The sequence below is a fragment of the Poecilia reticulata genome, linkage group LG23, assembly GCF_000633615.1.
Source record: "Poecilia reticulata strain Guanapo linkage group LG23, Guppy_female_1.0+MT, whole genome shotgun sequence".
Lineage (NCBI taxonomy): Eukaryota > Metazoa > Chordata > Actinopteri > Cyprinodontiformes > Poeciliidae > Poecilia > Poecilia reticulata.
Genome location: NC_024353.1, coordinates 14235064 through 14305213, shown reverse-complemented (window position 1 = coordinate 14305213; position 70150 = coordinate 14235064). Strand labels below are relative to the sequence as shown.

General features: G+C 40.5%; 4 protein-coding genes across 19 annotated transcripts in view; 3 read left to right on the top strand and 1 right to left on the bottom strand.

Annotated features, from left to right (window-relative positions):
* Positions 1-17005, top strand: part of osbpl8 (oxysterol binding protein-like 8) — a 66095-nt gene extending 49090 nt beyond the window's left edge. For 7 of the 11 annotated variants that reach the window (XM_008401352.1, XM_008401353.2, XM_008401359.1 and 4 more), the window contains 21 exons: positions 1102-1175; positions 2517-2597; positions 2830-2931; positions 3015-3218; positions 4621-4705; positions 6068-6233; positions 6436-6661; positions 7035-7219; positions 7326-7407; positions 7505-7603; positions 7952-8048; positions 8128-8226; positions 8309-8406; positions 8604-8609; positions 9000-9089; positions 9621-9757; positions 9948-10133; positions 11084-11237; positions 12727-12829; positions 13325-13430; positions 13506-17005. In XM_008401352.1, coding sequence (XP_008399574.1) covers positions 1102-1175; positions 2517-2597; positions 2830-2931; positions 3015-3218; positions 4621-4705; positions 6068-6233; positions 6436-6661; positions 7035-7219; positions 7326-7407; positions 7505-7603; positions 7952-8048; positions 8128-8226; positions 8309-8406; positions 8604-8609; positions 9000-9089; positions 9621-9757; positions 9948-10133; positions 11084-11237; positions 12727-12829; positions 13325-13430; positions 13506-13635 — 2510 coding nt within the window. In that variant the 3' untranslated portion in view covers positions 13636-17005. The remainder of the gene's footprint in view (positions 1-1101; positions 1176-2516; positions 2598-2829; positions 2932-3014; positions 3219-4620; positions 4706-6067; positions 6234-6435; positions 6662-7034; positions 7220-7325; positions 7408-7504; positions 7604-7951; positions 8049-8127; positions 8227-8308; positions 8407-8603; positions 8610-8999; positions 9090-9620; positions 9758-9947; positions 10134-11083; positions 11238-12726; positions 12830-13324; positions 13431-13505) is intronic. The other 4 variants (XM_008401357.2, XM_008401363.2, XM_008401356.1 and 1 more) reach the window with 3 other exon arrangements.
* LOC103459622 (E3 ubiquitin-protein ligase TRIM21-like) lies at positions 14007-19937 on the bottom strand. 2 transcript variants are annotated; one of them, XM_008401364.1, is made up of 2 exons: positions 19865-19937; positions 14007-19728 (listed from the first exon to the last, which is right to left on the bottom strand). In XM_008401364.1, the coding sequence occupies exon 2, from the start codon at positions 19692-19694 to the stop codon at positions 18081-18083; it is 1614 nt and encodes a 537-aa protein (XP_008399586.1). In that variant the 5' UTR covers positions 19695-19728; positions 19865-19937; the 3' UTR covers positions 14007-18080. The 2 variants fall into 2 exon arrangements, with proteins under 2 accessions (XP_008399586.1, XP_008399587.1); XM_008401365.1 differs by having other exon boundaries at positions 14007-19703; positions 19865-19922.
* A 16607-nt stretch (positions 19938-36544) lies between these two features.
* On the top strand, positions 36545-54166 carry nap1l1 (nucleosome assembly protein 1-like 1). 5 transcript variants are annotated; one of them, XM_008401371.2, is made up of 16 exons: positions 36546-36658; positions 39705-39731; positions 41196-41284; positions 42121-42223; positions 44953-45094; positions 46186-46278; positions 46409-46537; positions 46644-46715; positions 46799-46938; positions 47016-47161; positions 47248-47267; positions 47342-47464; positions 48273-48305; positions 48386-48436; positions 49808-49844; positions 52369-54166. In XM_008401371.2, exons 2-15 carry the CDS (start codon positions 39715-39717, stop codon positions 49811-49813), a joined length of 1164 nt encoding a protein of 387 aa, XP_008399593.1. In that variant the 5' UTR covers positions 36546-36658; positions 39705-39714; the 3' UTR covers positions 49814-49844; positions 52369-54166. The 5 variants fall into 5 exon arrangements, with proteins under 5 accessions (XP_008399591.1, XP_008399590.1, XP_008399588.1 ...); XM_008401369.2 differs by lacking the exon at positions 49808-49844 and having other exon boundaries at positions 36545-36658; positions 46186-46266; XM_008401368.2 differs by lacking the exon at positions 49808-49844 and having other exon boundaries at positions 36545-36658; positions 46186-46266; positions 46403-46537.
* Positions 54167-55318: 1152 nt separating this feature from the next.
* Positions 55319-61600, top strand: phlda1 (pleckstrin homology-like domain, family A, member 1). The gene is made up of 2 exons (XM_008401372.2): positions 55319-56929; positions 59319-61600. Exon 1 carries the CDS (start codon positions 56132-56134, stop codon positions 56888-56890), a length of 759 nt encoding a protein of 252 aa, XP_008399594.1. The 5' UTR covers positions 55319-56131; the 3' UTR covers positions 56891-56929; positions 59319-61600.
* The last annotated feature ends 8550 nt before the right edge of the window (positions 61601-70150 follow it).

Genomic DNA, 70150 nt, shown 5'->3' with positions numbered 1-70150 from the left:
AACAGTTTGAAGTATTTCTGCTGATCTACGACATTTTTACCTTCAAAGGAATGTTGTTTCAGAAATCTGTTCATCATTTAGATGCAACGTTACAAACCTAAGTGATGTCGCAGTGTTCAAGCCATTGTTAGAAAACTTCTAACAATAGAGTTTTCTAACAATGGGATATCCCATTTATCTTCGGAACCTTTTACATTTCCGGTCTGTGTCCAGAACCCTACGATCAAATAATCAGTTATTACTGACAGTTCCTCGGACTCGACTTAAGAGGAAAGGAGATCAAGCTTTTTCTGTTGCTGCTCCTATTTTATGGAATAACTTACCTTCCCAGATTAGATCTGCCCACAGCCTGGATCATTTTAAATCGCTTCTTAAAACTCATTTTTACTCTTTGGCATTTAATTGATGTATTGTTTTGTGCTCTGTTTTGTCATTTGTGTTATCGTTCTTGTACAGCACTTTGGTGCAGTTTTTATACCTGTTTTAAAGTGCTATATAAATAAATTTGACTTTGACACTGTTAGTTTTCAAGACAGTACAAATCAATGACCAAACATTAAACCTCCTGCTGATTACACCTCTGGGTAAATTGTCTAATTCAGACGACTTATTTGTTCATTGACCTTCAACCAAGACGGCATCTTTCCCCACATCATCTGGTGACTTCACTGAAAACAAATGTATTTACCAGTGATTTGTTTCTGCTCATCACTCCTCCTCTGGGCTCTGTTCCATATCACAAACTTTGACATTTGAAAACGAGCCTCGGCAGGGCTTGCTCTGTGCTCACAGCAGAGGAAGCTGGAGTCCCGGGGTAAAGGGAAAGAAACCATAAAATATTTACAGGCCCGGGCGTCCCCGTCGCTGGCCGCTGCGCTCTCAGCCGGAGAGCCGTTGTTTGGTTTTGGGAATTGGTTAGAAACTCACTAATTGGAATGAGAATTTGCCGAAGTGAAAGTCGAGTTTCCCTCAGGACACGATTCTGCCGGCGCTGTTTGACATTTCTAGAAACGCAACGTTAGTCCGAGTCTTCCGATGAATTTTGACGAGTTGCACCAAAGTGAGCATCGACATTTTCTTTGTTCTTTACTTTCCTTTCAGGTTTTGAGAGAGTAAAGGAGGACCTTCTTCCTCTGCCTTTGAAAGAGGATTCGAATTCCATATCAAAGAGCAAGGTAAGAAGACGAAAATCATTCTGGGAGCCACGATGGCTCATACACTAAACTGTGCTCTTTACTGTTTTCGTTGTAATGAGAATCATTAAATAAGAGGAAGGATTGCTTTGTTGTTTTTCTTTTTTACTTTCCTGGTCTTGCATCAGCAGCTGAGATGACTCATGCATCACACACCGACACTGTTGAGCAGCTCTAGTTCGTCTGCTTTTACGTGCAGAATTAAATATTTACCAATGTTCAGATAAAACGTGGCTGTCTGTCAATAATAATAATCATGACTCCTTTTATAGCCTGATCCATTTCACTAAGAACTGTTTATTGTTAATACAGGCATGCCACTATGCTTCATTCACTGCAAAAACACAAAAGTCTTACCAGGTATTTTTGGACTGGTTTTTAGAGCAAATACATTTGTAGTAACACAAACTTACAAGTCATTTTTCAGCAAGACGTAGGAAGTTGTTTCGAGTGAATATTGAAGAAAAAGTATTAGATTATTTCGCTTATTACTTGGGGAAAATGTCTTGTGGAATTATTGATTTAAATCAAGCTCATGTAATTTGCTACAAAGTTACTTGTAAGTTAGTTTTGTCTTATTTCAAATGCACAGAGATATTTGAACTAGAAACTAGACTTAACATACTTTAAAAGATTTTATGTTTCAGCAGTGTTGTAATTTCAAAATCCAGTTAAGATTTTGGTGAAGTTCACCCAAACACATCTGGCATGCTTTTGTTGCACGTCTGTGAACATAAATCTTTAAGCTTTGCCTCAGATTCTTATAAAGACTGGACTTTGACTGGACCACTTTAAGCCTTTTTCAATGTAGCTCTGGCTGTATGTTTAGGCTCATTCAACAAGAAGGTAAACGTCTCACCCCAATCTCACATCTGAAATGTGATTTAAACTTCCTTTTATTTGAGGTTGTTAGAGTAAAGGGGGATGAATAGAAATAAACGTCTCGTTTTACACATTTTTTACTGTCACGTGTATTTTGTTTTAAGAATACGTTGAAGAAAAGTATTAAGGAGTGGCAATTATAAAAACACAGTAAATTTCTTCTAACTCCTTTTCAAATAAGTATGGTTGCTAAAATGATTCTTATGTGGTTGTTTTTTTTTTGTTTGTGTTCATGTATTCTTTTTTTCCGAATGATTTTGTTCAAAAATAAAGATAGGATTTAGACTTTTACTGTAGGAAAATGTAAAAACATGCATCATTTTCAGAACGGTTTACAGAAATCGACCAATTTTTTATGGAGTTGTAGAAAGTGTACAGAGGCAGATGGGATGTCTTCTGAGATAAACATGTTATGTTTTCTTTTTCTTTTTTTTTTTAAAGTCTGAAACCAAACTGTACAATGGTTCAGATAAGGATGTGCCAGCGTCTGGCGGAAAGCTCACCAAGAAGGAGTCCCTCAAGGTGAGAACGCTCTAAATCAGCTTAAGTCCCACATATCCGGATTCTAATTCTCAGAGGCTGCCTGTAAAAGTCCGCTTTCATTCAGAGTGTGTCTTGTATAATCAGGGATCGTCTGTTCTTATTTCACATCCGACACTTGTTCTCACGAGTTCAGATTATGCCATGGTGTAATAATGTGTGAAACAAACAACAAATACATCAAATTGAATGCGTTCTTCCTTTTTCTCTGCAGGTGCAGAAGAAGAACTACCGAGAAGAAAAGAAAAGGGCGACCAAGGAGCTGCTTAGCACCATCACAGACCCTTCTGTTATCGTCATGGCCGACTGGCTGAAGGTGAGGCCGCCTCACCTTTTTCCCCACCTCCGTCTTTCCATCAAAGCGGAACAGGCTTCAGGTTGACACGTTTCCGTCTGCAGATCCGAGGCACACTGAAGAGCTGGACCAAGCTGTGGTGCGTGCTGAAGCCCGGCGTCCTCCTCATATACAAGACTAACAAAAACGGCCAGTGGGTGGGAACGGTGCTGCTGAACGCCTGCGAGCTCATCGAGAGGCCCTCCAAGAAGGACGGCTTCTGCTTCAAGCTCTTTCACCCGCTGGAGCAGTCCATCTGGGCGGTGAAGGTCAGAACACCCAGCAAATACACATAACTTCTGGTAGATTCAAACTATTTTTTATACTAAAAAAAATCTTTTATTTCAAAGAGTTAAAGGGGCAGTATTGTGTAAAATCACTTTTTTTGAAGCTTTATGTCTTGTTTTAATGTTATTCCCTAATCAAAAACGTACATGGATTATTGCCGTGATTCATTCATGCGTGTTTGAGAAATCCCTTAATCTCTATGGCAACCAGTCAGCTGTGCAAAACGCCGGGGTGGACGTAGCAAAAAACTAAGCTTCTGCCTTATTCCCTCACTCAGCTCCTTCAGACTAGCCAGCATCAATTAGCAAACACCTGGTGGAACTGCACTGCTGCTGCTCTCATTTATGAGATACTGCTAAGTGAAATGCTGGTAAAAAAAATGTTGTTAAAGGGTTAATAGAGGAGCCATTTTATGATAACTTCCTAAAGAAGGAGTTTCAGAAAGAGCAGAAATTTTTAAAGAGACAGAGGCCCAATTCAAGGCGTTGATTTAGGAAGTAAAAATTTTTTTTAAGTCATATATATACAGCATTTTGTATAACAACTGAAGTTTAACATAATTACTTGATTGTGTTATTAAAATGGCTATATGTACCTGAAAAACACATAATACTGCTCCTTTAATGATGCCGCGTTAACAATCAGGTTCTTATGGAACAGGCCCACAGCATGACACTTCCTCCACCTTGCCTAACAATTATGTAGTGCTTTTTCTATATAGTCACAATTTTATCCACCAGAAGCGTTTGTTGCTGACTATTCTGAGGTGGGAGAAAGTTTTCAAGTGGAAAAACAATAAATAAAACGTCCTACTGTTTGTCCACCTCCAGAGGGGGAAAAAAAGAAATCTGGTTGCGATTTGAAACCCAGATGTGGATATTAAGTCATAATTATGAGAGCATCCTGCTGTAATTTAGGACAGACAAAAGAAAATTATTTGTCCAGGAAGCCATTTTCATATTTGGCAGCCCACGCGCTCCGTTTGTTCCTCAGTCCCCGGCTCTCAATGGGGCCACTCCAGCTGTAATTACTTATTCATCACTGACCATGAAAGCTCTCCAGCGTTTTTTTTTCTTTGTTTTTTTTTTTCTTGTTCTGAAGAGAGCTGCCCTGCTCCGCTGCTCATTAGCCGCACCACCAAATTTAGCTTCTCGCTCATCCTGCATCTGCCCACTCTGAGCTTTCTCATGTTTGCATAATTGACACATCCACTGTGGTTCGTATTTAGGATCGAATTAATTAAACGGAAAGTAGTGTAAACATATTAACTGAAATGAGAATCTGTCAAAGAGTCGGCGCCCGGATCTCAGAAGTGACGTGGTCCGTCACGTCAGCCTGGAGCTCTGTAATTGTTTTCAACACGCTGTCCGTTTCTGTCCTCAGGGTCCTAAAGGAGAGGCGGTGGGCTCCATCACGCAGCCGTTACCCAGCAGCCACCTCATCTTCCGCGCCGCATCAGAGTCTGATGGTGAGAGACGGACTGTCATTCACACATCAATCTCTGACTCTGCCGCTAAAGTAAAACTGACCGACCCGACCCAATGCTGTCATTAAGAAATGAATCAATTAATCGCATGATGAATATAAATGAGCTGAATAATTTCCATTAAGAGGATTTCATATTTTTTGAAGGACAATTTTGTTTTCAGTAATTTCACTGTAAATATTTGTCTTCCAGTGCCAGTATGGAGTGTTATGTACAAAATGAAAGTTTATTGGAAATTACTAATGTTTGCCATTATCTTTATATTAGTTGAAAAAGCTCTCAAAACTACAGGATTGTTGTTTATCGCAATAATTTCTGGGACAATTTATCGTCCTGCAAAATTTATCGTGACAAGCCAAGCATAGAGTTAATATGTCTGTGCTCTAAGTAAATCCACAAAAGTCTTCACACTGCTTTAACTTTTGCCCATTTTGTTTTGTCAGAACCTCAAACTTCAGTGTGTTTAAATGGGACTTTTATGTGAGTGAGTGTGGGAAAATAGATGCTTTAAAAACATCACAAAATTCAATAAAATGTCTTTTTTGAGACTAACAAAGCTAATTGAGGATTTACCCAAAATATATGTATTTTTTCCTACACTTAATGTTGCTTTAGTGCAAACTCAAACATTTATTGCGCTGTCCATGGTGCTGAATCATGGAGAACCGTTCCATCTTGCTCCAGAGTCTCTCTCCGTGGTGCTGGAATGAGTCAAATTGGATCACTATTTCAACCAGTAAGGTTCATAGGGTCTACTTTTTGAACATTTGAACACTTTACAAGAAAACATATTTAAGTTGATAATCGCCAAACAGATTCTGACCTTTGTTAGTTTTTAACTTATTTAGGTTACTTTTCAAGAAATCTAAATCTATTTCTTGGTTTAGAAACCAACAAATACTTTAATTCTACTTTTTGGATAATATAAAAAGTTGAACTGTCCTAACATAAAATGCTTAATGGAAAACAATGTCATGAATTTGTCCAATAAAAGGGAAAAGTTATGCTTTTTCTGCATCATTGAGAATCTATAAATACAGTAAAATATGCAGTTTTATTCTAAAAGATCCTATGAAAGTTAACACTATGTCCATCATGCAATTGTTTTCATCTGATTGTGAAGAACAACTAATTCCTCTGGTCACACACCTCTATTTTGCATTTGTTAAATCTTTACATTCCACTTATCCCACAATCCCGTATTGAGGAAAACCGTTCCAGGAAGGGGCATAAAACACATTTATTTGAGTTACGATAATCCAAAGTTAAGTTTCTTTTTAGTGTAGCACCTTGTGCGGTTTTGTTCCTGACGTGTGGGTGTGTAATTGGGCTGGTTTCACTCAGGTCGATGCTGGATGGACGCCTTGGAGCTGGCCCTGAAGTGCTCCAGCCTGCTGAAGAGGACCATGATCCGGGAGGGGAAGGAGGACATGAGCACCTTGTCCACTGGTGGAGACCACTCCATTAACTTCTACAGCCTCCTCAGAGCCCACAACATCCACGGTTTCCAGTGAGCAGCACCAGTTAGCGCACACGACCTACACTGCTGGACAGAAAGCATATAGGGTTGACTTCACAACACATAATCAGTTGCAAAATAGTTTAAAAAACATTTATCCTTGACATAGTTATGAAAGAATCCAGGGGATCCACTTATTGATTATTGACTTGGAGAATCTGTTTCCCTTCACACCCGAACCGTCTTGTCTCAGGTTCAACGACAGCGACCACCTAAAAGACCCGGACCTGTACTCAGACAAGTCGGACCGGGAGGGCGAACAGGACCACGAGGAGTCGGACCCCGAGGCCCTGGAGAAGAGCGAGGAGAGCGACAGCGACACGTCAGAGCGCCAGGACGACTCGTACATCGACCTGGACCCCAACGAGCACCTGCGGGAAACCCCGTATATGGAGCAGTCGCACGAAGAGCTGGGGGAGGTACGGCTTTACATTAAACTTTCATTATACCCTCAAAGGATTTCAACCATTTTCATCTCAATCTTGAACTGTAGAATCATACAAACACTTCTTTCTAATGTTTCTATGCAACATGACTGTCTGTGATCATAGTATCTGCAATTAGCTCTGTCTAAGAGACTCAAGTGAGTCAATGGCAAGTGTGAAAGTGCTAACTCATTTCCATTCTGAGAGTCTATCAGCGTACAAATGAAACACTTGGTGTAAGCTCAATGAAACCTTCACATTGACGAGAGACTCAGCAGCCTCACTGGGATTTAGTGTTGGTACAGTACAGCTAGTCGGTTTTGGTTGTGCATGTTTTAGCTGACGTCATCGACTTGCTCCCTTTCAGGCCGGCGAGGCTGCACAGACGGAGACCGTATCCGAGGAGAACAAGTCTCTGATCTGGACTCTGCTGAAGCAGGTGCGGCCAGGCATGGATCTGTCCAAGGTCGTCCTGCCCACCTTCATCCTGGAGCCAAGGTCCTTCCTGGACAAGCTGTCCGACTACTACTACCACGCAGACTTCCTGTCCGAGTAAGAGCTTCCTGTGTTTTCTGTTCAATAAATCCACTGTCAATGGAGAAGACGCGGTTGTTATGACAACATGGCTCAGGTAAGAAGTCGATGTTTCTCGTTCCAGAGCTGCAGTTGAAGAGAATGCCTATAACCGGATGAAGAAGGTGGTGAAATGGTACATCTCTGGATTTTACAAAAAGCCAAAGGTCAGTTTGACTCACTTCACGTTGAGTTATGTGTATTTTTTTTATTTTTTTGTATTTATTTTGCTCTGCTGAATCATGCTTTTGCTTTAATCCACAGGGGTTGAAGAAGCCGTACAACCCTATCATTGGAGAGACATACCGATGCATGTGGCTCCATCAGAAGACCAACAGCAAGACTTTTTACATCGCAGAACAGGTACCAGCACCACCAGCAGCAGCTTATATACAGTACTGATGAGAGTTTTACATTGGGATGAATATTACATTCATTGGCTGGTTGAAATGATTCATTGTTAACTTCCATAAATTAGACTTGTCCAAGTTTCAGTCATCTGCAGCCATTATTTTAGCAAGGCGACTATATCTGAAAAACTTTCTATGTATGGGTAGGTCGGAAGTTGTTCAATAGATTACAAGCAGTGAAAGTTGAAGAGAAATGTTGAATTTTCATGACTCTTTTGTAAGATGCACCATTTGGGACCTAAAAGAAGAAAGTGTATAGCCAAATCAAGTTGCCTTGTGGGTAAAAACCTTCTCTTCCCAGGTTTCTCACCATCCGCCAGTGTCGGCCTTTTATGTCAGCAACAGGAAAGACGGGTTCTGCCTCAGCGGCAGCATCCTCGCCAAGTCCAAGTTCTACGGTACAAACGACCTCAGCCGTCTTAATCCTCGCCTCGTTAACATTCTCAGAGCACTGATGAGTTTCCACTCCCATTCCAGGAAACTCCCTCTCAGCCATTTTAGACGGAGAGGCTCGGCTCACCTTCCTCAACCGAGGGGAGGACTACGTTATGAACATACCCTACGCTCACTGTAAAGGTCAGAGCGCCTGCCACAAACCTTTGTTTAACTGCGCATCTAGCTGATCTTGTATTGACTGGAACATCTTTTTATATCAAAGGCATACTGTACGGAACCATGACCTTGGAGCTGGGAGGTCAGATCACCATTGCGTGTGAGAAAACGGGCTACAGTGCTCAGCTCGAGTTCAAACTGAAGGTACGTTTGCGAGACTCATGGCGATCATTGTAGAGTGGGAGATGGTCAGTGTAAAATTAGCAGAAATGTTTCTTACGCAATATCTCTGATTGTCTCGCTCCTCCATCAACATTCCCACCCATCCCACCTCTTTTCCCAACCTTGTAACCCAACTCCAACCCCACCATTACCAACTGCTTTACCCTGTCATGAACCAGCGGCAGGTATGTGCAGGACAGGATAGGTGACTTTAGTGCAAGCGGTTTATTCCTATCACTCGTTTATTCAAAGCAGTGAGTCTGATCTTAGTGCTTCAGTAGGAAAAAAAAAATCTAATTAACTAAAAATGCGGTTAACAGGGCAGATCAGCAGGATTTCTTGTCAGATTATGAATCTCTTTTCAAGCAGCATCGGTAAATATTTAAAGAAAATCAATTTAAAAGATAAAAAATCATTATAAAATGCTTCTTCAAAGTAACAACAGTAAGTCCATTTCTTCTCTCTGGTTTTACTGTCCTGTGCTTGTCCTCCATTTTGTGTCCTGTCCTCCCTCGTCCTTGGTTCCTCTTGCGTCCCCTTCGCCTCTTGTCCCTCGTCTTGCTTGTCTTTTTTAGCCGTTCCTGGGCAGCAGCGATTGTGTCAACCAGATCTCTGGGAAGATCAAGCTGGGAAAGGAGGTCCTGGCTACTCTAGAGGGACACTGGGTATGACTCCACCTATTGTTCTAAATAACACCAAGTATGTTTTTTCTTGCTTGTGATATTCATTTTGTTTTAGTAGCTTGAATGTGTTTATTTAGATTTCTGTTGTTTTGTAAGGCTGTAGACAAAGATTTGAGAGGAAGCAGGGAACAAATCATAGCTTCACGAGCTAACTTTGTCAGTATTTTGCTAATGTCGAACAAAACACAATTTAGCAATTACGTTGTTTCCACTAAATAAGACACGCAATTAAAATCACACGTGATTAAGTTTGTTCACAGGATAAGTTATTAAAAATCATCCTTCTAACACTTCCTAAACTTCGTCTTGTCGTCTTGTTTGTCGTTTCCGTCAGCAGTAACATCCGGTTTATAGTCAAATAACTCATGTGACGCCAAAAAAGTGTTACCAAAAAACTTAGGGGTTTTTTCTACATTGGTGTATTAAGCAAAATGATTTTTGTAATTCCAATTTGAACAATTATATGGTTAATGGAAACCCAGCTAATGACTGTGTTTAACTTTCCTTTCGCAGGACAGCGAGATCTTTATCAACGACAAGAAAACGGGGACGATGGATACGTTCTGGGACCCGACGCCGGAGCTGAGGCAGAACAGGCTGACACGCTACACCGTCCCACCTGAAGAGCAGGGGGACTTCGAGTCAGAAAGGTGCACTTTGATTTATTTAATGAACATAAATAAGAATTCAGAAGAATAACAATTCATCCTCCGCTGTCCTTGGATAATCCTAATCCCTTCTACACTAGAATTCTGCTTTTTAACATTTCTAGACTATTTGAATGAAAGGACAAATGTGAGGGATATCCAAACGGGTTTTAATGTTTTTATGACCGTCCAGGCTGTGGCAGCACGTGACTCGAGCGATCAACAACAAGGACCAGACGGAGGCTACCAATGAGAAGTTCATCCTAGAGGAAGCTCAGAGGAAGGCGGCCCGGGAGCGCAAAGCCAAATGCGAGGATTGGATCCCCGCCCTGTTCGAGCAGGACCCTGTCACCGGAGAGTGGCATTACAGATATGCCGAGTGAGTGGCTCCTCTGTGGCCCCGCACAACAGCCAGATTAGACATCAGATGGGTGCACCCAGATTCACCACCGCAAGGCCAAAAAATTTTTCTAAACTTTGACTTTTAGCATCTAAGTGTTTGAGGCATTTTGAATGTAGCTTTAAAAAATAGTTACAAAAAAAAGTCATCAAACCTTAATGGATTTCTCTTTAAATTTTTTACCATTTGCTTCTTTGTTTTTTCTTAGCAAAGTGCAAGGCTGCCACCTTCTGGTGGCTATTGTAACTGCAGAGTTATCATGAACAAAGGAAGATTGTGTTGGGTTTTTTTTTTTTATTTTCTCTCACCTTTAGTTTGCTTGTCCCTTTTGATTAATGTTTAATGTATTAGTTCAACATTTATATTGAATTACATATATAAATATATAAAATGTCAAAATCAACATTACTTATGAACAAGATTATTTAGAAGACAGTATTTTCACTCTCCCAGTGAGAATTCAGCTTTAATGTACTCTGAAGAATATGTCATGACAAAGGTGTAAACTAATAACACAGTTCTGCCATGTTGCAAAAAACAGTCTTGGGTGTCGAGCCATTTGTCCAGCCAAACATACAACTAGTTCTCTCTCTGTAAGGTCGGGTAGAAATAGGAACACCATAGAAGTACGGGAGTCATTTCTGGAAAATATAAAGTTGCTGTTGGTTCATAATAAGAACCAACAGCACTTGAACACTTGTTAGAAGCTCGGAAATGGACCACCTCACATTGAATAAGCCAAGTGAGTAAAGTTTATCTGCATAAAAGTGAAATTTAGCTGTAGACATAATCTTATTTTGTGAATAAATATGGGAAATGTAAGGAATCCTAAAACGGAGCCTTGCGGTACTCCAGTTTAGAAACTTAAAGAACAGTTTCTGTCCCTCTTCTTTTGCCTTCTCATTTCTCCGGGTTGTGTGTTTCCTCAGCACCAGGCCGTGGGATCCGCTCAACGACCTGATTCAGTTTGAGAAAGACGGCTGCATCCAGACCAAGGTCCGACACCGCACCCCTATGGTACGTTCTGGCAGTCTTATTAGTCTGAGTAACCAGGGGCCGCGGAGGGACAATTGCAAGTGCCAGGTATGTTGTCCAGGTGACAAAGCATGCCACCGCCTCATCCGTCCTTCACGCATCAGCCGGCGCACCGCCTCCATTGTCGCTTCATCTCTTTGTGCCAACACCTGTCCACTGCCGCCATCATAGTCTGGACTCTTGTGTGCCTTTGTTTGTTTGTTGTTGTTTTTTTAAAATCCATTATTTAAAACTTTTTATCTTACACCGGCTGCTCTGTCACCCTCATTGTTTCATTGTTGTGTCTGCATGACTCATCAAACACTAACTCTTAAAGTAGTTTAAATAAATTTTAGAAGGCGGAAAAATGCTCAGTGTTTAGTAGCCATTTTCCAGATGCAACAACCAGTATGAGCCAGTGTTGCAGACATGCTAACTGTTATTGTTTACATCCAAAAAGTTCACGCACTAGCACAAACGCTGGAGGGGAAAAAGACGATCCTTTTACTCACCATCCATAGCCGCGCTGCTGTGGTAGAGTTCTGTTAACAAAATGAAACTGGAGATGTGTTATTAACTCAGTGCAGTGCGCCATGTCAAAGGAAAAATAACGCAGAAAAACCCCACTGAAGAGCAAACCACTCGTATTCTGCTTCCTTCTCGCTCTACGCCGGCTTTACGCTACACGCAGACCCGTTCCCACAGCAACCGAGAGAGCTGGGGTTATATTTAAATGTTTCAGGATTCAACACCAAAAAACATTCCCGACTTGAAGAGCAGAACATTCAGTCCGTTATGGGCTTACGTTTTCAGGCTCGATGTTTATTTTGCAATTATTAATCAGTGATCAACTGAACCCAGCGGTGATTGATTAGCTGATTTAAACACCTGCTCTGCTGATGATCTGTCATAGAGTTGGTGTGTGGTTTTCCCTTTTTTTTTTTTCCTGAACTGAAACACAAAATTCTGCAGCACATATACATATTAACGTTGTCAAAGTCAAGCTAGCATAACTGATCCTTTTCCCTTGCTATTTTTGTTTTTATTAAAACTTTTTACTGGCCTGCATAATGCGAAAACCTTGGACCTCATCTAGCTGTCAGTTTTGACAAGTAATAGCAAAGCGCTGCGTTTTTTTTTTTTTTTGTTGTTGTTTGTTTGTTTTTTGTTTTTTTTAAATTGTGTTTTTACTATTTAAAAAAAATTAAATTAGGTTTCTTATCATATTTTAACTAAAATATTTAATTCAAGCTGTTTGCAAGTTAGCCCTCATTACTACAAACAGATTCTGTGTCTCAGCTCTCCCCTGGCTGGTTACTTTTGAGTGCTAGCTGTGTGTTGCTATGATTGCACTAACACACCAGCATGTGTCACTTAGCCGCTGTTATCCGTCGACACCGGTGGAGTTTCCTGCACGAGAATCCCGATTTTAACTCTGTTTATTCTCTTTCTTTTTGCCCTTTTATTTGTGTCTTTATCTGCTTTTTGCTGGCTGATAACGTTCCAACTGTTTATCACATATGTTTGTTTGTGTGTCCATCTGCAAATGGCTAATCAGGTAACGGTACCAAAGAGAAAACACAAGAGCGACAAGTCCAAGAGCCCGGAGAGCGGCTGCTCCTCACCAGAACCTGATCGCCATGACTCATCGGGGAGCGAACGTGAGTCAGCCTCATCGAGCATGTCGATATGCATACACAGCTATGTGAATGGGACGATTATACCGCTCAGTGGAGTTCTTTTAGGATTTCTGGGGCGTTTTGTAGTATTTTCTGAAGTTGTAAAATGGATTCTAAACATAAATACATGACGTTTGCACAATGGGCAGCATTGAAAATGCTTCACATCATAGAACAGAGTGAAATTTGTCTCACAATGGTCAAATTCATGGTTATCATCAGTGAAGTAAAGGGCACACAGTGAAAAAAAAAATTAAAGATAAGTTAAAGAATAAATTGTGGACTAAAGCAAAACTTTATGTTTATTAAAATACAAATAAATAACACTTTGAATAATTTGCAGATTCTCCTTAACACATTAAGCAGTGGCAGCATAATGCTGTGGGCATGTTTTCCATCACTAAATAAATGTATGGAATATTAGTCGGTACCCTGATAATGACAAAACGCCGATTTATTTTTCTTTTTTTGTTGCAGGTCACAAAAGCAAGCATAACAGTCGGCTGAGGAAAAAAGGTGCAGACCTCAGCGAACTTCAAAGTGCCATCGACTCCATAAAGCAGACGCAGGAGGACATTAACAGGTGAGGAAGAACTTGACTCGTCCCGTGCTGCAAACGCGTCCCGATGCCTAAACGTTCCTATCTGTTGTTGCAAAGGAGCGTGGCGGCGCTGCGGATGCGTTCAGCGGGCCGGGCGGAGAACACGTCCTTCCTCCAGCAGCGGGACTACGTCGTCATCGCCTGCCTCATCGTCCTTCAGGTTCTCATCAACTACATTTTCAAGTAGCAGCCACAAGGCCTCACCCTGAACTCCTTCTCTCACACACACACACACCGGAGATTTTTAGACGAGCAGACCTCCAGCTCCCTTCTTCTCTCCACTTAACAAACCCATATCTTTGTGTCGTGGAAAAGCAGAAGAACTCGGAAAGAGACCGTTTTTATCGTATTTATTCGCAACCATCACCATTCCAAATCTCCGCGGAGATGCACGGATTTCAAAGAGAGAGGAACAGCGGTGAGGAGATTTCACATGGAAAAAATGGTTCAACTGCTTCTCGGGATTTTATTTTTTGTTTCTGTTTTTTTATTAACTTGCCTTGATGTCTAAGGCAAAGACGGCAGCCGTTTTTTTATTAGCTGTTTCATTATTTTTGCTTTTTTTTTTAAACGGAGTGATGGTACTCTGATGTTTCACATTTCACCTCAAACGACAAAGAAGCTTCTAACACAAAAACAAGGACCACAGGTCAGATTGTAACACATTCACATGAGATCCCTTTAATTTTAGTGCTTCTTTTTTGTTTTCCTGTTTCATCTTGTGTTTAACTGAAGCCTGTTCAGAACAGAAAACAAACCAACGTGATAAAAAAAAGGGAAAGAAAAACAGAGTGGTCTAATGTGCAACTTTTATTTTTGTATGATCAGATCCTCTTATATTCACCCTCGATTCCACATCTGGAAATATAAGACAGTGAGAATAACACAAGGGACAAAAGGAACAGAAGCTATAGAACTCCGCTTTTTACATACAAAGTCGTTGTTTAGAGAAAAAAAAAAGAAAATAGATCACATTTGACACATCCTATGTGTATATTGTAAGTAGCGAACTTTAACCCTTTGGAGACCATTTTTGTCTTACGGCACAAATGCACTGGAAATGTGGGACATTCACTTTGGTATCGACTCAGCATTGAGACAGACTGATGCTCTAATCAAGAAAAAAAAATAAAGATATATATATATATTTGAAGTCTTTTTAAAACACCCCAGTGACCACTGCCCTTTTACTGTCCTAATTTAAGCTAGCCGACCTTCTGGTTGAGATTAGTAATAAAGAATCTTAGAGCGGCACTCTGTCTTCTTAAGCCTAATTTTGTAGTATCGGTAGTTTCTTCAAGCTTAGAGTGAGAACGAATGATTGTTTTTTATGCTCACTATTTTAACATCTCTTTAACAACTTAAGTATAAAAACCTCACATCTAAGTTTGAAAGGGTGCCATTTATTATTATTCTTATTAACAATGTTTCCACCAATCCGGTTCTAGTGTTGAACTACGTCTTGGTGCTGTAGCCGGTTTTTAACTGGCTCAATAGAAAATCCAACAAAATCGAGTCAAAGCACTTCATTCGTCTCATTATCTTCAACCAGGTGTCCTGATATAATTGGTTACTCATTTAAAACTTCATGATTTTATTATTTGTTTCTAAATATTTATCTGAATGTTACGGAACTAATGTTTATATGCAGGCTGATCAGTTTTAACGTGGTAAGCTGATGTTAGGATGCTTCTTGTTGGTTTAAGTCGACACTATTTTAACTTTTTTCCATATTTCGATTTGGTTAATTGTATGCTGTTAGAGATGACAGAAAATGAATCATAAATCTATATTTACCACAGAAAGTAGTGTCTGCACGCAAAGTCGACACCATTGGTTTGATTGAGACCTTCCTGTTTGGAAGCAAAAGTTGATATAAGTCTGAAGTTGAGAACCCTTTCACTTTTAGTTTGTAAGTAATGTTATCAACAGTTTTTCTTCTGGTTGGAAGTACCATTAATATATTGAAGTCCTAATTTAAGTGGTATATGATCTGTGCTAAAGATGAGGCTGATGACAATAATCTAATATCAATTATTTCCACCATATAATTTTTTATATAAAATATCCGACTGCTGGTGTCCATGAGTGCACCTCTAATAATAACTTTGCCAAAAACAACTTATTTATTTATTTTTCTGGAGCTTTAGTTAAAAACAAATGCCAAGCAAGCACCAGCAGCAGTTTAACATGTGAACTTAATTGGTGGGGAATTAGTGAAATAGAAGCATGTGGCAAAAATAGGTTCCAAGTAGACAAATCAAAGCTCAACACTTTGTTTGAACTTCACTGCCTGACTGCAGCAGCTCCGCTGCACATCCGATAAAGAGCATCAGTCACTTCCTCCAGCGCATTTGAGCCTCAAAGTTTCAATATGTAACCTAGAATAGACTCTGTTCTGAGGCTCCTCGTCGGAGCGCATAGACTTGTAGACCTTTTTCTAACCGTCGCCATGTTAAGAGCATTCCAAATGTACAAAAACTTGCAGCCAAGTTGTGTGTTGGAGTAGAAGTCGGTTGGAGTCACTGTGTAAATAATCCGGGTGGGCGACGGCGCCTCCGGAGCGGCACGCGGACACTCTCACTGTGTGCACAAACCGTTTTCCTTCTCCTGTTTGAGTTTTACTAGTTGACGAACATCCTGGTAAGTTTAGCAGCACTGTTTTACTGTGTTTTTATTTATGTCTTCGCCTGTTATGATGTTAGCCTTGTCGACGTTTACATATATCCGATTGCCTCCGCCGTCAGCAGACTGTTAAGCGATGGAAGCTTCGGGACAACAGAGACCGGTAGCATTCGTAGAAGCCAGCTGTACCCCTGGAAGTTACCCGGCTGGCCCGAGTGTATGTGTGTTTGTTTTTTCCCGTGCGTCCTCATTGCCTGAGATGGTAGAATGTTTGGAAATAAGTATGTACCAGTGCCTTTTAAAGTCAGACATGGGCTGAAATGGTAGCTTGAAGGAGGTGGCGTGGGCAGGGTGCAACAGAAGGTATAGTCTGATTTCGGAGTTGGACTGTGGTTGGGTTTACTGTAGAGTTGTAGTGTGGACGGTGCCATATGAAGTCTGACTCCACAGGTAGACACCTGCTACCCGTAGATTCCCAAAGGCCGATCCCCTGCCACAGGAGGAAGAGTGCAGTTTTCCTTCCCGTCTCCCTCTTTCCCTTGTCTTCAACACACAAAACGTGGAGGGAAGCGGCCATCTTTACTGTACGTCATCGTTGCAGTGTCTGTGAAATATCGTTTTATTTATTCCTCTTTTGTATGTGGGTTTATGTTGAACATTTGTTTTTCTGCTCATAGTTTTAGGTGATTGTTCTTTTGTCTTATTTAATGTTTGTTTTATTTTTCAAAAAGCACATGCTTGTTTTTATTTCACTTCACATTAATAGACACACAGGACTGTCCGAACCGGGGCGACTCACTTCCCCACACACGCATCACACACCTTTTTCCTATTCAAGTAATTGAATATATTTACTGTATCGCCATGAAAACTGTAACTTCTCTGAAGTTTATGGTCACATGTAACACAATAAAAACAAATTACATACTTCATTCTGTTGTGTGTGTGTTTAGTTTAGTAGATTCAGTCAATGTTGTTAAAAATGCAGAATTACCAAATCTATCCAAGATATTCCCAGATTAATTTTTTATGTGAATAAAGTTGAGGCAAATATGTTATTCCATTACCTAATCCTTTGATATATTAAAAAAAACTCATTTAGATGTGGTCCTATCGTTGGTCAAGTGAAAACTTGCAGTTTTTGTCAAATTTGCTGATGAAACAAAACAAAAATCAAATAAGAAATTCTTAAAATGTCCATGTTTCTTTAGAGCTTACCTGGCATTGGCCAGCCACCAATATCAAGGCATAACAAGGTTTTAAATCGTTTAGTCTTCACAACTGCTATTAGGTTTTGTTAATAAATCTAAACCACCACCAGAGGGCACCAGAGATCCTTTCTTCAGTGACTTGATCTTTTCAGTCGAGCTGCTGATAATCACTCACTCATCTATCACTATACATTGATATTCCACATTTATTTAAAGTCTCACAAAGAAATCGTTGTGTTTACACATTTCATATACCTCTGGAACATTTTGTATTATTTGGGATTAAAAATAATCTGAAACCATTTCAAATGTACTCAAGAAATCTCCAGTAATATCTAGAATTATTGAATTAGGTCAGGTGTATTCAGCTCAAAGTGGGGTTGGACCTCACTAGTTTACCTCAAATTATTGTTTCCATCAGCCAGCTGTCCCTGTTGTCAGTTCTCCACCCAAGGACATTGACAAAGGTTGTTAAAGCAGAGCTGTCCTTTCTGTACCTCTCAGATAACAGTTAAACATTTGATATCAGTTCATACTCTGTTTGGAGGAGGGAGGAGGAGTAATGGACTGTAATACTACCAACAAAGGGTAGAACAAGATGTAGAAAATGATTAGAAATTAGGTTCAGCCAAAAGCTGTTCAGTTTATTCTCTCTCTTCTCCCTATTACAGATTTCTTCTGTTTTTGCTTTTCATTTATCACGTAAATGTCTCAGATCAATAAATTTTTACATCAAATATAACCTAAGTAAATCAAAAATGTTTTCTTAAAGCGATATGTGACTGCATTTGGGCGATCAGTTTAATGTGTGGCTAATGGTGGGAATGATCAGAGGGGCTGAGTTTTTGCCACCGTCACTCGGACAGGGACTGAAGTAAGGATAGAGTTTCTCACTAAAGTTGCAGCTAGTAAAGGAGAAAATGAGATGTGCTGCCTCAGCATCGTAAAAGGAAACTAGACCCTCGTCGTAATCCACAAAAACCCCCACCTTCTGGGGGTCAGACACCAAAACCAGAGGCATAGAGGGCCCGGTAAGAGCTCTGTAATGGCCGTTTCTTAACCATACAGCCCAGTAGCCGTTTTCAGGGCAAATGGCATTCTCACCCTTCCTGTCGATAGACTCTCGGACCACTCCTAATTCCCATTTAGTTTTCCCTTTAACTTCAACTTCGTAGTAAAATCGCCCTGAGGAGAAACTTTGCTTTCCCAAGACTCCAAAGGCTGACAATCTCTCTGGCTTGTCTGGGAGAACCTGTGTAACATCACTGCATCGTACAGTTTTCCCATCGTCGGACATCACCAGATAGGGGTTTGCAGTATTTGGATCCAGAGTCACGTCCACTCCATACAGCCGGACTCTCGCAAGTTCAATGCGAGCGCAGAGCTTCTTCATCTCTGTTCTGATCGTCTCCAGTTGAACTGCAGCCATCCTCACCGTCGCATCGCAGGAGGACTGGACTCTGACCTTGGTCCAGTCCTTGGCGGTAACTGTCATTGTTGGGGTGTTTTGGAGCAGATGGAAGTGGTCTTCGATTTGCGACATCTGTGTCAGCTCAGCTCTTTTCTTCATCAGCATGGAGATTTCCTCTTCCAGCTCTTTTATGAAACCTTCTGCCTGTTCTTCTGTTGTTCTCTGTTTCTGTACAATCACGTCGATGAAATGATCCAGACTTTTTCTTGCAGAATCGATGAGATCTGAACAGTCCTCCACAACAGCTTCTGTCACTTCCTCCGCATTCTGCTTGCTGAGCTTCACCGACTGCTTAAACTGCTCCATCTTTAGTAATCTCTCCTGAATCATCTGCTCAACACAAACTCTGGTCTTCTCCAGTTCTTTCTTCTTTTCTTTACACTCTTCGGTCAGAGCAACAACCCGATGCTTCTTGTGGTCGGACGTAGCACAGCTTGGACACACGCACCTCCGATCAGTCTTGCAGAACAGCTCCAGAGGCCTCTCATGCTTCCCACACATCATGGTCTCTAGTTTCATGACTGGATTGATCAATTTATGTCTCTTCAGCACTGCAATTCTCGTATGTGACTCCAGGTGAGTATGGCAATAGGCAGTAGCACACTCCAGGCAGGACTTAAAGGCTTTCTGCTTGGGTTCAGTGCAGACATCACACAGAACCCCTCCTGAGCCGGGAGATACTTGTCCTGACAAGATCCTTGCATTCCTGAAGTGAGAAGCCATCTCGGATATGAAGGTGTTGATCCGCAGAGCTGGTCTGGGATCAAACTGCTCCTTACACAGCGGACACTGCTGCCGGCGGCTGATGTTCCAGTGCTTTGTGATGCACGTCTTACAGAAGTTGTGTCCGCATGGTATGGTGACCGGATCTGTGAACACATCCAGACAGATGGAGCACAGAAACTGTTCTTCGGATAGAAAACTGGAAGCAGTCGCCATGTTCACTCACTGGAATCAAAAGGGAGTGGGAGAGCTGTAAAAATAAACAGGAACTCTTCACAACATTGTAACATTACTTTAAAATCCATCAAAATGAATTAGTAAAGAAATTTAGTTGTATAAGAGGCTATAAGAATCTTCTAGAAAGAGGTTTGAGAGGCTTTACTCACCTGTGTTTAAGAACTACCTCAAGTGAGTGAGTGACTTGTTTCTCCTTTAACAGCTCAGTTGCTCCTTTAAAACTCCACCTCTTGTTTCATCTCCTCCCTCAAATGGGATTTTGGTGTCTTGTTGCAGAGGTTATGTAAAACAGAACAATGAATCTCCCATGTCACTGCTGGAGTAAAGAGGACACCAACATTTTTGCTCAGATTCTGCATCTACAGTCATGACTTAACAGATTTGGTGTTGATGCAAATGTTCGTCATATGTTTTTATGATGTGGTGAAGACAGTAAAGCATTTTGTATACTTCAAGCGCTTTTTATTAGCAAATATGTCAATGTTTCCAGTGTTTAACTTTTCTTCTTCATGGCTCCTGTAGTTCTCTCTGGAAGTTGATGCTGGATGCTAGTTCTGACTGGTGGTGACCTATTCTAGTATTTTAGATAGTTGGTTCTACTTATCCACCTTCTTTTTAAGAATCACAGATTCTCAGTGGGGTAAAGGAGTTTCCCAACCATTTCATTGTTGCTAATGGCCTTGTGACACAGTGCTCCATAGGGACAAATCCACAGATCTGTTTTATGAACGAAGTTGTTTTTGGTATATGTTTCGATCCCACTTTTTTACCTGAGATTTTGGGTATAATTAGGAGAAAAACCACACCACAATCTTGGTGTTTACTTTTAGAACCTCCTTACTTCCCTGTAACTCAATCTCTTTTCTTTGAGTTTTTGAAGATCTCAGAGGTTTATCTTGCAATTGTTAGATTCCCAGCAATAATTTCCCTTCATGTGAGGCTAATTTAAGCAAAGTAGTGATTAATTAACCAGTGAATGGACCTTCCAGACACAAGTGTCTTTGTACTACAGTCACTTGAGATACACTCTCAAGTGACTGTATTCTTTTGATTTGATCTACGTATTCTTTTCATTTGTCTTTATCAAAATAGTACGGAGATTATAGTCATTATAGGGTGGTGAAGCCAATTTATGTTGATCATGATTCATTTGTAAAAGCAAAAAAAGGGCAACATCAAAGTGGTTGAGTACTTTTTAAAGATGCTATATTTTGGCTTAAAGTACATGTTTATAGATCCCAACTTAAGTTAAATGTAAGGGAAGTATGAATGATCACCTTTTTGAATATATGTTGAAAGGCAATTTCCAGATCATAATCTGTCCAACAAAATTACAAGAAATAGTCTATTGGAAAGTTAATCTGATGCTTTTCTAATGTCTTGTAGCAGATAGCTGTGCAGCAATCCTAATGTCAGCTTGTTTAGTTTCTGTTCTGATTTATGTTTTTTGTGTTCCATTGCTACTTGGAAATAGAGGGGTGGTTTTAGTGTATATTTCTCTTCCAGGTTCAGTTTTGCATTCCACATTCAGTTATATTTAATACATATCACAGTTTGTCCCAACCAACTATTTTGTACAGTGCTTTCTGTATAGTACAGATTTTTAAGTGACCCTTCAATACATTTTACCTCAGAAAGTTTTTAAGCTTAACCTTCTTAGTGTAGTAATACCTCCAGCATTTGTTTCAACCTCTTCCTCCAAAGCATTTTATTAGCAATCCCCTTTCTTCCCAAATATTACATTTGGTTCATCCCTCTGCTGAATAAGTTGGATATTACTGTTGCTAGGATACATCACCCTCAGGATTTTTCAGCTCTTCTTCAAAGCTTAGAAAGAATGAGAGAGCACAGACGCTGGCTAAAAGGAAAAGCAAAGCAAAATGTTAGAATGGAACAGGAAAAAAATTGAAAGACAGGTTGGTCTTCAAGACAAAAAGGGGGCTGGGGAAGTAAAAATAACAAACATAAGCAAGCATAAGGGTAAGATTCAAAATGATAGGGTGGTGACAGTGGTTTATAGAGGAAATGATAGTAAAGGGGAAGGTGGTAACGATATAGAATAATGAAGAAAACATTCTGGGTTTAAAATATTATATAATCCGCCTTCCTTTTTTTATTGTCATTATCTCCCTTTGGCATTGTCAGTGTCCTGTCAAACTGCGGTTGCTGGGTGTGATTTAATGACTCTGTGAGCCATTTTGATAAAGTAGGTCAGTTAAAAATGCACACACACACACACACACACACACGTTACATTTGAAGTCCATTGTCCTGAGATTCTGCCAAACATCACCAATTGCTTCTTGCACAAGAGTCTGACGTTAGCCATAGAAACCATACCTTTTAAGGATAACAGATCAAATTAATTTCTGTTAGTTGGGTAATTAGCTGCTTTAAAGATGTCTAACTGTATCTTTTTTAAAAACAATGATGTAAATGTCTAATTTATTTTAATCTTGGGGTGGTGGACAATTTAATGTTTTTTTTTTTCTTTTTAAAAATAAAAAAGAATGTTGCAACGAGCGATTAACTTGCTAGCTGGCTAACTAGCCTCCAAGCTAGCTGCAGCAAGTTAAAGAGCAGATTTTAATTGTTGTAAACTAAAAGTAGTAATTTTGTCATTGGATATGTCTGAGATAAAAAAGATTAATAAATTAAAATATTTTAAGACGGGTATACAGTATGTGTTTATGTTTAAGAATTGGTCAACGAAGTTCGCAAGTATTAGTTAGCAATCGCCTTGTTCCATTTCAAACAAATTAAATCGTCAATAGTTTATTAGAAATGTAGGTTAAAGGGTTTGAAGCCATCGGACAGAACGACATGTTATCCCAAATCTCTCTGGCCACCTTTGCAGCTGTATTTGTGGCGAGGCTTAAACGGGTTAACAGACATATAATGAGGTAATCCGCAGTGTTTGCAGTGTTGGTGGGGTTGCACTGGATGCTGGCTCAGCGTTTATCCCCTTGTGGTATCGACAGAGCATAAAGGAACTGCTGCAGCAAGCCGCTCTCATTCATAGCCGGATTAGTGCAACGTGCAATGTCTTTTTATTATGATCTTTCCTCTTCTATTTTCTTTCTTTTCTTTTTTTTTAAACCTGACTGACCCAAACAACAGAGTTTAAGCTGACCTTCAGGGAAGGGCTGCCCATTGAACCTCCTTTTTTAATTTTTAGTTAAATGACCGCAGCAAAGATCTCACCTCAGCGTCTTGCCGCTCATTCACTTCAATGAATGAGAATGAATCATGCCTACAAAGATAACTTTGTCCATCTAGTCCAGACTTGAGCAATCTATTTTTAGAATGACCAATTGCTGTGGGGAACCCCTAGAAGTGCAGCTGTCTCCTCTCATCTCTCCCGGAATGCAAACATTTAGCTGCAGTCCAGCAGCTTAATAATTAATAAACTCCCCGCTCCTGTCTCAGGTGTCCCTCCTTTAGCTGTGCATTGCCATAAAATCAAAAGCTGATCCAACGTTAGCGTGGCCGATGGGATCGTCAACAAAGCCCGGGTCCGCTCAGATTTCACCACCAAAGCTCTTTCTCAGAGCTAGATGTGCACTGGCACTCCTAAGGATCGCTTTCTGCTGGAGCTGCTATTGATTAGTCATTGGATTCAACCAGTCTGCTTTCACTTTGTGCTTCTCCAACTTCCTCGGAGTTGGGAGCAAGTTGGAGAAGCGCTCCTGTACTTGGGCTAAGACAAATCTGCCAATTCCTTTTGCCCATCATGTATTTTGATTCTAGTCAAAGTTCAAAAGTAATTCCCCCTGCCTCAATGACACAGTTATAACATTATCTTACTTGTATTCCTTTCATTTTTCCACAAAGTTTGGCAATTTTCCTTACCGAGCAGCTTAAGCTGAAAATTGCACATCAATTGTTTCCAGTGTTTATTACTGTAAATGGAGTCCCACAGGGCATTACACTGGGTCCAGTTGTCTTTTAGTGTTTTTTTATATATGATTTTCCTACTGTGCGTAAACAATGTGGCATCTTATGGCAGAGCTAGCATGCTGGCTCACTGCATATTGTGTAAATGTAGGTTGATTCTTCTTACCAAATCGCAATGTATTCAAGCCAGGACATTGCATCGTTGTAGAAATACTTCACTGTCTTTAAAAAAAATGAAATATTCAAATATTACCTTTGGAAGGTCTGTCCAAGGCTTACTGTAATTCGGGAAATTTTAAATATTAGATATTCACTGAGTAGATTCCTTCTCATATTAGTTACTGTATGATAGGTTGCTCTAAAACAACAGCTAGAACTTTAAAGTCTTTGAACTACTGTTAATTAAGCAATAAGAACAAACTCATGCTTTCCTGTGCAGACTCTCTGTCTGCACCAATGAAAATGCTCTAACCTCAGGATAAAGATGGCTTAAAATGGCTCAACATTACATTGCTGTTATGTAAACAATTGGGGGGAAAAGAATGTACTTCATTTATCCTACACAAAGAAAACACAACCTGGAACATGTTTTGGTTTTCGTTCTATTTTTTTTTTTTATATTACAGACCAGTATGTTAATTAAATTATCTCCATTTAGCAGCCTGTCAGAGACCAACTTTAATCCGTTCTTGTTTGGTGAATTGAAGCTAAAGCCTGACGGATGCATATCTGATCGACTGTTTCTGATGCGACACTGAAGCTTATTGGACTGAACAGTCTCAGTTCATTTTTTAATTCAGTCTTTCTCCAGGCTGCATCAAGCTGCTATAAATAGATAACTTTAACGGTGCTGCCGGATTCCGGGTTTATTGTCTTTGCCGTATCTCGTCAGTCTGCAGTCAGTTTGAGATGTTTGACGGACCAGTTTCATATTCCGAAACTCTGAGCAACTGTTTCAGATCTCTTTACAGAAACCGCAGATATGAAGGTCAGAATCCAACTTGCTTCTGCGTTTTTGTTTTTTTTTTTCTTCCAGCATCCATTGAGCTTTTACAGTCATCGAGCGTAACCACGGCAGCTAGAGAGGGTCCTCTGTTAGCTCTGTTTGCACGCGCTGTCACAGAGACGAGTGGCTGAAACAACAGATGGGGGTGGAGGGAGAAAAATGAAGTTGGAGCTTCTGTCGGCAGGTGGTTGGGTGGGGGGCGTTCGGAGGGGCGGATGCTGCAGTCGGAGGAAGGCGAGCGATGACTCAGAGATTTTGAGGATGGGCCTTCTCTGGTTGCCTGTCTGCGCGGCAGACAGTGTGTTGACTGCCATATCAGGCAGCTCTGTTGGTCTCTCCTTGCTTCAGTTTGCTCTACACTGACCGAGACAGAGCTGATTTATCAAATGTGATTATTCTCTTCCTATACAGCATTCGCACCACTTAGATTTCACCTGCAATTTATGTTTCTGAAGTAAAATTGTACTATTTTTACATTCAACTGTAAAATTAGCTTTTATTGCTCTTCCATATAATTTTGATCGTCTCTGCCAGCTTTCCAATTTAAGATATTCTTTGTAAAATATCTCAAGCGCAGTCAGATTAGACGGAGAGCGTCTGTAAACGTCAGTTTTAAAGTATTGCAACAGATTGTTCAATTATTTTCTGACCAGACTTTGACTCGACTATTTTAACGACTGAATCCGTTGGTTTCTAAATTATTTCATTGTAGCTCTGGCTGTGTACTTGGGGTTGTTTTCCTGCTGGAACGTCAAACTCCACCCATATTTCTAGAGCTATGCAGAAGAAATAGATTTACTTATAATAGATAAACTTATTATTCATGTTAGGTTATCCTAATCTATCACATAGGGTTAGCTAACCATACACTGCTGTAACAATCATCGGCCGTCCTAAAAATCGCTGAAGACATTTTAAAGGTATTTCTTGTACTTTAGACTTAAACTCAAAATTTAAGAATCTGTTCAATTATTATCCAGCACATTTTGGTATATAATTGTTTTCCTGTTATTCTCTTTGGCACATATACAGGTTCCAGTTGAGTTGACAATTATGTGCATAACTGTTAAATTGTTGGACAAAAAGGAGTTTTATTTACAGATTGCCTGCCTGCAGTGAAGGCAACACAAGACAGATTACTGATGTAAAAGAACATCCAGAAAAATTATTACCCATCTCATTTTTTATTGTTTAAATTATATATTGGCAGACACCAATCTTTTTTTTGGCTAAGTTTTGTTGGAATTTAAATCACTTTTTTTGTGCTCAATTTTTTCTTGATGAACATAGAAGTGTACTCTAAACTGATTTAGTTGAATGACTCTTTCAATAAAATGTTCCTTTTATGGAACCTTTCTTGCACAAACAAAAAATTGTCCTAAAACCGGTCAATAGTTGATTTCTTGGTAAAAAGGAATAATAATAAAAACAGCCGTATTTTGAAGGAGTTTCAGTAACCCCAGGATGGACTGAATCATAAAATATTAGCATTGACAGATTGAACACTATTGGAGAACATATTTATTGCATAGCTGTCCAGACTGCATGTTTTGACCAGCTAATAGCTGCATATTTTAGTATTTTAGTGTATGGAAACAGTAAAGTTGACTGGTGAGATTTGCTGCAGGCTTCCCAGCCTGACTCATAGATATTAGCTATGTGGATCACACTCTCACCTCTAACATAACTGCTGCTTTATATCTGCTGTATTAGCAAATCCAGCGTCACTGAGAAGCTAGCAGCATGTTTCTAGCTACTCGTCCCTGAGAATATTATTACTGTCTGTGGGTAACTAATACTTATACAGATGACAGTGATAGATGTGCTCTTGTTATTAATGTTATTCAGCGATGACTGATTTTTTTCATAAAAGAAAAGGCCTTAATTGGCTGCTGAGCTGTCCCGGGGGAAAGAACTGACTCACTCTTCCCACTTTGGCATCGGATCTGTATGAAAGCTGTGCCAGGGACTAGCAGCCGCTCGCAGGTTTGTCCAGAGCTGTTGGACGAGAATCCTCCAGAGGTCCGACCCGGCTGTCCACGAGCCTGCTGATGGTCACTTACAATGTCCAAAACAGCAAAGGTGGCGCTTTTCATTGAGCCTGAGGATTATTTGGAGGCCATGTTAGCTCTTTTTGTGCTTAACACAACATCATTTGAGAAGTTCTTTGTCATGGGAACAATGTCTGATGCTCTGTCCCTTTGGTTAAACACTAACTACTCGACAGGTTAGACCCGTTGGCTAACTGATCAAGAGTAATTTCTCTACGCTGAATAAATGGTGATCTACATTCTTTCAGAGTTTGAAATCAGAAGGGTTGACTGCATTTGTAGTGCTGCATTCATTTATTTTACCAATGATAACATTATACTGTAATTTGAGTAACTAGATAGAGAACTAGCCTGTCCATTGCCTTCCTGTGCTATTCTGCTTGATTCAAATCTCATTTCACAGCACAGTCTGAGCTTTCTCCCCTTCTCTTTGACTCTCTCTATTAAATTTTCGGTAACACTTTATTTGAAGGGGGGTGAATAAGACTGACATGACACTGTCATGAACACCTGTCATGAACATGAATAAGCCCTCATGAATATTTATGACTGTTGTCATAAAGTGTCATTCGGTAAATTATGACACTTTTAATACAAAGTTGACATTATTCAAAATGTCTTTGTTGTGACAACTTGACATTAACCAAGAAATCATTACTGATATAAATTTGTTCTAAAAGTATTACTGATTGCACTTTAAAAATTAGGTAACTTTATGTTATTAAAGGTAAAGTTTAAACAGTAATGATTTGAGTCTTGCTCAGACTTTGCTTGTAATGTATTTTTTATTGCTTTGGGAGATTTTTTTTTTATTGGCCTACTTCATGTTGTCAAACAGCTGTATGTTGGAAATATATCATCAACTTATGATTTCATTTAGGGAAAAAAAGCTCTCCAAACCAACCTGGTCCTCTGTGAAAACGTAACCGTGAATCATGGATTAACCAGTCATGAATTAACTGGGATTAACCCCATTTTTGCTTTGACTTCTGAAGCCTCAGGCCTGATTACTTTTAGACCAAGAAGAATCAAGAAATAAGGTCTGATATAAATAAAATGTGGTTAAAACACAAGAGAAATACACAGGGGAAAATGTGTTTTTACAGTTCTGTAAGTGAAGCATTTTTACCAGAGAAATAGATGAAAAGCTGATTGTTAGTAAATCCAACTCACAAAAATCAGTGAGCAATTTTAATGTCCTCAAAGCTTTTCTGTACTTCTGTAAACGAAGAATATTAGTATAATATCTTAACTCCACAAAGATGGCTACAGTTTGCACATTTGCATCGGGGTAAACATCCTATAAAGAAGCATCAAAAAAGGGGAAAGAGAACAAAACCTTGAAGGTTCTTCCTCCAACTTTCCTCCCCGAAAAACCAGGATTTCAGCAAAAACCTCCTACAAGTCGGAAGTCATTTTTGAACTTGCCTCGATACATTATTCATGGCCTGGCTGCTGCCGTTGGCCCGCTCGTGTGCCATGGCCTATTTACTGAAGTGCTCATGAATCCATTAGCCGTGAACAGCGGCAAGCTAAGGCTCATCCATAAGCGGCTTCACAGCCACATGAATCATTTCATAATATCTCAGACAATGAGAGGGAATAAACAGCAGCTAGACTGTCGCTAATTCATCAACTGGGGGTCGATATTTCTGTCCATAGCGACACAAGGAAACACTGGCCGAAAACTGGAGAGTAAATCCTCACAAAGTCAATAACGCAACCATTGAAAAACAAACATTACGTGACTTGTGTTGCTACTACTACGTCAAATACATTTTATGTCAAATACCACTCTTTCTTGATGATTCATACCTTGCAAACGTATTCATGCCCCTTGAAGATATTTTGTCATGTTGCAACCACAAACTTCAAAGTGTTTCATTGATGCAGTCTTCTCGCTCGGGCTTGCTTATTGGTAGAAGTTAGTCGACTCCATCTGAAGCAGTTTTCAGAAACAGACAACTAAATGTTTGATCGTTCAGAGGAAGGCTTAAACCTTCTAGGATTTTATAGTAAAGAGTAAAACAAAAATGGAGACCAAGCTAGTTTTTCAAACTTTTTGAACCTGCAATTTCCTTTCCCAATCTTTGTGTATGGTAAGAACTAATTCAACCAGTTTTTCTTCTTTTTTTTTTTGGAACCAAATGAGAAGTCTTCCCAATGCATTTTAGAGTGCAAAAATGAAATCTACTATAAAACTATCTAATCTAATCTTCCTCTGCATCTGCTAGGTTTTCACCCAGAAGTGACCATGCTGAAAAGAAAACAAAAAAAACTACAACAAAAATTTTTTCAGTCGCACTGCATATGCTGTGTTTCCATTGCACAAAGTGAAATTACAAAAATAAAGTTGTAACCAGATGTTACTACTGTCCGGACAGACAAAGAAGACGACAGGAAGTGGTAAGAGGACAATGTGGCATGTTTTTTAATGAATTATAACATGTGATTTTTATTGCGTTTTCTTATTTTAATGGTAACACCAAAATTACAAAATTGTGTTTTTTCAACAATGGCAGGCTATCGACAAGGTTTTGTAATAGAAAGGGAGCTGTAGAGAACAGATGAATGGCAAAAGAGTGAAAAGTTATCAAACTGATCCCCTTATGCCTGCATAATTGTTATTTTCTGGAGATGTGAAGGTTGTTTTCTTTTTTCTTTTTTTTTTACATCACTGTGTGTTTTTTGTTTGCTGGGAGATTAGACGAAGGTGCCACATCATGTCAGTCCAGACACATCTCTGCAGAACCAAACGCAGGAATTCACAGCTGGCAGATTCACGCAAAAGGGAGGAGAGGATGTGGGAGTCTCACTGATACACTCTGCGCTTCATTCCCCCTGCCCTGCTCTGCTGGCATCCTTTTGTGCCATTTGTGCCATGCTAATTAAGTATTTACATCAGGTGGAGCTGGCAGACAGCTGCCACTTGCCTCCCTCTGTTCTCCTCTCGCTCTCCTGCCAGGCTTGATCTACTTTTCCACCGACTAACCGATCCCCAGATGTCCCGATCGGTCCTTCAATCAGCACCGCCGCGTGCGCTGCCCCACGTGCAACGCTATGGACGTGACATTTTGTTCTCGTGCTCGATTCTGATGCAGCACTGTAACCTAACCTGTTGTTTTTCTTCAAGGGATGCGCCGTGTTCCTAATTATGGGAGCGCGCAACCCAGCCGTGCGTCACCTCAAGACGAGCAGAGGCTGAGACAGGAAATCAAACCTCTCGCCGACGGTGACGGGTTTTGCAGCCGCAGTTCGGATCAAGCCGACATTCCCATTGTGCTTCAAAGGGGTAGATAGAGAGCGTGGGCTGGCATTCAGTCTGTCAGGAGAGCAGGGGATTACACCTATAGCAGTCTTTCCAGTGAAGCCATTTGCAGGAGGGCAGAGTGGTGAGTGAAGAGGTCGACCCTTTTGGCAGGGATCCCCTGTGTCCTTGTTGCAAGCAGCAACGAGAAATGTCCAAAAGACCAAACTTTGTGAAAATAATCACAAACTAGAGAATGATGGCATGTATTTTCACTCTTTCCTTGCCAGGGTTACTAATAACTACATATTTGTTCAATCAAGAAGTGAAATTGAAAAGGAAAACGATTGGTTTATGACTTAGCTTAACCAGGTCAAGCCAAAAGAAACCTGCTACGAAGCCAAGTCTTCTCATTTCCAACGACACAGTATTGAATAAGACTCCCAAAGCTTCTCATCCAGAGAAACTACTGTTTGGTTTTGGAAATTCAGTTCTAATTAAGTTCTGTCTAAGTATCTAGTGATTTCCAGGAAAATACCTCATACCTCTAATGGAAGTTCTGAGAAATTAGGTTTGATGAATGTTCTGGTAATGTGCCTTGTAAGTTCCCAGAAAGTACCTGGTAAATACCTAAAGAGCACAGGCTAAGTTCAACGAGATCTCCTGGATCCAGAAGATCACCCGGACAGTTCTGTTGAAGCTCATGGAAATCACCAGATAAGTTCCACGACAAAAACCAAATAAGTTTGTGCAAAGCCTGGAAAGAACTCAGAAAGTATCCAAAGCAATCACCAGGAGAGGTTTGCTGAAGTTCATAAAAAGCACTCATGAGAAGTCCTTGAAAGTATATGAAAAAATTCGAAAATGTGTCCAAAACAAAGCAATAGAAATAGATCCACAAAGTTCTACCAGGGATCCTTCATTTCCTTCTATCATCTGTGGTATCTCACCTTGTTTATTTCTTCCATCTCAGTCTAACTGTTCAGTCAAATTGCATGTTTACTCCTATTGTTTTCACAGAATTGACACCTCTTATCATTGTATAGCAACATTAGTCTGTACTTCCCCCAAGCGTTCACCCTGGGCCAAGTGTTACGTCTCCTTCTTGAATGGAAAATTGCAGAGGTGGAATATTCAGCCACACATGCGCCGGAGACAAATGCCTAGCCGGGGCTCTTGAGAGTCACAACTAAACTCCCATTTGCATTTGATGGTCTCATTAAACAGCCCATTAGAGAGCCTCGTCATGCGACGGGGAGGATTTCTGCAGTAATTTGCAGTCTGATGGCCGCGGTCGTGCTTTTCTGCATAGCTCTACCAGGTGCCCATGAAAGCAAGCTGACATTTGTTCTGATGAGGTTCCACGGTGAGTGTGTTTCTGAGTATTGATTGTATCGTTGAGCTCTGGTGGTGACACATTTACTGATTCAGTCTAAAACTAGCGAATCTAACTGACCCAACAATGAGCAGTATCATTTGAACGGTCGTTTGCTAGTTTCTCCTAGTGTCGTACTTATCGTTCTTGCACAGTTTTCTTTCTAAAAACCAACGTTTAGTTTTCTCTAACAATTACATAAGCTAATCAAGATGGAATTTGTCATGATTTTGATTGGTTGGCATTCAATCATGGAATCATAAATGTTTATGGAATCAGTCTTTATACCCTGGTGCTTAATTTTACACACCTATGGTCACCTGAATTCATTGATTTAGACTGCAGTATTCAGTGTGTACTTAGGACCAGCGTTTAGGCCTCAACACCCAAAGGTTTGTGTTTGTTTGATGCGTGAACAACACTGAACATCCCAGAGTGAAAGGTGGTGGTGGCACCATCATGGTCTGAAGTTAGGAAATTATTACTCTTTGGTCAATACAGTTATGAGCACTTTGAAATACCAGTTACCTGGAACTCAAAACTCGCAAAAGTAGAGACATTTTAGAATGGTCTACCCAGTCCAGAACCAAGAGAACACCCTGTCTCCCTAAAAGGCTTTTGGATTAAACAATCATCTGGGAAATTTGGAGAGCTCTTGAATTGGGAACAAACATTCCCAATTCAAGATGTCGGATGCTAGCCAGACACCTTCCAAAGAAAAATGGAAGTTTTATATTCATCTTCTTGACAGATTTGTTTATCCTGTGCAGTTCAATTGACCATTGTCTGTTTTGGTGGCTTCAAATCCATTGTCACTTCAACACTTCAAATCCATTGTCAGGTTATTTCACTGATAACATGGGAAGAATGTCTGCCAGTGAAACTAGCACATTTTCATAAATATTAAGGAATTATTATTATTAAAACAAGCTCCTATATCTTGCTGAAAAGTTACTTGTAAGTTAGTTTTGTCTCATTTCAAGTGTACTAAGATATTTGCACTAGAAACTAGGCCAAAAATAATTGGTAAGATTAGTTGTTTTTTCAGTGTACCTGTTTATTGGACTCTCAATTCCTTTCCCTATAACACCTCCAGTATTGATTTGTAGGTCCAGGTGCTTCACTTTTGGAGGAAAACTTCTCATTAAGCCTTTAAAACCAAAGCGGTGACCAGGGAGTGTATTGGGAGTCGTGCTGGGGAAGCAGGACAGAACTTTACAAAAGAGTGTGTCAGGTGTTTTCAGAACTCCTCCACTCTTATGGCGACAAAGAAATAAATTAGAATCTGCTAAGCTGGAAAAAAACACACTTGCTCCTGTTAATTAGTTGGGTCTGTAAATGTTAGAAGAATGTCACAGCTCTCCCTGAGCTGTATCGCTTTTCCTCTCTCTTTCTCTCTCTCTAGGATCCACTGTCACCCTTTTAATGGCAGTTCACTAGAGCTCTCAAGTCGTGGTATATAAATAACTCTCCTATTGTTTGCACACACAGAAGCAAAGACCTGGCTGTTTGTGAAGGGGGGCGCGCATATCGGATAGTTACCTCGAATGCATTCAGGTTGAAAATTAAAGTTTCACAATCTCTTTGCATTATTAATGACGGAGGGAGATCTGCAACTATGAACATTTTTAACTGCAAGCTTTTTTTTATTATTTCTTTTAGCTAATGATGCATTAAATAAGAACTAATATGCTGTTCTGTGTCGAGATTAAAGAGCGGAAGCACCAAGTCTGTATGACATGTCCTTAAAATGACACTTTCATTACAATTGTATTACATTCATATGAAGACTGATGGTTGTTTTTTGATAAAAACCGCCCCCGGCTGATATCTAATACTATTTTAGTACCAACAATATATTGGGTACGCAAAGAGACCCATATTTTGCAAAAACAAAAGCTTCTGTTTTCCTCATATTTTTAACAAATAGGCTTTACAAATCAAAAAAAGTCCATCTCCCTTGCACAATTATTCTGATCATATCTCACAGTTTTATACACTCTGATCTCAACTGGTCCTGGTGCCGTATCGATACAGAGCCGTTCCACTTGGGGTTTTGGCCTATCGTCCTACGTCTGCCTGAGCTCAGCTGACGATGAGTCAGGGAGATCTGTAGTCCTGTTGTCTGATACAAATAGATGGTGGGAAGTATTTCTCCTGAGCGAAAACGACCTAAAAACGGAGCGCTGGGCTGGTGCCAGATATTGCTCAGAGGAAGACTGCTTCTGTCTCATGGATGAATCACTCACAAATTCTCACAGTCTTGCCTTCTGGCTGCGTTCGGGGTCTCAAAAAAGATATGTTTTTTTATAGCGTTGTGAGAGATTTTGACAAAATCTCAGGTTAGGAGTCATTTGGTGTAAACAGCGAACAGATTGCAAGTTTGTACTTTAATCATATGAACACAAAGCCTTAAACAGCTTCAATGCATTGTCTAAAAAACGGATGGCAAACTATAGAGATGCACTGATATTATTATCTGTATCTGTCCCAATATTGAAAAAAAAAATCTTGCTCGGGTATCGGTGACGATGTGCCTGACCTGTAAGTCAGATCTATTCAGTGTAATTCTTGCTGCTCTGAGTCATGCTTGCTTATTTATTTCACATTATTCTTAGAATTTCTGAAAGAAGGGTTGTTGCAGTTTATTTTTACATATTTGACCAAGGCAGTCAATCTATTGTTGTTCAGTTTGTTTCTTTATTATGTATTTTACATTGGCTACTATACTCCCGATTGAAGAAATTAAAGTTGCATTGTTTTTACAAGTTTTACCAAGCTGTGAATTCGTGTATTTAATTGTACTGTACTGGTGCAGAGTTATGAAATAAATTTGTAATTCAGTACATTTGTCTGTGTTTAAAAAAATGTTTTAAGTGAATTTGGCTGTTTTTCTATATGGGATCAGTATCAGCCGATACTAAACCTCAGATATCGCTATCAGCCGATACTAAACCTCAGATATCGGTATCAGCCGATACTAAACCTCAGATATCGGTATCAGAAGTGAAAAAAGTGGATCTCTATTGCAAACCTAAAGACATGGTTGTTCACCAAAACCTGGCAGGCAACGATGGCGTTGATCAAAGAAGAAACCAAGAGGCCGGCAGTCACTCTGGAGGAGTTGCAGGAATCTACAGCTCAGGAGAAACAAGAAGAAGGTGGAAGAGTGGGAAAAGTTATTTTGGTCAGTTCTCATTTTCTGCTCCGACTTCAAATTCTTGGTATTCTGATGAATACACTATCATTAAAACGAAGAACTATTACACCATTGAACTGTTTCAGGAAATCACTTAATCAAAACTGTACTCGTGTCTTAAATCATTTTTAAATTAACAAATGTTTTTGCTTGTTCAATCTTACGGATGTGACTTAGTTTCTATTTTTATTCTAAATGTTTATTGTAAATTACACTACTTTTAGCTACACATTGAATTATAGCTCATGTATGTTGTTATGCATGTTAATTTTTTCCAGTCCTTTCCAACAACCTGCTGGGGGACTACAGATGAAAATTAACCTCTTTGGCTAAATCTGGCATATTTAATTTCAAACAAGATGGAAGCGGCATCAGAATATGTGGAAAAATATGGAAAAGGGAACTTTAACAGGGCACAACTTGGGTCAATTCATAAAAACTAACACACACCCATATGAACAATGAATTTATCACAGTATGTCCAAATCATATTTTAGATTTGCTCATTTTATCATCTGGTAACAGCAGAAGTCACCACGGTGACATAAAGTCAGTCAACTATGAAAGAATGCATGACAACAAAAATATTTCCTTATCAAGATGAGCTTAGGGAAATGAAAGTGACACAACCGTAATCCTTGCCAAGAATATAGTTTAAATACCAAGTTAAAAAGCTGAAGAACACAGAAAACTATTAGGAAATATTAGAAAAAAAATATGTAACACATCAAAAATGTTTTAAATGTCTTCTTTAGCCGTATAAAGATGTTTGAAGTTGATATGGAGTCATACAAGAAACAAGAATCTACTGAGTAATGCATCGACCAGAAACTCTGATCGAGTTGCACCACTGTTTTTTTATTATTATTTTTTTTACTTTTTTCAAACGGAAGCCAGATGAGAATCTAAATTAAAAATAACCACCAAGTGAAATATTGTGGTTATTTTATAATGAATTCTCAAACTGTGAGTGGCTGAATATGCTTCCTGCATGTAGGGCTTGTGGCAGATTAAACAGACCTGTCATTTCCTGTTTTGAAACGTTAATCTTAACAATCTTCCAAAAATGCTTACAGGTTGTTACATAAATAGTACATAAACTACATAAAAGTAGTGTATGTTGAAGTTACATTATCAGTGGTGATTCTACTGGAAAGTATGACTATTAATAAACAAATGTTTTTTCTACCTGTGTTTCTTTCCATTTTTTTTGTAGGATCTCCATCTTCCCATCTGTTCAGACCAGGATCTCAGCATCCCCCACAGCATAACGCTGCCACCACCATATTTCTTTGTAGGATTCAATTTTATCTCAGGAAAACACTTATATGCTTGCAACATCCTCTATATGACTAAGACTATAAAACTAAATATAATGCTTCGTATGGTGTTTTTTTGTGTGCCTCCTCCCCCCCCCATAAGGCCCAGATTTGTGGACTGATGGTTATTTTGTCCACATAAATCAGCTGTTGTTGGGCTGGTACTAATTCGCGTTGCAGGTCAGGTTCCAGAACAGCCTGGGCAATGAGCCATACTTCCTCTACCTTAAAACATAACTTGCTGCATGAGATACAGGTTGGAATTTTTTTGCCACCTATCGCTGTTTTAAACTTCTCCATCACTATATGTGCTGTTTGTTCTCTAACAAACCTCTAAGACCTTCATAAAACAGCTGGATATATGGACGACACAGGTGGAGCTCATTATCCAATCAGAGGAATCATGGAGGGGATTGATTGCACCGTGGTTTTATGGCTCAGTACATTGAAATATGTGTTTAAAACATGACAAAATATGAAAAAGATTAAGGGACGTAGATACTTCCGCACAATCACGTTCTGATGTATTTATGGAAAATAGGGTTAGGGTTAGACAAAATAAAAATGCTGAAGAAGAGCAATAAACAAGGTTTTGTGTTTTTACATTAGCAGCATTTATATGTCGAAATAAGGAGGATGCTGGTTTTGATAATGAATCTTCACCCTCGCCCCGCCCATGAGCAGCGTTGCCTCGGCGACAGCAGGCTTGCGTGATGACGTCGGATGTATATGAGCGCAGGCGGCGGGATCTCTCTCCCTTTTACCGCCATCGGAGCGGAGTCTCTTTCTTCAGACTACCTAACTGCGCAGCGCCGCTAGACCAGTTCATCCTCCGGCCGCAGAGCGAAGGTAAGCGACAGCGCTTGGGAAGGGCTCGGATGCCGACGCCCCAAACCTTTGCGTTGCCCACGGAGTTCAATTTTTTGTCAGCTGGCGAAAACGACGCGAGGAAGACGTTTATCGCTTTGCTAATGCTAGTCAAAACGAGATAGCGGCAGCAGCCATTGAGACGGGCTCCTCCATGATGTGATAACGTTACACGCCTGTAGAGGAATAAAATAACCGTTCTCCGTCTCTTTGTTTTACCGGAATATCTTAACTAGTTATTCCTCTAACATGACAACACGTTAGGATAATTGCTATAAGCTTCGACGTTTATAGCATTTGTTGACACGTGTTTAGGTTCTTGCATTTTCGGACTTAACGTTATGTTTTGGGACGGTAATACACCAGGTGGGGAGCAGCGGGTTGGACTCTAGGAGCTGACCGCACGCGGCGACCGCCCGGAGTCTTGCATAAGACAAAGGGTTAAAACGTGGTGTCGGGGACATAGCGACGCTTAGTAAGTGGACCACATTATGTAGCTGGGGCAACCTGCCTGCCTGTCTGACTGAGATGTTCCTCCCACTTGTTCGGACTGAGTGGTGCGCATCAAGCTAACGGCATAGAAGCTAGCTAACTAGCCTGAATTAGTGGAGCTGCTCGGCGGCAGCAGCGGGAGGCCCGGCTGGAGTTCCACCGGGTAACACACCGGGGCTAAATACTGACCTACATTTATAGGTTGACTTGTGCGTTTTGGGACTTTTTTTTAAAATTTATTTACATGAACGCTAAATGTTGACACACGCGCAGCCTCCCATCCAGGCTTAGACTAATGGTCTGGCAGACCTCAGCGTGCAACACGTGGTCGTGGCCGGGATTAGGAGGAGAACGGCTCTCTACAAAAGAAAAGTTGGGCCCAGTAATCTGCTGCTCCGCGTTGCTGTCCCTGAATACATTTCTAACGCACCGGGGTTCCACTGGGGGAGCTGGGCCAGGAGGGCCTCTGCTGCCCCGGAGACCCGATCCTGGATTAACCAGGTGGTGATAAATCAATGGATGGATCTTTCTAACTAAACATGTTTTTATTTTTTTATTTTATTGTACAAGATTAAAATGCTAAACCAGAGATAATAGAGATATTGGCTTAAAATAAATTCTTTAAAAAACGACTTTTTAATATGCCATATGGGCACATGTCATTAAAGTGGGATAGTGAGGCAAACATTTTCATATTTCAAAATCGGAAAGTCATATTATATTGACTCGTTATACATGGAAGGACGCCTCTCCACTCTCCCTGCAGACTGTTGTACCTTGCTGTCCTAATGAAAGGCCACATTTAATTCAACCTGAGTGAACCATCCAGCAATAGTGCACAAGTTTTTATCCATGAGACGGATTCATTGGCATTTGGTGGGATTCCAAGCCTAGAGAATCTTTTCCAAACTCTTAAATGGACTTGACAGTCTTTTTGAAGATGCTTGTGAGACCTTTTCTTCTTTTTTACTGTACCTTTTCCTTCCTCTCAACTTCCTTTTTTTATACACATGAGCAATCAGCTTTTCTTTTTCTTTTTTAATGCGCCTTTAAAATAAAATCTTGTGACTGCATCTCGCTTCAGTCGCAGGTCTTGGGACGTGGACTCTGAAATCAGGCTTGAAACATTTTATTTACAGATTTTATTAAACGCAGAAGGTGGTGTGCTTGTTGTAAGAGCATTGTTGCAGCAGCAATTTTTATTTTTTTTTAGTCTGAATGTTAAAACTGCTGGATCAAAACAAAGATGTCCTCTATGTGATGGAAGAAGGCCAAGTTCTCTGTCTCTGGCATGGTAATCTATTCTTCCCAGCTCAAGTGGGCAACGAGTAAATGTGTAATGGTTTAAATAAAAGCTAATGCTAGTGGTGCAGCCTACACCGACATGATTATTAACTAAAAATGGAGACTTGGACATAATTTTTTGGTTACACTTTCCTTCAGACGACGTGGGCTCAGACTTTGATTGTTCACTGATCAATCAAAGTCTGATTGATCAGTGAACAATCAGACTTTGATTGTTCACTGATCAAAGTCTGATTTGATCAGACACTCAACACAGATGAGTGTTGAGTGTTCCCACTCAACACTCATCTGTGTTGAGTGGGAAGGAACTTGACTGTTTATTAATTATGTTTTTAGCACTGGAGGCTGTTGTTGTAGACCTAAAGTGACAAAGTGAGGATTCTTGAGTGTTTCTCCACCATCCACACAGACTCCAGACATTTCCAGGCAGGTTTCTCTGAACAGAAAGAAAAGACTTTGCTCTCTTCATTGCATGTAATCTCTCTGTGGGAAGCAGTGTGACTTCTGATTCCATTTATTCCTCCTGAACGAGCCATCTTCTTCATACTCGCTGATTGTCATGCAGATATCCTTTAACGACACATTTCTGTAGTGAGCGTCATCGGACAGCGAATCTGTACATTCTCCAATCGTTTGTTTGCATCTGGTCATAAATGTTTAGAGGTGCACTGAACACCTCTAAACACGCCAATTTTTTTTAAAGTCTTTTTTTTTTTTTTATCTGCTAGATTTCCCACCTCAAAGTTAATTCGGCAGTTGGTGGCCAAGTTTACCACCATTTTCTCAACCAGCTTGTCATTTAGTGTTGCACTTTTTGATAAGAACTATTTATTACTCTTCTTCATTTTATTTAGCTACCTGTATGACTCGGCAATTATAGCCCCAAGAACACAAATATAGTTCTTATAAAGCATCCCCATCTTCTTCTTTCTGACATCGGCCACAAAAAGAAGTATGACATGCACACAATAACTACATTTAATCATATTTTCAAACGTATTGACCTCATTGAACAAACAAGATGCAAAAAATAATAAAATGAACAATTGTGCCAGTACAGTGTTGGAGGTTTTTAAATGGCATTAACTGGAATTTATCATGAGAACTGTGAATCAGAATTCTTATAAGAAATTTACCATAATAAATGATGTAATAAGTAGCCATCCTTATTGCATATAAAATGTTTTGGCAAAAGACTTGACTTTTTTTTCTTTCTTTTATCTCTTACCAGTATCATCAAGATGGCAGACATTGACAAGTAAGTGTCGATCACTGTTATTTAATCCGTTATTTTTCAGAAGGTTTTTACGTTTATTTTTGTTCCAAATTAAAAGAAACATGCATCACCTCAAACAAAAAATATTCTGCAACGAAAATGTAGCACAATTATATAATATATAATGACTAATTCTGCTATATGAAGTTAATTTAGAAGTATTGCATATGAATGGGAAATCACACACACATATATATATATATATATATATATGAAACCTCCCTAATATTAGCGATAGATTAACTATGAAGCTCAGTTTTCTTGCCAAATTAAAGGTTGACTATAGCATCCTTCGGCCTGAATGTGTTTAGTTTTATCCTCGACAAATTTCTCCCAAAATGTCCCCCTGAGTTAATTGGGGTCACTTGACACCTGCTGACATCACCGATTCAGGTGTGGTCTGCATAATGTCACCTCTAGAGGGCAGCGTTGTCAACCAGGTCTGCTGGCTACCGCCACACATCACTGTTTCATTTTCTTTCTAACGTTTGAGCGACGGTGACTGCGATTCGTCAGGAGCTGAGAGCGGCTCAGTGAATGTCAGCCGTCACCGTGGGGACGGATCCGTCTCCCTGACAGCCAGCCATTGATTATTTCTCGCCCCGAGCTGCAGAGAGGCTAAGCCGCTCAGCTGGTGGCGGCGCTTTTGAAGCAAAGTGTTGGAGCTAAAAACATGATTCCCTTTGCAGGTTAAGCAACAAAATTATCACTTATTTTTGGAATCATTTCCGCTCGGGCTGAAACGATTAATCGATTGAAATAACTACATTTATTTCTGAATGGGCTGCAAAGATTAATCGATTGAAATAACTATCAACATAATTATGAAATGGTTTTTGTTGGGGCTGAAATGTTTGATTGGAATAATCGACTAATTTAGTAATGATTAATCGTTGGTATACAAACTCAAAAGGCCATTTGATGGAGGGAATAAAATAAACACCCAATGTATTCAAAGCAGCAATTAAGCCAAAACTATACAAACAATATCTATACTTGCATTTAAGATGGAAAAGGCATGTTTTGTCTATAAGTGTTTTAGCCAAAACTCAAGTGGTGAAGTTTCTGCTTCACCCATTTCTTATCTACTGAAGGAATGCTGCTGCTGCTGCTGCTGCTGCGTTTTGGGCAATGAAATGTTTTTCTCATTAAAAAAAAAAAAGAGGATTTTAATTATTTGTTTGCATGTTTTAATGTATTTCTAATATTGTATACAAAAGTTGTTTGAAAATGAAGGATCTGTAGTATGTGGGATTATAAAAAGTCAAATTTAATCAGAATAATCGATAAATCGATCTTTAAAATTATAAGTTTCTCCATGTGATGCTGCTGCTCTATGTCCCAGTTTACCTGCTGAAATGTGTTCAGTGACGTTTCTGTGGACTGCAGGAGTGTGAAGTGTGTGTGCTTTAGCTGACCGCCGTCTCTTCCCCCCCCCTCGAGCAGCAAAGACCAGGCTGAGATGGACCCAGCAGACATGGAGGACGTGGAGGACGTGGAGGAGGAGGAGACCGGAGAGGACGAGAACAGCAAAGGTCGGCTTTCAACCACAACAACCAACTTCTCATGTTGGGAGTAAATTACTGGCGTGTAAAAWAAATAAATAAATACCAGCGTGGCAGTCATGTTCTTCTGTTTAAACCTAGCATGACGCGCTAATCCTCTTTATTTGGGATGCTGCTGATGTTCATACATTTCCTTTGATGCCCCCGACGCGCTGCTTCCTGTGGAGAGAAACGCTGCTTCTGCCTCGTCCAGTTCAGACTGCTTCTGCATGTAATCTGCAAGCTTAGAATGCTCCCTCTCTCTCACACACTCACACACTCCAGAGTCCCTCTTTCAGGTTGTTTTAGCAGTGAGGTGACAGGAACTTCACCAGCAGCTTTGTTTTCTAGACTATGCCAGTCCTTGTGTTGACGAACAGTTTCATCATCTCCCAAACAGCAGCTGTCCGTTTTTTTTTCCTGTCGTTTTCTTTCCCCCTAAAGAAGCATTTTTGTTTGAAAGCGAGCAGCTTGAGAAACGTATGTTTATTTGATTCCTCGTCTCCTTTAATCTTCACGCCTGCTGGCTGAGATTTGATAGGTGCTAGCAGCGTGTGGAACACAGCAGCTGTGCTAGCTCTTATCAGAAGACGACGCCACTTTGTTGCTAAAATGTGTTCTGTAGTGAATTTGCATCACATTTTATCTGACTGGATAAAAACTCTACAACACTTTCAGACCATGTTTTTATCTCGTTAGCTTCCCTGAACCTGTTAAAAACGTCATATTTTGAGTGAACTCAAGATGGCAACAGCAGGCAGTGCTCAAGAAAACGACAGATTAGGCGCATGTATAATTTTTTTCTCTTTAAATCTGTTTGCTTGCAGCTCGTCAGCTCACTGTGCAGATGATGCAGAACCCACAGATTCTGGCTGCGCTGCAGGAAAGGCTGGATGGCCTCAACGGCTCCCCATCAGGATACATGGAAAGGTGGGAGACTCCGCTTTTCCCAACGCTGAGAAATGTGTAGAGTAGACTGTTTTTGGAGAGCCTTAAACTCTAATCTGAAGTATTATCTATTTATTTATTAAGGAAAAGTAAGGTGGGTTTTTTAGTGTTCTTATCCAAATTTGGTAGCTTTCCCTCATCAGATATGCGAGAAATGAGATATTTATGTGAAATAATTGAAGCTTAAATGTAAAAATATGTAGATTTTCGAAGCTGCCATGTAAAAACGAGTGACCTAAAACAACGTAAAATCCTTTCTTTTTATTCTAGTAGTGCGTAGGGTTGTCATGGTGCTAAAATTGTAAACTTGCTGGACGCATTGTCTTGTTGGCTTTTTGTGTACTGCTAAAGAGCAGTAATATATTTATAGCTACAATACTTAAATGTGGGTTGGACATTTTCAGCATCGGGGCAATTTTGAGTGCTTTACATGATTTTAGAAGGAAAATGACAAGCAAAAAAACATTACAGTGCGATGGCATAGAGTTGTAGAATGAATGCTGGGATGATCACAGGAGATAAAGGAAGAACCAGAATCTAGTTTTAAAATGTGTTCAAAGATTTTCCATTGTTTACAGTGTTGCATAAAGCCTCCATGTTTCTCAGCTGGTTTTAATGTGCTGTGAAGGGCATTCCTCTGGTACGCATTAATAATAATTAGAGGATAATTGAGTGAGCGGTTACTTGCACACTGAGGCTTTCGCCAAAACTAAACTCAAGGAACAAAGAGAAGACGCACTAATCAGAACAAGTTATGTCGTTCTGATTTGTCATCAGCAGCTTGGATGCAAACCCTTTTTTTTTTCTCCTTTTCAAACACATGAAAAATTAAGAATACAACTATTTTCAGTCAGTTTTTTTTATAAAGCTTAGAGACATTCTTTGATGTATCAAACAGATTCCGATTTTTTTTTTCTTCCCCCAAGTGGAAAGCATTAGAAAACCAAAAATCAATTCAGCCCCAATAGCTGCATTTCTACTGACATACCATTTTGCAAATTGGAGTTACAAAAATAAAGTTTTTGAACTTGATGGGTTTTTTTTAAAAATGAAATTGGTGTATTGCAAAACTGCAATGGAAATACTCCCCCCATCATGTAATTAACTTGATGTTACTACTGATGGAAATGCAAAGAAGACAGCAGGAAGTGGCAGGAGGATGATGACACTTTCACGTAAACAAACTCATTCACGTGATTTTAATTGCGTTTCTTATTTAACCGAAACACCGCAACTGTGAAATTGTTTTTCAGGCATTGGCGGAATATTGACTAAGTTTTGCACACATTTATAATCTAAACGCATCTAATGAAAACCTAAAACTAGAGTTGAAGGACACCAGGAAAACATGTCATTGTGATTTCTTCAGTTCTAGCCTTGGAGTCAACGCTAGGGAGAACTTAAATACATCACACCTGAAATACAAGTGAATCTCAAACATGAAGCATTATCTGTTATGGTTGTTGTTGTTTGTGCACTCCTCAGTTTGCCTGTTTTCTTTGCGTTCAAGTTACAGAAATGCTGAACGTCGCTCAGCTTCCGTTCTCCTCACCTACAAGGTTTTCCTAAAAGTCGAGCCGACCCTGTCTAAGCCTAATTGAGCTCAGCTGTTTGGTTCTGTGGGAAAACCTCTCTCTCTCTGTGCCTCCTGCTGCTCCCCTCCTCAGCTGAACCCCCAGCCAGCAGCTCTTTGATCAGTGTGTCGAGTGTTTGGCAGTGGCCAGTGAACTCACCAGTCCCATCCCTGCACTGAGGGACCAAACACACTCCCTCGCCAGCATCGGGCCGGCACTTTAATTTGCTGTGCAGCAGAGAAGCCCCCTTCTGTACTGGCTCTTTCCAGCTTTCAGCTGGGTGGGCGGAGCTTCAGGAGGTTTAGACGGTGACATGTGAAGTAGATGGAGCAGCTGGAGACCTGGTTGCAGTTGTAGCCCCCCTCAACCCCCCCGTTTCTTTTCATGTTCCAGCCACAAACGGCAAGTGGATTTGATGGAGCTGCAGCTTCAATTACAGTAAATGTTTGTGCGGATTGTTGCATAAAACCCAAAAGCTGACAGTGTTGTAGTGTAAATGTTAGCAACACATTAGCTTATTGTTAGATGAGGAATGACCTCCTTTGTTCCATATTGCTGAATTTATTTATTTAAATTAAAACTGTAGAATTTCACCAGAAAATGTTAGGTATTAAGGTAACAAAATAAATGATTCAATAAAAAATGACTGTAAAACTTTCTATTCTGAATTCTTATTTGCAGTTTGAGTAAATTACTGGCAGGCAGATTACTTTTATTTTCTTTTTGGCTTGATAAATGATGGTGGTGAAGTTGATCTTTTTGGCTGGATTATCTAACAAACTAGTAATCAATAACATTAAATGAGGTTGATTACTGTTTTTTTTTTTTTTTTGAACTCTTGGAGACATTTATTTTCTTTATGGTTTCGGTTGCGTTTTATATCATTCCTTTTTGAAGTCACTACTTTGCGTTGGTAAATCGGATGCCATCAGAAACCAGCAGTTTCTGCATAACAAGTGAAAATATAACTTTCCGGAGTCCAGCAGTGATAAAACGGTTTAGTTTATCGTCCTTTCAGTGCGTCTACCTTCAGATTAGAGCTGCTGTTTACAAGCCGTTTTGTTCCTATAGGAAGTTCCTCTGTGGGGATCTGTAGCCATCAGCTGACCCCTCACACCACGTTTCTGCTCCCCACAGCTTACCAAAGGTCGTAAAGAGACGCGTGAACGCTTTGAAGAACCTGCAGGTCAAATGTGCCCACATTGAGGCCAAGTTCTACGAAGAAGTTCATGAACTGGAGAGAAAGTACGCGGCCCTCTACCAGCCCCTCTTTGACAAAGTAAGTTGGTTTCTCTCTTCACATATAGCGCTGCTGAACCCATAACTTTGTGTTCCGCGGGTCTGGAGAGACTGTTTGATTTGAGACCAAATCAAACATTTGTTCCATTTTCATCTGCTGCTGTTCGCCTTCACTCTGCACTGTAAAACGAGACAAACCCTTTGAGAAATTTGTTCAACTCCTCGCCTGTGGGTGGCGCTGCACCAAGAATTACTGAAATGACATGAAAATCTCTGAAGGCACGAGAGAAACTTTCTTCACGAAATGGAAAAAAAAGGTGGTGTAGCAGTTGTAGGATTTCTTTCTCTAGTAGAGACTTGCCAGAATGCCCTGTGTTATAGTTCGCTTCCTGCTTTTTGGAGCAGTCCTGCTTGCATCCACATGTGCATTCGAACTGCGCCTGAGTTCACTTCAACTGAACAGAGACCAAGTTCCTAGGCTGGCCAGAGTTTACTTTCTTGGATCGATTGTGCATTCGCACCTTCCCAAGCGAACTAGAGTTAGATTGAAGCGAACCGAACAGGACTGGTGTGAATCCACCCTTAGTCTTGACCTGCGTTTCCTTAGTTATAAGCCAACATTGGCATTCTTAGATTTGATATTTGTTAAAAATGATTGGCTGCTGTTCCCCATGAGCAACAAAGGCACTTCTTTCCTCTGGTCCAGAAGTCACCTGGTTGTGGTTTTTGGGACAATTTCACAAAAGTTTGTACCAGTGGAAACACAGAGAAATGGTTCTGAACAGTTCCAGAACCACTATGGGAGCCTCTGCTCTCTCCCTCCACCTCTGAAGTGTTTTCCTTCATCAATAAATGCCTCTAACTCTATCCATTTTTTATTTATAATTAAACCAAAAACATCTTCTTTTTTTTGTTTGTTTGTTTTGCACTATTTTGAGCTAGACATAAGAAAAAGCTGCAGTGTAAAAGTAAAAATGAGTATTATTCAAAGGTTCTACCTCTGGAAGTTGCAACTTGCCTCCTGTTTAGATTCAACTAGTTGTAGTTGAGACTACAACTAGTTATGCTCCCAACACCTGCTAATGTCTTCTTTCTGACTCATCTTTTCTTTTTCTTTTCTTTTTTTTGCAGAGAAGTGAGATAGTGACGGCAGCTTATGAGCCCACAGACGAAGAATGTGAGTGGAAGACCGATGAAGAGGAAGAGCTGACAGTAAGTAAGCAGGTACAGGTGACGTATACAACCGCATGCTTCCTGTCTCCCTCCAATCCAATCACATCTGTCCATCAAATATCAATGAAGACGAAAGGCTTGTCAATGCTTTGTCCTGTCGTGTTTTCCCCTTCTGGTTCAGGATGAGATGAAGGAGAAGGCCAAGTTGGAGGAAGAGAAGAAGGACGAAGAGAAGGAAAACCCCAAAGGCATCCCAGAGTTCTGGTTAACAGTTTTCAAAAATGTGGACCTGCTCAGCGACATGCTGCAGGTACAGATTAGGAAATGAGTCGCAAACCATGCAAATATGAATGGTTTGCTGCCACCTGCTGGCCGAGACCTGGTGGTCCATTAAATGGCATTATTTCCTCTTTCAGGAGCACGACGAGCCCGTTCTAAAACATTTACAAGATATTAAAGTAAAGTTCTCCGATCCGGGACAGCCAATGGTGAGTCTGCATTATTTAGACTGTTAAAACCAGGAAGTGAAATGCTATGTTTGTTTGTTTTAATCTGTGCTCTCTCTCCTCAGAGCTTCACATTAGAGTTCCACTTCGAACCCAACGAGTTCTTCACAAACACAGTGTTATCGAAAACCTACAAGATGAGGTCGGAACCGGACGAGAGTGACCCCTTCTCCTTCGACGGGCCGGAGATCATGAGCTGCGTTGGGTGAGCGGTCGCTCCCACTTTTGATTCTCACAAAGAATGCTTGTTTTTTACCGTTTGTTTGTTTTTTCTTCCAAAAGATGCACGATCGACTGGACGAAGGGAAAGAACGTCACGTTGAAAACAATCAAGAAGAAGCAGAAGCACAAGGGCCGCGGCACGGTGAGGACCGTCACCAAGACCGTCCCCAACGACTCCTTCTTCAACTTCTTCACCCCGCCTGAAGGTAAGAGACGGCTTTTAAATTCGCTCAAGGTTTTTTGTTTCCGGTGGCTTCAAGCATCTTTTTTTTTGTTTTTGTTTTGTTTGCAGTTCCAGAAAACGGAGAGTTGGTAAGTGTTGCGGCGCGTCGTTTCTTCTGTGACGCTGTTGTTTGGAGTGTGAGACGTTGATCGCTTGTCTTCAGGATGAGGACTCTGAGGCGATCCTGGCGGCAGATTTCGAGATCGGCCACTTCATCCGGGAGCGCATCGTACCGCGCGCCGTGCTCTACTTCACCGGCGAGGCCATAGAGGACGACGACGATGACGTGAGTGTTCTCTCCAACAGGACTGGGCCAAATGGCTTAAAAATTAAAACCTCACACTTTTGTTTCTTTTTGTACAAGATCAGATGTTTATATATTTTTTTGGTTGCTTTCTTTTCTTAAAATTAAATGACAGAAAATATTTAACCGTTTTTTTTTTTTTTTTCATTCATTGCTTCTGTGAGTTGGACGACAGTACCAGGGCCAGGCTGTGAGAATTTTAATGACAAGAATAAAATAGTCATAATCGGCAGGAAAAAAGATGCAATTTTACCAGGAAAAACTGTTATTCATGTGGTTCTTCAAAGTTTTACTACTGATGATAATTTAATGCTAGTCTTGTAGAATTATATGTAAAATTTAGACAAAAGTACAGCTTCACAAGATGCTCAACATTCCTCATTTTAATTTTTACTTTTCTTATTTGTAAGAAAATGAGAAAAGTGTGAGCATTTTTTTTTTTTTTTGCTCAAAATTACAATTTTATTCTGCTTGCACTGAGACTTTATTCTTTTATTTTGACTTTATTGTTGCATGACTCTGGTAATTAAAAAATAAAGACACAGTCTGTCCTTAACTTTCAGAGCTGACCTGAAATCAAAAACACAAGATGGCCGCCATGGCTGCACTCGCATCACTCTGAACTATAGAAAACCCCACAAGTGCATAGTGGGAAAAAAAAAAAAGAAATCAAATTTTTCAATTCATCACCCAGCCTTTACTCTTGATCACGGTAACATATTTTTTGCTTCATTGTGGCTTCAAGGCTCTAAATCTAAAGCATTTCTTCTTCTTTCCTCTCCTGTTCCAGTACGATGAAGAGGGTGAAGAAGCAGACGATGAGGTAAACATGGCTTTAAAGAGCTGAAATGAGGCGAGCGTTGAAGCAGAGTTGCTCACGTAAAGCTGCTTCTCTCCAATCAGGAAGGCGAGGAGGAGGCCGACGAGGAGAACGACCCCGACTACGACCCCAAGGTGAGCTGGCGAGAACACGCTGTGATGACTTCCTCTAAAGATCTCTGGTGTCCTGAGAAAAGACCTTGCTCAGCAGTTCCCTGCTGTCAGCTCAGGACGCTCCAGGCAGAAGGCTAGCTGCAGCTAACGTTAGCGCTACACCCGATCTCTCTGCAGTGCACTTTTCACGTTCTTGGGGGTCCTGAGCCGCAGCAGGAGAACAGCTGTCCTCCCAACACTTTTCAGATCTCAGCATACAGAATACACTCTGTCAAATTCAGCTGATTCACAGCCACTTTATCTGTGGTTTCCCCATGAAAGACAGGAATATAAACAATTTATTTTTTTTCTTTCTTCCTCTGCATTTCATCTTTTAACAGTCGCTTAAAATTGAATGCTGCATGCCGAAACTAAAATGATAAAAATAACACAACTACTCTCCTTTTAAACAGGAAGTGATTAGTCCTGTGAGTGCTTTAGTTGATTTATTTTCTTTTTTTTTTACATAATGTTGAACACTTACAATGTTATAGTATTTTCATATCCAAAATTCTTATACAGTTCATTTTTAATTACCATATTGTCCTGTTTAGGAAGTGCTGTCTTGTTTATGTAATTATTCTGATTTTATGTCATTTTACGATTTTATATAATACTGATGATCATAGCTCACAGCTAATGAAACCCCAAAATTCAGTTTGTTAGAAAATTAGAATCACAGAAAAGCAGCCAATAAGAGAAGCCTGATTAAAAGTGTGACCAATCCGCACGCAGCGATTGGTTGCATCAGTTACTGAATCAATGTGCCACAGATTAATTTATTTTGTGCCACAGCTTTGAGATGAACTTGAGATGTTCTGAAAGTCTAGCCTGCTTTGAAAGCAACCACCAGTTCATCTTTGCTGTTCAGTCTGGCGCCCCCTATATTCCTTATAATTATTGACTTGGACTTTGTGTGTTTTTTTGAGCAGACCTTGAAACAGCAGTTCTCCTTGAGATCCAGTACCTGGGGAAAAATTAAAACGTTCATCCCTTTCTCACATTTTCTACCACACTTTTTCCTTCCACTCATCTTCCCATCAAAACTTAGCAGTGATGTGAACTGCTTATTTTTCTAAGAAACTGAATTCTGGGTTTTATATAGTTTTAATTGTTGAAACAAACCAATGACTGGTGTAGCTCCATGCAGGTAGCAGGTAGTTTGTAGGGCTGCTTCACGGCTCTGATCCGTTTTCTGTAGCTCTTATTTCTGCTTCCTCCTGAGCTCCAAGGTCTTTTGACATTCTGTATTCTGCTGGTTGTGCTTTAGGTTTGTTTCCTGTTCATTAATGTTTCTTCATCTTCAGTCACTTGCATCTTTTGTCAGCTACTCTTTAAATTTTTCCTCACTAGGTTTAAATGGTGACTATAGACAAATAACCCTATCCTGGTAGGTACAGCTTGCGATTTGTCAGCTTACTACCATCAACCCCCCCCCCCCCCCCCCCCCCCATCCTGCCACTTTGATTCATTTATTTTTTTATTTTTTAAGTTTGGCTTTCCTTCTTTTGGTTTCCATCCGCCGTCTCTCTGCACTCCCCTCCCTCTCCTCCTCTTCCTCCTCCGCCGCCGTCCTGCACTTATACTAATCCACCAGTTTGTTGTTGGATTTAAGTTTTTTTGATTTTTTTAGTTTAACCCATGAGATCAGTATTTGCACCTGTTACCATTTCTGTGTATTGAATCTTGTCCAGCCCTCTCCTGTTTGCTTATTTTTGTTCCTGCTGTGGTGAAATTCTGGTTTCCACAAACACCCAGAAAGGCTGTAGGCGACTGCCAATTCCATTTTGTTGGTACCCATGAAAGATGTGCAGCAAAAACAAACCTGGAAATAAGTGTTTTATTGCAGTAGTGTCATCTCACTGAAAAAATTGAGGAAACTCTGGCTTTAAGGGTCGAAGCTGCCCAACACTTTGTGCCCAATACTTTTTTTAAATTTGTATTTTGTCATTTGTCTTTTTAACCTTGTTGAGACTGCTTGGCATCGTGAACTAGTCAAAATATGATTAACAAAAATCTGGTGGCCTCCGACCATAAACGCACATTAATGGATCATCACTGGGTCTTCTACCAGGATCACGATCAAACCAACACAAAATAAACCTGCCATGACTCTTATCCACAAACCAGGCATGCAGTAAAAATAAATTTTCTCAAGTTGGAGAAGGTGTATTCTAAGACTTGAGTATCTAAAATTAATCAAAAAATGTTTAAAAATAAAAATTTGCATTGGTCTTAAAGTTTGGAGGGACATGCAGACATCTTCATTGCATTCTGTAACGTGAGGCGGATGAAGTTGCTTCTAACTAGCTCCTGATTTATCCTTGCTAACTAAGCTAGCTTGTTTTGATAAATCCAAATTTATCTGCAGCTAACTAACGTTTGCTTTTGTCACTGGTTTACTTTTGTTTCCAGCACAGAGCAATGGAGAAGGATCTGTTAACCATCTCCTATATTTATTTATTTTTTTTGTCTTGAGTTTCATTCAAGGCTTTATTGAAGTCTTAAACTTGACTTGCCGAAACCTGCAGAGTGAGATGGTGCTTCTGCTACTGAAGTTTAATTTGAACGCTTTACACACATCTCAACCAGGGGTGCCAATAAATGTGACAGCAAAGTATTTGGTGTCTTACTGCCCATTAACATGTCATTTGTTGTCTTATGCTACATGCTAATCTGCTTTAATGTCAGACATGATGGCCAAGTCATTTCAGGTCACCTTAAGATGTTAACCTGAGAATTGGATGTTAGTCAGCAGTAATCATGTGCTTTCTATAAAGAGCTTTAAAAGAAATATATATTTTTTTATTGGATTGCTATCAGAGCTGATTGCAGAGACACCCAAACCAAAGTGTGACGGGACACTAGTTCTGTTTGGGAATTCCTGGTTTCTGTATCCTGAGATGTGAAAAGGATTTGAAGTTTAGTTTCTGTTGCTGCCTCACATTGACAAAATAAGCTACAAGCATAATTGAAGGTTTGTTTTTACCTCTCAGTTGTAGTTAATCTGATTTGAGTTGTAAAAACATATTTTCTGTATTTTTATCCGAAATGAGAAGAATCTGCTCTTAGGTTTTAAATGTGCCTAGTAGTAAAAAAAAAAAAAAATGCAGATTCTGCACTTTTCTGTGGATGAAGTCATGATGGAAAATCTGATTAAAAATGAAGCTCATCAAAGAAATTTTAGGGGCTTTAAAATTGTAAAACGGGCAGGCTGCTTCTTTTAATACCATTGTACAGACTGAGGAAGAGGCCAAGTGACCAGGGTCCAAACCAAACACTGCATGTTGGCGGCATCATACCAGATGTCAAGCACAGCAGTAGAGGAGTGATGATCTGGACTTGTTTTGCCTCCAAAGGATTTAGGAGGCTAGAAGTCCTGAGTTGATGCTCCTCAGCCACCAGACCGGACATGAATACCTTTCTAGTGCTAGAGATGCTGAACACAGCAGAATGACTGAAAAGAATAAAGTAATGCAGTGGCCCAGTCAAAGTCCAGACCTCAATCTGATTGAGGACCTTGTGAGATGGGACTTGGTCCGGATAGTTTAAGTTTAGAACCTTGTAAAGAGTAGACTTGTAATGATACCCAACCATTTGGATGAAAAGAATCAAAACTTTGTGATAGTCGCAGAAAAAAAACCCATTGGGGACATTTCCATTATATAACTGAAGAACTTTAGTCACAAATATAGTCGTTTTACTGAGTGTCCTCATTGGTCTGAAAAGCCCTGAATCAGGGCATCGAGTTCTTACAAGCCAAATAGACGCTGCTCACCGTGACCTTCCGTCAGGCTGTGTGACCTCTACAGCTTCAGGCTGCTTGTTGACCGTGGCTTCATGTGTAGGCTGTCTTACTGTACCACGTACGGAGGTTTGGTGTTGACACCCCACCCTGTTGTGATTTGTTACAGAAGGACGGAACCCCCCCAGCTGAGTGCAGGCAACAGTGAGTCCTTGCCTGGCTGCGATGAGGATCAACTGCACTGCACTGGCTTCTCAAATAAAATAAAATTTAAAAAGTACAAAAGGAAAAAAAAAAACAAACAAAAAAACATACAAATTAAAAAAAAAATAGTTACTTATCGCCTTATAATGTTTTGTATTTTTCTTGGTAGGGAATTTGAAGAAAAAGTTTCCAGATTTTTGTTACGAAACCAGTGGTAATATACTGCGAGCTGTTTGGCTCAATATACATGATATTTTACTAGACCCGTTTCCTCCTCGTCCTCCTCTGTACAATAGCTAGACGACAGGAAAATGTCGCCCTCAAACAGCATGACCTTGTTTCTTCACTGCTAAACTAGTTTGGGTTCTTGTGAAGTTTTTTGGATGTGTTTGCTCCTAGACAACAGCTGTGGTTTAGACTGCAACATAGTGACATCAATTCACGCCACCCCTGACCCCTTCCTATTGTTGCCCCTTCCTTCCCACCAATGTCCAGGTTGGTTGGTTCTGGCTGTCCTAGGTGTTCTGTTTTTTTTTTTTTTAATTATTAAAGGCGCCTTGAACGCACTTGAACTAGCACTGTAGCATTGCCAACATCAAACATAGGACCTGCAACTTGGGTGTTCATTCCCGTTTGTCCGCCTTTTACTTTCTCTCCCCAAAACGGACACCAAAGTTGTGTCCGCCTACCGGAAGCGGCTCATCCTCAAGGCTTTCCCTCTCGATACATTCCAGTAAGCAGACTGGCTCAACGACAAACCTCTTGGTCTGCCGCTGTTCAACTGGACGGACTGTTAAAATAGATCAAAACCCCACTGCTTGTGCCGACCTCCTTGCTCCTAGGACTAGGCACAAGCCCGGTAGAGTCTCTCGAACATTCCAGGGATTTCTGTTGAATAAGGACTTGGCAACCAGTCCCGTAACCTCGTGATAAGGCTTTTCTTAGGCTCGCTGTGGCGTGGCTGTCGTCTATTCTATTGCACTTTGTACTAGTGTGTGGTGTACCAGTGGTGTCGCGTCTCATCAGTAGCAGAGTATTCCTTGTAAGCAGCACTTTGTCACTCTCTGTCTAAAAGGACCAGAGGGGACGATGGACAGGTAACGACGCTCTGGAGAGCAGAAGTTGTTGCTCTCTGGTTTTTAAGTGCATTTCCTTTCCTACAGAAAGAGGCACATTTTCAGAAGCTTTATCAAATCTTTGGGCAGATGTAGCACAGGGGATGAGCAAAAAGTGTCGGAGTCACCTTCCCTTACTACTGTCCCCCGTTTATCACCCTGACCTCTTGTGTCGCCAACTTGTCCAGACTAAAGCCCAGCGGTTGAAGTCCTTTGTACATTTATTTAATTCACTGTGAAAGGGGGGGAAATCACACGGTCATCGTTTTGGCCAATGACCTTCCTCCATCCCTGCTTCCACCTTCTTCCTTTTTTTTTTTATTTTCTCCTACCAAGAATGCCACAGAGAGTACGTCAGAGCAATACTTAAAGCCAAGAAGGGACTATGAAGAGGAATCCTAGCCTGCCACCCTCCTGGTGTCTTTAGATGTTGGTTGTGTTGGACCTTACCGTGTCCTCTGTGGAAAGCCGGGGGTATCTCTTATTCTGCAGGGAGCATTCACATCATATTCATTGAGAGAAGATGCGACTGGGCCTCTGTATGGTCACTCCTGAGCAGCTGTTGTCAAGGCGAAATGCTATGCTACAAAAATACTAATGTACTCAATACCTGTACGTGTATGTTCCTGAATAAATTGGTTAAACATCTTTCTTGTTTTTTGTTTTTTTTCTTGAGAACAGTTTGTTGCAGTCATAAATGACAAAGGGGATATTTAGAAATCACAAGTTGATTTCTCCTATGGATTTTGAAATGGAGCAGCCTTAGTCGAGATGCTTAAGCATACAAACTTGAGTCTTTTCTGTAGGTTCAACAAAAACTGACTTTAAAATTAACCCTCGCACAATACGAGGAGCACGGCAGATGTCTGTCGGACAACGTAGAAGCAAGGGGGGGAGTTGTCCCGTCAGACTGTCGGTGAGACTGTTTTTGAAACCACACTAAAAACAAGCCTTGTAAAGGCTCACGCATGTTTGAGGTGACTGCTAAACTGCACACAGGGTAAAAATCTTATGGGATCCATTTGACCCCATTTCTTAAGGCCCATCTGCTCCAGCTTTCAAATATGGTAAAGCAGAAAAACGAGAATCTTTAAACTCCTTTACTCACGTCTGTATTAGGTACACCAATGGTTTTCTGGCCGATCTTTTAAAAACCTGACCTGCCGATTCTGATTTTGGACGATGAGATCAATTTAACATGGCACGGCTTGGTCAATCAGCGGTCTCCCAAAACAAAGGAAATGGGGAAGTGGATGGAGCAGGTTTGTTTCTCACAGGAAGATCTAGAATGGTGCGCTCCCTCCATTTCTCCTGGAAATAATTGGGTGCTTTAAGCTCTGGGTCAGGTCAAGAATCCACAGCATTTTTAGCAAATTATAAAAAGTTATTTTAAACCATGATGAGATGAGTACAACCACAGTGGCTGTGAATCATCCACTCCAGGTCCTGGTCATCTCATCTCATTTATACTGAACTTAATTTGGGTACAAAATGGCGACTCCTCCTTCAGGACGTTTTGTACCCTCCATGGAAAAGTTTGATATGAACTGATTAAAGCTAACGCTCTAATATATATCCTGTCTCATGGAAAGAAATGTGATAGCTGCTGTTAATCCGGTGCCACCTTTTATACCAGGAGATGGTGCAATGCAAAGTTTTCTGGAGCAGACAAAAACACTTTGCTTAACAGCTCAGGAAAATGAACCGACGTTTTCATAGGAATGTCAAAAAAATCTAATTGAATTGTCTGAAATTTGTCTCGACAAAGAAATGAATGAAAAATGTTCTGACAGGCACCCATTTCCCAGATAAAGACCAGTTTATTTGCATCTTCAATTTTCAACAATGGTAGAGAAATTTAATAGAATATTTACTACAGAAACCACGTGGAGCTAAAGCACCGTTTGCTATCTGGAAGATCAGTACCAACAGGTTAAAAAAACAAATTCATCTTTAATCAAAGTTGCTCTAAATCAGTTGTGGAGTCCTTCAAGGTTCCTTCCTGGGTCCTAATTTATTAATATTATATGATAATGAACTCCAAAGTTTTGACGTTTTTATTTTTTGTATTTGCAGATGACACAAATGTAAACTAAACTGGAAGCCACATATTAAAAACATTAAAATATTTAGAACTTTTTCTTTCACAAAATAAACATTTTAAACCAAAACTATTCTTGTTGTACGGTCCCTCATAGTTCCATACATTACTTTGTTTCGAGGTTTGAGAAAAATTGCAGTAAATATTTAAAAAATATATAACCTTAAGAAAGGGTTCCGTGGACGTTTATTTTTTTCGCGTCAAGTTCCGCCAGAGGGCGCTGTGGTGCTTTATTTTAAACACATGGCACTTCATGAACTCTTACGGGGTTTGCACTGGAAATGGAATATGACCACTAACACATCAACCAAGAAATATACAGTAGGAAAAGACGATCCGCAGCAGTGATATAATTAATGCGACATCGTGGAAGTAATGCAGATTAGAACCAGTTAGTAACGGATGGATGTAAAAACAGCCTCAAGGATTCAAATTTGTAGTAAAAAGTAGATGTTCTCCTGCAAACTTTAAAAAGGCAAGCAAAAAAAAAAAAAAATCTCAGGGGAGTGAAGATGGAGGTCTCGCTGTATAGTATAAAGGGGAGTCTTGATGACCGGGCTTCCATGGTCTCGGGGGGTTTTACTCTACTCAGGGGGGCGGTGCACTTCTCCAGACCCCTCCCGCCCCCAAAAGCCGCTCCACAAACAGTGACCGGCAGGCAGACTGCTAGTCAGGCGCTTCCTCCACATCCAGCAGCCACAGCTGCATCCCATGCCCGCAGCCTCTCCGGGATAGAGCGCCATCGATCAAGCAGCGTCCGTGCGTCCATCAGGCTGGAGGTCCGCAGCGGTCGGCCGAACATGCTGGAAAACGGGAGGAAGGTGTACAAGGAGGGTCTGCTGGAGAAGCGGAGCGACGGGCTGCTGCAGCTTTGGAAGAAGAAGCACTGCGTCCTGACCGAGGACGGCGTGCTGCTGCTGCCGCCCAAGCAGCACGATCACCCGCAGCAGCAGCAGCAGCACGGAGGAGGCGGCGGCGGCGGAGACACGGGCAAAGTCAAGGAGCTTCACTTCGCCAACATGAAGACAGTGGACTGCGTGGAGCGGAAAGGCAAGTACGTCTACTTCACCGTTGTCATGACGGAGGGGAAGGAGATCGACTTCAGGTGCCCGCAGGACGAGGGCTGGAACGCGGAGATCACCTTGCAGATGGTCCAGTACAAGAACCGGCAGGCGATCCTGGCCGTCAAGTCCACCCGGCAGAAGCAGCAGCTGCTCGTCGTGCAGATGCCCGGGCAGAAGACCGTCCGGAGCTCCCCGAGCGTGGCGTGACCCGCGGAGAGCCCCGCACACACCGGCGCGCCTTCAGCGGTAAGACAATGGGAGAAGGATCCGGGGGGAAGGAGAAAGAAAAGAAAAAGCAGGCATGGCATACTATAAATTACAATAAAGGCGTTTGGACTCAATTTAATACTTGTTAAGAATCACAAAGTCTAAAAGATATTCATTGAAACGGCTTGCAAGTTAAAAAGTGCAGTGGGCCAAGTTAGTAATTTAAAACGCGGGAGCTTCTGAGGTGTTGCTGCGTAGAATAACTTCCAAATTTGCACCATGATGTAGTGCGGCTCTCGCTGCTCCACTCAGATTTCCACACACGTGGCTTTTCTGTGGCAGCAGCTGATTTGTGAGCTTCTGACACAACTTGAATGTGTGTGCACCCATAAAAATATAAATCAATTGTGTCAACTATTTTAAAAAAAAAACAAAACTGGTGACAGGAAGTATATTCAAGTGCCACATCAGCCCAATTTAGTTTTTCAAACAGGGCCGACCCAAAGTTAAAGGGGGGCCTGGGTTGGAGTTGATTCAAGCCCCCAACAGCTAGCACAGCAGCACCTTGTGGATCTGTTTTTAGATGACTCCAATGACATCACTATAAAATTATTTCCCCCCCTTATGGTATAATTCGATGTTCATAAATTTTTCATTGTTTTAAAAATTTTAATTAGAATTAACAATTTCCCCCAAACATCCTGTTTAAACAACAATAGTACAAGTTTAAAAGTTGCCTCATTCTCCATAAAGTACAATTGACAGCAAAACAAGGTGTTAGCCTGTTGGCGCTAAAGGCTCTTCTTAAAAACTATATACACCACATGGGGGCGCCAATTCTCACTGACTAGAAATGCTAATACGCAAAGTATTTAAACTTTAGAGTTTTTGAAGTAAAGCTCCACAATGTAGCTTCCTTACTTCTTGACATATTTTGTTGGTTTTTTTAAACATAAATAAGCACTACGTGCGGTGGAATGCTAGCTAGCAACTGATCAGATGGGCACAATATTTCTGTTGATTTTGGCTATTTAAAGCAGAAAAAGTGTAAAATCTTCACATTCCTATGAGACACATTGCTAGGGCTGATTGCCGTTGTTTCCCTGCTGACCCATGGGCATGCCAATGAGCATGCCAACAGTTGCATCCTTTGACCCCTGCTGGAGATATCAGTGCTCCTGATGAGGTGTGACTCCTCTGTAAAACCACCTAGAGTTAAGGAAACTAGGTGGTTTTTTATGCAGAAAACCATATCAGACACAACTGTTGCCAATAAGTTTTGTAGTTTCACAGTAGCCTTTGCCTGAACTCCTCTAGTGAGATCAGAGGAGACCACAGACCTAATGGGCATTAGGTCTATGGATTTTGTAATTATGCTTACCTTTGCTCTATAGCTGTAAAAACAGTTCTATTGTTGTGCCCAGAGTCGGGTTTTACCTTTCCTCTGCCTCTCTGTGTTAACCACAGTCAGTCTAATTCAGTGTTTTTCAACCACTGTGCCGCAGCACACTAGTGTACCGTATTTTCCGGATTATAAACTGCTACTTTTTTCCTACACTTTGAACATGCGGCTTTTCTGTGGATTTTTCTTCAACCACCAGGGGGCTCTTTAGCAGGAAGTGAATCATTGGAAGTCAAAATTGGAAATCCAATTTCCAATTTTGAATTTTGTTGAGAACACGCTAATTTTCATTTAGAACAAGCACATGTTAGCAGCAGGCACGACGGAGAAATGTTTTCAAACTCCTATGATGCAGCTTCTAAATTGAGGAGAATCGATCTGGCAGTACAGGAGGGAAATAAAACCGCTGCACGTAAACTCGGCGGGAACAAAACCGGATTTGGAGACAGAGAACACTGTCCTTAATATATCCAGCAGTTATTAGGATGCTGCCCTCTGCTAGGTCCTTATGGGAAACCGAGAGCGGCAGAGATACCAGCGACATGGACATCATATACGTTAATGTCTATGACCAGCGGCCTGTAGCCCGGTGCGGCTGATATATGTAAGTTTCCGGGGGGATGAGGGGGTTAAAAAAAAATTGAAGGTACGGTTTATAGTATGGTGCGCTCATAGTCCGGAAAATACGGTAATTGGTCTTAAAAGATTTTTTGAAAACGAATTGATTTTCTGCAAATACACACGACAGTGTTGTGTCTCTGTTCAGGTGTATTTTTGAAGTGGACATGTTAAGTGCAATTTGAAATAAGAAATGTAAAATACGATAAAAATAAATTTTTTGTGTTTATTTGATTCCTATTCAAGACACTTTGATAAGAATGACTATATATGTAATATAGGCGGCTACAGAGTATCTTTGTTTCCATTTTTGGTTGGTGGTGTGCCTCGTGATTTTTTCAATTAAAACAATGTACCTTGGCTCCAAAAAGGTTGAAAAACACTGGTCTAATTGATTCTTATCCGCAGGTGAATTTGACACTCAGCCGAGGAAGACAATGAACCCAGGCTTCATCTCSCCCTGCTGCTGCTTCACCAAGCTCCATTCTCCAGGAGAACTGAACACCCCACACCCCAATTCATGATGTGGTCTCCACATACCAGCCCTCCCCCCCCCCAGCCCTCACTCCTCTTTTCAGTACAGAGACTTGCTTCACAAAAGACTGATGGACTAAAAGCATGTGAGAAAACATCTGTATTCTACCGTGCAATGGGTTTTGTCCCTTATTTATTAGATGTGTATATATTTTTTTATATATATATATAAAAAAAAGAAGTTGTCTGAATGTCAAGTGTGAGAGTCACTGGAGGTAAGCATTCGGTCGACTTGGACTATCTAACGAACTGGAACCTCGAGGGGAACGTTTGGTGATGTTCCCTAAAGGTTACGGAGCCTGAAACTTTCAAGAGACGATGATGAGGAAAGGCTGGCCCGGTGACACGCCGGTCCTTCCTGTAGCTTTTAGGGAACGTTCTCTCGACGTTCCCTGGGGTGGAACGTTAGTTGAACCAGCTCGTTATGGAGAAGATGCCTCAATGCTTCTGGTTTTATTTTCTAACAGAGCCAAAGACTCATTTGATACATTTCTCTTGTTGCGCAGTATTCCTCTCACTTCACTAAACATGTACAGATCAAGAAAATGATTGCGCTCTGCGGATTGACGGTTGGTTTTATATGCTTGATTTCAACGGTGTATTTTAGTGTTTCCATTGGGTGCTTTGGTTGCTTTCCGCAACTTTATTTTGCTACATTTGTGAATTGAAGGGAAAGCTGTTGATATGTTCTTAAATGATGGGTGTACTCTGACTTTTTAACCTTGGACAATAGGGTTAAGGTGACTATTTCAGAAACTGAGCTGCTTCAGAGACCGTTTCAATGCTTGGATTAAATCTTAGTGGACACATAACATTACATTAAACTTAGTTAGACACCAGAATTGTCACAATCAACAAAATTGTTATCATGACTTGAGGCTCCTCTGATTAGGAGATTTAGCCAAAGCTCTTTTTCTCAGCTACAGAAACTAGGAATTTGTTGAAATACGTTAGCATCTGAGTGATTGGCTTTGTTAGCTTACTTTGTTAGCTTAGTTCGGTTTGAATGCTGAAGTTGGAAATTTCTTTTGCTTTGTTAGCTTACCAATAGCAGTCCGTAAATAGTGCGACAATCTGTATTGTCAAACAAGCTGTTTTTGACAGTGTTACTATTGCTTATTTGACCAAATACTAAGCTAAAAGCTATTAGCTTGGATTGCAATTTCCTGCCTAGCAATGCTATTAGCCTTAACGAACACAGCAATGGGCAAATCTCACTTGGTTTTGAACACAAACCTGGAATGCATTTGTAGAACCATTTTAAAATAAAGCAAAAGTGATTCCTAGCCAGCCAATATTCAGCTTGCCAACTATTTGGTGTCAATTCCTTAAATTGGTGTGCCAACTACTGTTGATACAACTCCTGGCGTGACAGGATCCTAGGATCATAAATAACACCATCATAATACAAGATGACAAAGTCATTTGATAACATTGATGGTCACAACAGGAAAAAGTTTTCCTGATCCCCATAATTTAACCTCTTTACACCGTCTCTGTTTCAAGTTGTCTCATGCTGATTTGTAGCAATTTACTGAAGAGGGACAGCTAATCCTTATTCATTACTTATAATTAGATCCAGACAGCTTTTGTATGACTCGAATAACAGAACAGCAACCATTTGAAACAAACTTTACATTTTAGTAATTGCAAAAAGAAGGACACAACTACCCAAATCAGTCTCTGTTGCAGCTCAGTTTTTGAATGTTTGGAAAGAAAATCACTTCTGTGCTCAACAGATTGAAGGCATGGGAGAGTTTTTATGAGGAAGTAAACGTATTAATACATATAAAGGTGGCGGTGCAGAGCAACAGTCAGTGCCACATGTCAACCAGAGGCTTCAGAAATGTCTTGTGTTCCACCAGGACGTATTTTATCTCACTGTGGCTCATGATGTTTCCTCTTTCCTGGGCGGGTCTCCCACCACTCGCCAGCGTACTGCAGTTAATCCAGCACATGCCTCTGTGTTGCTGTCATCTTCCACACAGGGCCAGAGCCGTGCCCTTTATCTGACGCGGCCGGCGCGATGCTTCCCCGACATGCCTTCCTGTTTTCATCATTCCGCACTGTTAGGAACCACTGTCCAATTTCTTATTTCCACGGAGATTTATTTTCATACCTCGAAAAGATACATTCCATTAAAAAAACAAACAAAACTAAAAAAAAAAAAAAAACAACTAAACCCGCCCAGCGTCTTGTGTGGTTTCTGTTTTTTTCCCCCGCAGCAGCAGATGAATGGCAGGACCCTGTGGCTCTGTGGGGTCACGATAATGACCTGTTTAAGTGGCTCCCACTCAGTCAGTCTCCAGCCTTTCAATCCTTTACAGCCGCTGAACCGCTCACCCCGTGTTTCCTGGTCTAAATGTAGCTGCCACACAGAGAATTGAATTTCACTGCCAGTTGCTGCTCCTTAGACAAACTGCCAGTGTGTAACGTGAACGTTGCACGTGGCTTCGGACACCCTGTTGTCTAAAACCCCAGTTAATTCAATTAAAGCGGGCCCGTGTGACGGCACCTTCGCTGATCCGTGGAGGGCTTTATGCTGCATCAGCGTAATGTCGCTCAAAATTAAAATCTGGATTTCACTTTCAGCTGCTGCCTGTATCCATTACGCAGCTGTTGGTTCTGTTGGTTCTTGAGAACACAAAAAGCAACACAATCATCGGTAATGGGTGTGTACAGTATTGCACGCAGGTTTCATCACATTAGCATTACAAGAAATGTAAAAAAAATGCAAATGGATTCATGACCCTTTGAATCCATTTCAAAGGGTTGGAAAAGTATTCAGGCTTATATGTTCTCCATTAAGCCAGGTTCAGTGTTTGTTTTTATTCCCGGTTATTGAAATAATATTCAACACTGATTCACTCATATACCTTTGGCCACCTTTACATTTCATCCAGCTAAATTCTGAAGAAATTTCCCATCAAACGAACAAACTAGCATGCTAACGTGACATTCTGAAGCTAGTACATTGCTAGCTTGTTTGCTACGTTGCTTTCCTCTACGATCTCTGAGATTTACTACAAAAAAAATGTCTTTGATGAACTCTTGAGTATTTTGAAGAGAAATCTCAGGCAAAGTTGAGTTAGTTTTTTTCAAAGTAGAGTTTTACATGTTGACAGCAAAGTTAGCGGTCTACGTTAGCGGTCTACAAGCAGTCATCTAGCGTCAAAAAGCCTGGTTTGGTGTTAACAGACAGAGAGAGAGATTATGTTCTGTGTTTAAACAGATACATACAAAACATTTATTGGACATGAATGAGTTTATAAAGGGAGCCTCAATTAGGCACCATTTTACGACAAAGGGTTAGCTTTTTCTGTCTGGTGACGCCCTGACACTTAACCCCATCTACTGAATTTCACAAGACACGTGAAAATAAAAACACAAGAACGTGCGCTTGTTTCCAGGTTTTGTTTTGCGTAGTCAAACATAAATTACAACCAATTAAAAAGCATGGAAAAAAAGTTTAAACATTGAACTTTTTCATTGGTGGCTTTCTGCAGAGATCGTCTTCCAGCGTGGAGAAAAGATCAACAGGAAGACAGTTTAAGTCAGAGTCCCTGCTGCTGTTGACAGACCTCTTTGAACAAGCCGCTGCAGCTGCTCTTCAAACATTACTTAAGAAGTCTTTGCTGGGACTCGGAGTGCCGGATGACCGCTAACTAATTTCTCACCGGCAGCGGCTGTCTTTGATCGGGACAAAGTTGTGTGAACTCGTGACAGCAGGCGCAAGTGGCTGCAAGTGATTTAGGAAGTGCATCCAATCCAGACATGCGGAGCCTCCTGGGGTAGCTCAACTGGGGCTGTTTTGACACAAAACTTCAACAAACTTACAAAAAAAGAAAAACTTGTTCATGCCTTGTGCAAGGATTCATACAGCATAAACCACTCCAGTGAAGGCTGTTGAACCCAATGTCAAACCTACCTACCTACTAAATCTTTGTTGGTACTTTTCATGCTTTTTGGCATGTAGAAGACACGGCAAGCACAGAAGAAAATGGTCTGATTGGATGAAACCAATCTTTCCACATTTCCGCTGTGACACATGGAGGAGGTGGCATCATGCTATGGTGATGCTTTTCTTTAGCAATTACAGGGAAGATGCTGTGCTGACCAATGGTATAGGCTGCAGGTCAGCTGCTCAAAGCTGACCTAGCTGTGTTCCCGAAAACGTTGAAAAAGACAACAGGAAGTAGTAGGATGATAGCATGTCGCACAGTTCACGAAAACTTGTATAATTCGAATGTGTTGAATCCACATCCCTTCTGTAAAATCGCAGACTACAATTTCCCCAAAAACGCCGCATACGTAGCCAAACCATCTTCATGTGATGGAATCGGTCAGTCAAAGTCATCTAGTTGGGAATCATTGACATCCAAAAAATTTGCAAAAAAACAAAAATCAAGCAAATCTATTAGAAACGTAACATAGTAGATGCCTTGTTGTAATTACCGGGAGAGATTTGTTAAGCAGAACTAAAAAAAAAACAAGCTAAATCAGATCTCCTGCTTGGTGATCACTGTGTCAGATTCCCTCATGGAGCTTCATCACAGATCCTTCAGACACCTGGAAGCAGCCTCCTGCTCAGATCGTTTGGTTCTTCAAAGAGATAACAGGTAGGCAAAGAAAAGCCCATTATTCGGGGACATTTGGCGTCGGCGCAACTCAATAGGCTTCGTCAGACGGTGAAACAGCTCATCAGAACCACGAACAGGGAACAGATTGTTCACACACTCGCTGTTTTGTCTTCTGCCTGCTGTGTAGGTGGGAGATAGTGTTGGATTGCTTTGTGGTGCTTTGCTCAGGCTGTGTCTTAGAACTGAAGCCAACTTGTTTGCGCCTTCTGGGTCTAGTGTATTTCTGAATCCTAGCAAGACTCTCTGTCTCTGTCTCTCTCGCTTTATCTTTCTCTTTTTACAACTTGTATTTTAAAGCCGACGAATTTGCAGAGCAGAAATGACGTTATACTTTTAGAACTTGTACTCGGACGTTACGTCTCTTATGATCAGCCACAATCTGCCGGTAAATTGTGACGTTAGCATTTTGAACTGCAGGAACACTTAGCCATCTGCTCAGTAGTCCATAAACTCTTTATGCTTTCTATTTAAATGACCCAAATGGCAAAGAAATAACAATGAGCACCACAAGCTGGTTTGCTCTCATTGTTTGAGTTCACTCAATGATTGTGTGAGTGTGTGTGCGTGTGTGTGTTTCAGCAATGCCACGCAAAAAAAGAAAAAAAAGACCTCTGGTAGCTGGTAGTCTTTGTGATTCATAGACGCAATGTGTGCTGATGTTTTCATGATCAAAGTGAGCTGGTTGCATCTGTGCTTGTACAAAGACTAAGTTTTAGACCACCAACATTCTTACAGGAACTAGCTCTGACTTCCAGTCCTCCGATTTAAATTGCCGTGTTTCCATTAAGCAAATTTATTTTCAAAATGTCAAATTGCTCAAAGTCTACGGTCAATGGAAACGCAACTCGTGCCCGTGTTGGTCTTCTTCAGAAGTTCTGACTGTCTTTAGTTCACAATTATGTATACATATGTACTTTTTTGTAAAAAAAAAAAAAAACCCCAACAAAACACTGAGTTTTTTTTATATATCAACTATAAAGATCTAAACTTAAATACAGAGTTACTGGGCAGTGAACTGGAGCAGTATTGACGTATTTCAAGCAGCAGTTCACTGCTTCTCTGTGTGTGTGTTCAAAGTTCGCACTGTCAGTAGATCTGGCTCCCCCTCCACTTCTGTGCCCTTTGACCTCGTCTTTGCTTGCTGGCTTTATTGCTGGACCACCTTCCACTCTAACTTACAATTGCAGCCTCACAACACACACACACACACACACACACACACACACACACACACACACACATTGAGCAGCACTTATTGGCCAAACACCCTGCAGAGTCAGTGCTGGTCAGCTGGCTCAGCCTCACTCAGTGATCAGAGCAGAGCGCTAGCGTCAGAAGCAGAAATGTCACCTTGGTCTCTGCTGAAAAAACAAAACAAAAAAAACAAAAAAACGGAAAATTCAAAGCGACAGGGAAACTAGAAAACTCAGGAGAACATTCACATCCGTTACTGTGGCTTACAAAACTAAAAAAAAAAAATCTGAAACTCTCTCTCCAGCAGACGTTGAGGACGACTCCCAAGTTTTCAGTGTAATACAAGTTTGGTTCATCTTGATGATGGTTGAACTCGTCTTATTGTTTGTATCTAGTGCAGTAATGTGCAATTTCTAACAGATTTTCTTCCAGCATTGCCTTTGTGTTGATTTCCTCCTTAACATGTTTTCTGAAGGTGCAACCAGACAGTAAAATTGCTCAAATTGGAATTTCGATCATAAATTTGCTAAAAGGAAACATGTCAATTTAAAAGAAAATAAAAACCCTCATTTGATTAATTTTTTTTTTTTTTTTTGCGCGCTAGATTAAGTGTTTTGTTCCAGGCGTATCAAAATTCATGTATTTTGAAAAAAAAAAACTGCAAAGGAAACACGTTTTAGTGTCACGTGATCAACAACCAGATGTTTCTACTGGCGGAAAAGACGAAGAAGACGACAGGAAGTGGGAGGAGGATGATGGTGCGGCATGTTTTTAATGAATTAAAACGAGAACAAAGGGATTTTTTAAAATTGCAATTGTTATTTAGTGGAAACGCCACAATTGCAAAATTGTTGTTTTTTCTTCTTATTTTGTTTAACATTAACGGAATATTACCAAAGTTTTTACCCACATTTTTAATGGAAATGCAGCTGGTGTCCACAGTGAAACAAGTCGACTTGGGCTGAAAGGCCGTTCAGGAAGGAAGAGGCCATTACTCTAAAAGCAACACGATCACCACCTGAGGGACAAAGACCTTCATTTTAGGAGACATTTCTGATTAAACTACAACTGAGCCATCCCTGCTGTGACGTACAGGGGCGACAGTGTCATGCTGTTGGGTTGTTTTGCCAGAGGAGGGACTGGTGCGCTTCACTTTGCGGAAATATTGCAGGAACATTACAGCTTCGGCTTCAAAGGGCCTTTAAAATGGATGGCAGTTACAAATGGGTCCTAGGAAAAACAAAGTTAATGTTTTGGATTGGTGATTACAGAGAACAGCGTTACAGTTTATGAAGCAAATCTATCAAATACTAATGAAATGTTAGCAAGGACTCTGATTTTGAAGACAGTTATAATATGTTCTCATTATTATGGCATTAAACACAGAATAATGGCATTAAACACATTCCCTACAGGAGTGAGGAATCCTTGAGAAAAAAATGGTTCTGCGCTTCGAGTAACAGTGCGTGCAAATATCTGGTTTCAACTGTTAGCGCTACATTGTGTTACTCTGTCACAGACATAGTTATCACGAGCTATAAATAAACCCCTCAGGGGTCTATGTTTTTTTTTTTGTTTTCTTTTAAATTCAATACTTTCCTCCTGCTCTGCAAATGCTCAAACACGTGATCCAGGAAGCAGGGGACATATTTAATCCCGAGTTTTGGTCTCAATCAAGCGGAGGTCCAATTGTGCCGCCTCCTGTTGTCCACACACTCACACATAATAAACGTCCTCCGCCTTATCAGTATCAGTATGCTGCCGCTGTATGCTGAAGACGGCTCCATACAGACGGGCTGTCTGCACCGCGCTCGTTATCTGTCCTGTCACCTATGCACACGCACACACAGGTGAGCCTACAACAACAGCAGCCAGGCAGCTGAGATGACTCGACTTCCTCGTCGCACACCCACCCCCAAGGTCAGCGATAGGCCAGGCAGCAGCAGGGACACCTGTTCCCCAGCCAGTCCCTGACCTCCCTCTGTTTGCATGAAAAGGCGCAGTTCCTCTTTTGCATGAGATAAAGCCGTTTGTTACACTAGGATTTTTTTTTTCCCCCAGGAATCAACGGCAGTCGAAAAACCTATGCGAATGGAGACGTTGAACGTATTTGCAGATGAGCTGATTTTGTAAACGGAGTGCATTGTCAACATCAGCCAGGCTTTTACCTGTTCTCCACCTGTGTTTTCAGAACTGCCGCAACTTGCTCTTCTTTATCCTGTTTTGGACGCCGCCCCGTGTGTCTTCATTGTTAGAAGTGTTTAATGTAATTATTTTTAAAACATCTCTAGTTATGTCCAGAATTATTCCCACCCCGGGACAGATTTACATTGAAAATGGGTTTTATTCGATCGAGAAGTTTGTTTCTGATAGAAAATTATGGAGCTAAATTGAGGCTGTAAAGTTTGCTCGGAAGACAAAAATTTGAAACAGAAAAAAAAAAGATTTGAAATTGGAAAAATGTTTCAGAATTGAAAAAAAAAAAAACTTGAATCTGAAAAGTTGGTTTTTAAATTTTCTTTGACTATCAAAATTTTTTTTTCAGTTTCATTTTTTTTTTCTGTCAAACAAATGTTATGGCACCAATTTAACTACATATAAAATGAGAGAATTCTCCATGATATTTAGTAAGACAGTAGCTTACTAATACCATTACAAATGTATGCACAACTTTGTCGATAAACCGCTAATGTCAAAAAAACACAATTAACAATTTCGCATTTGCTATCTTTCCATTAAATAAGAAAAACAGCTCAAATCATGTGAAAACTACGCAGCATAACAAACAAATAAGCGCAAAGGAAGAGACACAAAAATACTTTGTCAACAACTGGAGGACAGAAGCTGCTCATTCGAGTGTTTTTTGTTGTTGTTGTTGTTACCAATAGGAAAAATGTATAGGAAATTTGAGAATAACTGTATTTGTGGTAAATGCTGGTTCTGCAGACAGCAGCAGCTGACCAGACATTTCTTCAAACTTCATAAATACACAACCTTTTACGCCTCAGAGGCAGACCTGACATTTCCCACTGAATTCTCTGCAGTTACAGCTAATGGTCGTCACTCTTCCCCAGCAGCAGGCTTCCCTCTATTTCGGGCATCGCCGCCGTAAACACAGAAACCGTTTTGTCTCCTGGAATGTGATTCGGCAACGTGGACCTGAGCTAAGGTAAGAGCAGCAAGGCCTGTAATATGGGTGTGTTAGACTTTGTGCGTGTGTGTAGTGACAGGTACTTCTCAGGTTTCAGGGATAAACACGGCTACTACTGCGTTTGCACCTCTTATTCTCTAAAAACAGAGGATATGGTGATAAGATTAGATTAAACAAAAGCTTTCCTGAGAGTATTTTCTCAGTTTCTGGACACACAGTGATATTTAGAAACAGTGGTGTAGAAATCTAGTTTGCAAGCTCTATGTTACATTTTTGCCTAAGACGTCACTTTTTTTTTTTCTTCCTACATTCAGACTGTCTATCACAACCCTGGGGTGTTTTGGGGGGTTTGTTTTCATTTGTGTTTGTATCCTTTATTATTGCTTTACAGGTCTTGCCATATTTTGTCTCATTAGTATTGCCTGTTAGGTCTTGCCGTATATGATAATTCCTTTATATTTAGTTTCCTTCTTTATTCTGGTATTTTGTTTCTTGTACTTTTGTATTTATTTCTCTTAAGTTATTTATCAGGCTTCGTTTTGGTTTATAATCCACCTCCCCCTTCACAGCTGCTTCCCATTACCTGATTCTTTACATTTGCCTCTGATTAGTTCTTGTGTTTTGCTTTGTCTCCTTGCACCCCTGGTGTGACAGACCTCTCTAAATCTTGTGGAGGTAACGCGGCTCTTTCTCAGTTGGTGCCACTCTGCACAGAAACTCTGCTCCTGCGTGCTCTTCTCAATTTGGTGAGCCATCTCTAAGGGACGTCATATGATGGTGCTCATGTTCTGAACAGACATACGTACAGGTGGATGGCCCAAGCCTGTAATTGGACAGTGGAAGCAGTGGGGGAGGAGGTGCATCATGGTGTGGATGGGTCCTGGGAAGCTGTCCTCGCTGCCAGCTGATAAGATAGCACACTTCCCTCTTGTACTGGACCAAATGTGGAGTCAACAAGACGAAGCAAGCAAGACGAACATTACGGGAGACAGCCATTGTAGTAATCATTGGTGCTTCTTGTGGAGTAAGTCCCTGGTACACCTCATTAATCCTGAGGGTGGAGATAACTGGCAGAGGGCAGGTCTTATACAAGGTGCTTCTGTGAAAAGAAGACATGTCATAAATGAGAAATGAACATACAAAAGTAATTGTGTTGGCATACACACAGGCATGTACAAAAATACTTCATAAATTTTATTCAATCAAGATGTTAGTTGCTTAGATGAGGACACGTGCTAAAGTGGACTATGTGTAGTAGTAGAGTAATCGTGATGAGCCCATTATTTAAATAATCATCAAGAATTATTTTTATCAAGCTGGACTATACAGACAAAAAAACAATGTGCTGAAAGGACACACTCAGAGTAGCAAACAAAAGAAAAATATATACGTATTGCATTTAAGATCTTCACAAAGAAAAATCTTTGTGAATATGTACTACTCAAAAATTAAATGGCAGTTTTATAAAAACAAAAAAAAGAATGTACATATGTGTGTAAAACTTGTAATTGCTTCTTTGTGATTGTAAGTGTGTGTGCGTGGTCGCCTGAACATATTGGTGGTTGACTAGCTAATGTAAACACCTGTTCTGATCGTTACCTGTCAATGAATTGGTCTTTTGGTTTTTGTTAACCGAACTGAAACGTAACCGTGTAGCACATTGTTGAAATATTAACTACTGTGCTTATTGTTTTATCCGGTCTTTTTTTTTTTTTCATGAG

Excerpts from the sequence above, each read along its gene's own strand:
- LOC103459622 (XM_008401364.1), bottom strand. The coding sequence starts at position 19,694 with ATGGCGACTGCTTCCAGTTTTCTATCCGAAGAACAGTTTCTGTGCTCC.
- nap1l1 (XM_008401366.2), top strand. Across the intron at positions 46,538-46,643 it reads TGCTCAGCGACATGCTGCAG|GAGCACGACGAGCCCGTTCT; the intron begins GTACAGATTAGG and ends TTCCTCTTTCAG. Across the intron at positions 48,437-52,368 it reads ACCCCGACTACGACCCCAAG|AAGGACGGAACCCCCCCAGC; the intron begins GTGAGCTGGCGA and ends GATTTGTTACAG.
- phlda1 (XM_008401372.2), top strand. The coding sequence starts at position 56,132 with ATGGAGGTCTCGCTGTATAGTATAAAGGGGAGTCTTGATGACCGGGCT.